The sequence below is a fragment of the Talpa europaea genome, assembly GCF_964194135.1.
Source record: "Talpa europaea genome assembly, chromosome: 8".
NCBI classification, from domain to species: Eukaryota; Metazoa; Chordata; class Mammalia; order Eulipotyphla; family Talpidae; genus Talpa; species Talpa europaea.
The window spans coordinates 70,615,565-70,687,653 of NC_140075.1; the positions used below are offsets into that span (position 1 = coordinate 70,615,565).

At 40.9% G+C, this 72,089-nt stretch overlaps 1 protein-coding gene across 2 annotated transcripts; it reads right to left on the minus strand.

Moving 5' to 3' along the window:
* Nucleotides 1-8,544: 8,544 nt before the first annotated feature.
* EGLN3 (egl-9 family hypoxia inducible factor 3) lies at nt 8,545-30,103 on the minus strand (the record flags this gene model as incomplete). 2 transcript variants are annotated; one of them, XM_084239569.1, is made up of 5 exons in its annotated part: nt 8,545-8,576; nt 9,379-9,452; nt 11,454-11,590; nt 12,953-13,072; nt 30,029-30,103. In XM_084239569.1, 5 exons carry the CDS (start codon nt 30,101-30,103, stop codon nt 8,545-8,547), a joined length of 438 nt encoding a protein of 145 aa, XP_084095695.1. The 2 variants fall into 2 exon arrangements, with proteins under 2 accessions (XP_084095695.1, XP_084095694.1); XM_084239568.1 differs by having other exon boundaries at nt 29,747-30,103.
* Between the last annotated feature and the right edge of the window lie 41,986 nt (nt 30,104-72,089).

The following is a 72,089-nucleotide window of genomic DNA, read 5'->3' on the forward strand; positions in this document are numbered from 1 at the left end:
GAATGTCATGTTAACCTGAAAGTGGCATAGCTGGGCCACCTCCATCCAAACAAAGCTCTTCACCTGAGAGGAGCAGAGCAGGGAGGTGGGGGGGGGGCGGGGGGGAGGTGGCCTGGCCATGCTGAGTGTTTCCTCAGTGCCTGGCTTCTCTCTCGACTTCTGGTGCTAGTCCAGCGAGGCATTTCCCCCTGGCCTTGGCCTGTCCTTGGATGCCCTTGACATTTCCTCTTGCATCCAGATAGTACAACACCACGAAGAGGGTGGGTATGGTGCTCACCCATTAGTGGCAGAACTGGGAACAAAATCCTGGCATAAAAACCAAAATGGGTATATGTGTTCACCAGAGGAGGGGTGATCATGGAAATACTGAACAACTGTGTGGAGAGGCGCACTGGTCAGAAGAGAGGTGCCCTTCCAGGGCCACAGCTGTGCACCAGCCTGAGTCAAGACTGTTGTAGGGTAAGGAGAAATGTCAGGCTTTTCTGCCCTCCCGCCATCAGGATAGATGATGGAACCCTGTGGTCCTGAATGCATGCCTGATGGCGGGCACCTGGAGTAGGGTGTGGGCATAGGTAGATGGGATTCACCTGGGCTAAGACTGAGCTTTTAATGGAGGCGTCACGGGGAAGCCAGCAGAAGCCAAAAGAAAAGCCGAGAGAGAAGCAAGAGAAGCAGAAGCTGAGAGAAGGCCAGAGGGCCCAGATAGAATGAAGACTTGCTGGGGGTTGGGAGGCCTGCCAGCCTCCTGGCCCCCCAGCACCCTTATCTGCTGTGTACTGGGTAAATCCCAATAAAAAGACCTGCAAAAAGCCACTAAGGACTCTGACTCCTCCTTTACCTGCTCTGCATGGGATCAGAAAACCTGCACAGTGGCCAGTCCTGCCTTTCAACTGTCAAGGAGCTGAAGGAAGGCCATCAAGAACCACCTCCCGGCCCTCCCTAAAGGGATACTGCTGCTCGCACATTACACATGGTCAAGTGCAAAGCAGTCTTCAGACAGCTCCTGAGCTGACCCCGTTGGATGGAGTCTGAGAAGGATGGGGCGGAGCTCTTCTGAAGGCTCAGTCACCTGGTCTGGCACACAAAGACCAGTCACTTCACATCTTGGTTGTCCTTATGCACACAAGTGAGGATGATTCAGGGTGTGGCCATGCAAGAAGGAATATGAATCTCTGAAGTTCTTGGGGTATAGTTTATAGATCCCTGTGGATAAAGAAATGCAGTGCTGGTGGTAATGGTCAAAGGCCAGGTGCGCCCCTCTCCCCAGTAGACAAGGAAGACCATTCACTCCTCACCCTGCTGATTACTTAAACTGCACCAGTGATGTCCAAACATTTTGCACACCCCCACATGAAATAATCAAAATAAGTGCCCCTTGCATATTTTTAAGCTGATAAACTTTTTATCATCAGCTCAGTTGCAAAGAAGACAACGTCCAATGTGAATCTGTATTTTAAAATGAAACTTTTTTATTACTTTCCTAAGTGTAATAACAAAACCGGATAGTGAGATCAAAGACACAGGGAAGACAGAAGTGCAGTTCTTCTTGAAGGAGCTGAGATCTAAGTGAACCCTCATCAGCTGTGCAGCAGTGGGGGGGGGGGGGTGCACACTGGGGAACAGAGCAAAGGAAATAGTGAGAAACAGACTGTGAGGGGTGGGGGCAGGAGGGGCATGTGGAACTCTGGGGGCCATTTTCCACTATCTTCTTTTTGCCCCTTCGCACTCTCTACACCACAGCCACTGGCCTGAGCAATAGGCTCCTGTAGGCTTCTAAATGTACTTATACAACAGTGTGCTCCAGCGGGTCTGAAGAAGGAAAAGCAGGACAGTGGATGTCATTCCCCTGGCTCCTTTCTTGCAGGGAGCCGCAGACCAGCTGGCTTCTTCTAGCAAAGATCCATCTCCTGAGAGGGGAGGCTCTCCACCCAGCCATTTCTGTCTATGGCTGTTTCTCTTCCTTCCCCCAGTCCTTCATGCCTGGGATGGCACCACCTGCTGGTAGAGCCTTTGGTACTCTACTCTCTTGTTGTTCTTAAAGTCCCTTTATTTAACTCTCCTCCAATTGTACTAACTTATATAGTCATCTATTTCCTCTAGGGGCCCTGGTGGTACACCCTGATGAAATGCTTAGATCTTATTAGTAGTATTCTTAAGTCCTACTTAACTTCTTAAACAGTCTTGCATTCTGTGACATTATATCACTTTTTTTTTCAGTTTTTGTTTCCAAGTGCCTACTGCAGTGCTTTAGGGAATGTGTCGTGAATATATATATATATATATATATCTCTGTCATGCATCAGATATATATATATATCTGATGCATGACAGAACTAAGTGATACTTGGCCCTCTGAGAATGAAATGCTGGCAAAGGCCATGAAGTTCAAATCTCAGAATGCATTCCCATGCACAGCCCTCTCTGGGGGATGCAGACAGTCATTAAAACTCCACTCCCCTCTCCAGGTTAAAAACTTCCCCTTCACCCTAGTGTGAGTTGGAAAACTTTCAGCCATAACTATATTTAGTTGCTGGGGAGGGAGGGGGAGAGGAGAGGTGGGTCAGAGGCTAAAATGAAAAAGCAAACCAGAATGTATGTATACTTAAGTAACTGAGATGAGTTTACTCCTAACATTTGTCTGGGAAAGCCTCAGCCAGCAGTCATATGACAAATAAATGAAAACAGAAGGCGTTCCCTGCCATTGGGTGGACTCTGGCTGCTTTCATTCATCTCCATCCAAGAGTTGGGTCAAGTCATGGCTTTGTCACAATGTGGGAGCTTGAAGTGGCTTCAAGGCCACTGATAGGGACACAGCCCACAATAATCACTGCAAGTTACAGTAGTTTTGATGTTTCCTTCATCAAGATTACATAAATTTACTCTTAAAAGGAAACTTAGAGACAGCAGGGAGGGGAAGCAGGAGGGAAGAGTGAATGGCCTAGCTAAAAACAGGAACACATGTGGAGGAGAAAGTTTCCCTGCGGTGGGAGGCTCAGCCCGGTTCCCAGCACCCCAAGCAGCTTCCCTGGGTGGAAAACCCCTGGCACAATACACTGTAACCGATGTTCTGTTCACACCTTCTGAGAGAGCCAAAAAAAGACAGAGACGTATGTGGGCTTGGAAAATAAGAAGCCAAGAGGAAAGGATATAGAGAATGGTTAAAAATAAAACTTATCAGATGAGAATTGAGTCCTGAGAATGTTATCTCTCCCCACAGGAGGGTGGAAAAAAAAAAAATAGGCCTGTCAAGGAGAACACAGGCCACAGGATGAATAAGCATAAAAATAGGAGGAAATGACCAAGCAAACATGCCCAGCATTCGAGAGGAGGCCTAACTTTCCAGGATGGGCAAGATAACCATCGAGGGATGCAGGACAGGCCGAGGGGCTGTTTTAGATGGAGAGAGATATTTTTACCCTCCTGCCTTTTCTCAAGCTGTTTGCTGTTTTTTCCCATGTGCATTTAATACCTTTTCGGAAAAATAAAGGTCTGTGGAAAAGGTTCTGGGGGATTTCCTACTTTTCAGCATTTTTATAAAGGGTACCCTGGTCCCCAGTGATTTTTTCCAAAATCCAGGCTGTTGGCAAATGCTTAAGACCTCCAGCAGCTTGCTTTCGCTTCCTCATCCTCACACAACCTTATTCATCACAACATTTACACCCCTACTCCCAACCAACCACACAGCTTTCCTGACACCTGATGTGAATTTGGACTTCTTCCAAACCTCTCTTCAAACAAGTTGAATATATCCAGACCATAGTTCTCTTTAACTCCCCTTACCCTGGAGGTTTCTGAAATGTTCTTTTCCATCCTTCACTCCCAAGTCACCTTCTACCTCTATATCCACCATTCCCCCCCCCCCAAAAAAAGGTGCAAAACAAAAATTACTTGTTAATTTTTAATGACCCAGTGTTTACCAGCTCCTGAAATAATGAATTTCACTCTACAACTGCTTGTGTATCGCTATGCAAAATTGTGACAATAACCACAAAAGGCCATTCTCTGAGACGTTTAACTTAAAACACACTCACAAAAAATGGTCTCTGTTTTGAAAAATTTCAGCACTCAGAAGCATAAGCTGCAATGACTTCCAAAAAAATTGACTGTTCTAAGTGCTAAGTTTATCAAGGTCAAACAAACAGGATTCAAAAGAAATCTGATGATTTTTCAGTACTGAGTCAAGTAGAAAAAAAGCTGTCTTGAAGACATTGAAATGACACCCCTCTACAAGCCACCTTAAAAAGATGAGGTAGATCTCCTCTCTTGCCCACTGCTCCCCCTCAGCAGTGTATTTCGTCAGTCTGCCTGATCTATTCCCCACTCTGTCTCTGGTGAATCCTCTCACCCTCCCACGCATCTGGCCTGTACCTCGGTTCTTGTATAAATAAAATAAAATCTTCAAAAAAAAAGTTTAAAAAAAAAGAAAAAAGATGAGGTAGACTACTAGGTGCCTAGGAGAATTAAGAACGTTGGTAAATTTCCATTGAATGTCACGCCAAAGTGATGAAGGTATTCCCCATGATGGCAGGGTTATCAGTGAGATGGGTGGTTATCAGTGACAGAACTCCACTCACATCTGACATTCTCAACTCTACCTCAAGCCCAAACTGGAAAGTTAGATGTACCAAAAGAGAAACTTGTTTCTGTTTCTTTTCCTCCCTCCGTGATGCTGTGAAACAGTAGGAAAGATCCCATGACAAAGCTAAGGCAGAAGTCAACCATGAAGTTGATGTTTTCTGCTCATGAGGTTTTCACAGAATAATTCACTTTTTTTTGGATGAGACCCTTTGGGATTACCAAAACATTACATAAAAGTATCAAAGAAAACATTTAAAGTTCCCCCCATCCCAAATCCACTCATTCCTGCTTTGTATGTCATCTCTAATGAAGGAAGGAGTCACTAAAGACTTTATTACCAAGGAATAGAATTCTGGAGTCAAATCCAGGTGAGCTGCTCCATCTTCATGTTGTAACCTTTAACAAGCCACCTAATCATTCTGCATGTGCTTCCTCATGTGTAAAGAACAAATGTATCATGCTGGCCGCAAAGAATACACATGTGAGAACACATAGGACAAACCAGGGATGTGGGGATTCTCTGAGTATTTAGAATCTTCTCACCGATTGTTCTGTATCATGACTCTTTAACTGTTGACAGCCTTGAAATAGAAAGGATAGGCCTCGTACATGGTCTAACCCATGAACACATGAGACAGAAGCATATCAAGAATCCCATTTGGGACCTCCCTGGTGGTACAGGGGTTAGTTTCAGCACTATGAAGCTATCAGCAGCCACTGCAGCAAGAGTTTGATCCCCAGCCAGGGAGCTAACCCACATGGCACAGCAGACCTCTCCTGTCTCACCCGCTGCTCCCCTCAGCAGTGTATTTCAGTAGATCTGTCTGTTCTGCTCCCCACTTTGTCTCTGGTGACTCCTCTCACCACCCTGCACCTCTGGCCTACACCCTAGTTCTTGCATGCAAAAATAAATAAATGTTTAAAAAAAAATAAAGAATCCTATTTGGATGGGAGTAGATTGAGTCTGAAAGTAGACTGAGTCTTAAAAATAAACCAGTATATATCATCCAACAAAATTCAACTCCAGGCAGCTATATTTTGAAGAGAACTATATATTTCCACTCGTTTTTGGTAATAGTCTCTAACAACCTTGCTAACCAGGATTCTTTTCATGACATTCAAAAGATGAAGACTGAAACTCAGTCAATTTTTTTGTATTATTTTTGTTTAAAAAAAACTTTACCAAGAACATCCATGTGCCCGCCCTCCTCGCTGATCAAATTATGAAAGCACCTGACGTGTCCAAACTCCTTTTTTATACAAGCTGCTGACCTAGCACAGCACTTCCCATCATTGCTTTCTAAAACACAGGAAATTTCAAGACTGAGTGGCCAAAAGAAATTAAGATGATCCAGTCTCTCAAAAACCTGAGTCATTTAAAGTAGAAAAACAAAATCACGTCTGAATGGATAATGCATGATTCAGACAACCCAGCATTTAATTGATATTAACTACTCTACTAAAGATCTACTTAATGCACTTAGGTAATACTTTTTATTTCTGTGGCATTGGATCTTTGGTTCAAAATGTAATCTCCTGCCAAGGCCTGTGCACTACATAGTTGATGTAACACTGAGGTAGGCTCTTAACATTTCATTGCCAGGAATATAAAGAAAATTGATCAGGTTATTTGCCAAATAATGTTTCTTCAGCAGGGCTAAGTTCTCCCCTAAGTGGGCTGTCAAAGACAGGAGGAAAAAGCAGACACTATCATAGTTGTATTTTCTAGGTTAAATTTCCAGGTCTCAAATTCAGCCATAAAAAATCAGTACATTAAAAATTGATTTACTGTATAGTTTGTTAATCTATCAGACCATTGTCAGGAAAGCATAAGCAAGGTCTAAAAGGTCAGATCTTTTGGCAAGTCAAAATATAGACTGAAATGAAAGATATAAGACACACTATTGGAATGACATGCTATTCCATTCAGAGCACTGTCACTATCACTCTCACAGCATTAGTAATCATGGAAAATCATAATTTTACAGAATATAAAATTCCTAATAAATACCCTGTCTTCTTTCTCTCTTATGGAACTTTTCAAAAGTGTCAGAAGGGGGAATATACAATGTCCTACCTGCAACTTCTGGTACTCCTACAACCCCTGGAGAGCAAAGGGCAGGATTCTTTAGTTTTTAGCTGCATAGCAGCAATGAGCTATTCAAACAGGGGAGAAAATATGAAATGGTAATATGACCAAATGATACTATGATCAGACGATGAAAGAAAGATGCATGTGCAAAATTTCTATCAAACCCTTCCTGCCAAAGATGGAGGAAATTAAGAAATTACTAAAACTCTAAGATAGGAGAGCAAGTTTATTCAGCGAGTCTTTACTGAGCCCTTAACTAGGTGCGAGGCACTATTCTAGGTGTTGGGAATACATTCCATTGATTAAAAACATACAAAAATCCCTGTCTTCACTGTGCTTACACTCTAGACAAAGTATCCAAGACAATAAACATAATAAATAAGTAAATTACAGAGTAAGTTAGACGGTAAAAGTGCTACCCCCTCCAAACCACCACCCCCCCAAAAAAAATAGAAGTTGTGAAAATGAAAACAAGTCTTATCTGGAAATTTTCCAAAACCAAAAAAGAGAAAAAATAAGATTCCTCCTTGGAAAGTCTGTATTTCTTTAAATGAAAAAAAAAGAAAATTTGTCTGGCTCTTAAAATGTTCATGGGATTTTTAAGCAAGAAATTAAAGGGATTTTGAAACTATGAAAGTGGAATTGAAAACTAAGGGTAACTTTCATAAAATAGGGGCTCAATAGAGCTCTTGAGGCAGCAGAATCTGTTCTTACTGCAATAGTAGTAGAACCTTTCAAAGTTCTGCAAATTCTATGACTGGACACATTGCCAATCACAGCAGATCTGGAGTTAAGTCTGCTAAAGAAAGATTGCAGAACAGAGAAGGGAAGAATTCAAACAACTTTTCAGGATTTGTTTTGCTTTATTTCCATTTCCTTTTTAAAATGCAGCACCCTAACTTTTGTTAATTTCTTAAAGAAAAAGGGTGCATTCATTAAAAAGGAAAATTGAAAAATCAGAATGCCCACATTTCCAACTCCACCTCCCCTCCACATTGTACAAGATACACATGTTTATTACATATTTGTGGACCCAGGTCTTACAACACCATCATCAGAGGTTGTTGACTCTAAACTACCAAGTAGATATTTCTTCCCTTTGACTTAAATTCAAATTCCATTTCAACAGAGCAATCCAAAATAATTAATGTCTAGTTTTAACCTGTGGAAAATTAGGTTCTCCAAGTATAAAAATGCATAATAAATGGTGGTATCATCTTTGATCTGAAAGTCATATTTTCAATAAAATGGGGCAGAGACAGAACGTCCAGGTTGCACACCAGGAAAGAGGAGTGTCCACCCCACCAGACACTTAAAATTGATGACTATGACAGCAGCCCTTTCTAGAGGTAATAATGTCATTAGGTTGTGATCATTCTCCAGAAACCCCAATAGCCCTGGATTAAACACATCTGGAAATTGTTCGGATGACACAAATTTCTGTTGCCTGCAGTTAAGGCTTCAATGATGACTCTCTGTAGCATGTGTCACCATGTTATTTCTTTGAAACCTCCTCCTTTCAAATGAGGATGTGTACATAAAGTGCAAGTAAGATGCATTCCCTTGCCCGTGCTTCCAGGCTCTCATTTGGATAAGCCAGTATTACCAAATCTACCAGTTAAACTGCCGGACAGCTAGATCATCTGCAGGTGTTTTTGGAGTTAGCCAATGAATCCGTCTGGCAAAGAGAGTGTCTGAAGATCGATGCAGTCTTGGCAAGAAAACACAAAGTACCATAGACAAGACAGGGATGTGAATGACATGAGCAGTAAAAGGGAGCTTGAGTCACAGAAGACATCTTTGGAACTCAACTCTTAAAGACAATTCAGGAGCCATAACTAAAATGAACAAAGCCTGCAGATTTCCAAGCATAGTCAATCCTCAGTGAGGGTAGATTCAGTTTTTCCTGGGTTGGGATAGAAAAGAGAATAGAGAGTTAGATATGATGAGTTAATGTCACCTATGTCACCCCAAATGCCACCCATCTAACAGAACAGAGCAAATCACTTTTTGATAGAGCTTTGCAAAATGGTTTTTCTTTGGCATTTGATAGGTATACAGTCCAAATAGATCCTGAGTCAGGCAATGTTACATCCACCTTTACGGCAGGACTTCTTAAATTAATTTTTCTCACTTAATATGCTAATGAGGACTGTGACTCTTCAAGAGTCAATGCAACATTTCCCATATTAGGGGGGCCAGGGATTTTTCTTTTTGCAGAGCAGTTTGCCAGGACTAGCAAGATGAGTGCTTCAATGCAACATATTTTGGGAAATGTTGCCTCTTCATTCTAGTTGGAGAGCAAGGAATGGTGTAAAGTCATATTCAGTTTATATTACAAGAACCCAGTTTAGAGTCACAGTCCCAAGCCAATAAATTAACATTATAACTGGGTTCCATTGTATTTTCCTTGTAATGTGCCAGAATCGTGAGCAAAATCTAATGGGTATATATTCATGATAAAAATTAACTATTCTCCATCTATTATAAACCATCACAAAATCAGTGAACAGTCACTGGCCAGGTCCTTCGCAATTTTTCTTATCTTCCAACAAAGCTAAGGACTAGGTTTCAGAACCAGTCCTTCAAGAAAACATTATATATGAAGCTAAACCTTACCAGAGACTTAACAGAGTATAATAGAACATATGTATAAATGTCATGGGTTATCCTTAATCAAAAGTTACACAAAATTATCAGATACATACTAGTTAAATTCCTGAATTTCTTTTTGGCTTCTGCCCTCTCTTCAGCATCAAAGTACCAAACAGTCATAGCATATCTGTGAAAGATAAGCAGATATTTAAAAAGAGGTTTAAAATGAAAATGCCCCCCCAAATAAAAAAATACTGTAAATCTCACATTAGAGCCAACATTTAAAAGCCAACAATTAAAGTTTTCCCTTATTATTAGATGTTCATCCTAATTTTAATTTAAAAAAACAGCTTCCCTGTTTTCAATCCTACTTAAATGTAATAAAACATGTAAGGAATTCCAAGTATGCAGCAGGCATTTTTCTTGGTAATAGGAGCTGAAATGACTACATGAATTCAGCTCCTTCCTTAAGGAGCTGAAGATCTAGCAGGAGAGACAGATGATTTAACAAAGTAACAGGTCCATTTGATCTACACAGAAAAGCCAAGAAAGGAGTCATTCTGCTAAAGACAGGGAGGCCCAAATTGGTGGAGAGAGAAGAGAGCAGTTGCCTTTTGAGTGAAGTTTTAAAGAATAACTTATCTAAATGAATGACTTATCTAAAACTCCTTCATTTTGGACATCATGACAAATGTACAATGGAATAATGATAGCCTCAAGCTTTCTACTTTGCCCCCATTAATTTATTTTACCTCATCCAGGAGATAGACAGGAGTCATTTTATGCTTGAGTTTTCAAAAAGTTTCATTTTATTATTATTAGCTACTGGCATTCTTATAGTACTTACTGTTTTTTAATGGCTTCCCATAATTTCCTAATGTTTTTCCTATGACTGGCTATCAAGGGACTAGGGAATAATCGGGGAATCAAGTGACAGCCCAATTATTGTACCCAAAAGCCACAAGCAGACTCGATGGTAGAATGAGTTACAGGCTTACCTAGGGCAAATTCCAATTGGCATTTAATATCTAACTCTGCTTCGAGTTCAGATGTATGATTTCTGACAGGGAGGAGGGACGGGACATTTTAAAGGCTTATGTAATTTACACATGTGATCTTAATTAGGCTTGTTAAGTTTTTTTATTTTATTTAATTTTACATATTTTTACATCATTTTTATTTTTGCACAATGTGCGCATTTTCATCTTGGTTATAGTCCCCATACAATTCCCACCCCCCCTTGTTTGCAGCACATGGATGGAGCTGGAAGGGATCATGCTCAGTGAAATAAGCCAGAAAGAAAAAGAAAAATAGCGGATGGCCTCCCTCACAGCAGGAATTTAGAAAACCTAGATAAGGGACCAGGAAAAATACTAATTATAGTAAAGTAAAAATCAAAATCTACAAGCAACTATAAACCAGAGACACACTACAGGGCAGGGGGAGAAAGAAGAAAGCTTGTTAAGATTTAATCATTACCTTTTTACCCAAGTTCTCTCCCCGCTCCCCATTGGTTATTCCTGATAAAAGTTCTCGACACTCTGATACTGCCTCGTTTATAGCTTTGACCATAAAACAAAGGAAATGAGAGGCAGACTCTGAAATTTTGATAATATTAGGAGAATTATATCCAAATAATTCTAAAGTATACAGTTACTCTGAAAATCTTCCCATGCTTGAGATAAAGAAATAATTTTTTTTTATTCCTGTTGTTGGGACATGATGGGTAGAGTGAGCCCAAACTAATTTTAATCTTCAGGAAAAGGTAAAAAGGAGAAGTCTAAACAAATTCCTCTTTCTTTTCTCAAGGTTCTTTCTCTGCTTGCAACTGACAACTCAGAAACTCACCCATGGTTAACCAGACAGAATTTCTGATATGTTGATAGCCAACATTCTCTAGGGGTGTACCAACACTGGATTTTTTTTTTAAGGGGTAAGAAAGGAGAGAAGAAAAAAACACTAGGAAATTTGGAATCCAATATGCTCATCTAATGGACAATAATTTGTTAGTAGATCAAACTGACATTAGGTTTTATCTACTACAGAATGCAAGGTTTCCCCTTTAATTTTTATCAGCTCCAAATAGTCTTATCACTTTTGGGGAGTGGTTGGTCTCCCGTAGGTATAGGACACGAGTTTAGGGAATTCTCTGGAAGGTGAGGTTGAAAAAGAATTGTGGCACGGTTACCTGGTGGCATAGGAGGGCTGCACTTCATGTGGGTTTCTGCGATCTGACCAGAAGAACAAGAGTCTATCAAAAATGGGTTCCACGTCTGCTATGAATGATTTCCCTTCTGGAAATATCCGTAGGACTCCACCATGTAGCTGAGGGCCACAAAGAAGGTAAGGTATTTCCTAGTGTCACACATAACTAGCAATAACATTTTAGCCTAATCAAGAAACAAAGTTGTCTTGCAGCCTCCATTCCAAGCAGGTGAGGCTCCCACAGGTTTACTTCATCCTTATACCAAACTCTATTTCAGACTTAGCTAGTGGCATCTCCTTATTCACCTTAGACCAAATGAAGTCTCACAACCACACAATCAGGAAGCCCATGGACACAATATGGATTACTATTAGGTCAAATCACACAGAAATGCCAATATACAACTGATATTTACCTACCAAAACCCCCCAGCAATTTCATATGATTCGATATAATATTAATAGCTTACTAGGCTAATTATTCCACATACTTCCCCTCCAATTAGAATGTATGTCTATTTTTCTGAACTCCTCTAGCTCCTATGTGAACTTTTTAAAAGTAATACGTTCTTTTTTCTGAACTCTCAGACCACCTATATGTACACCTTTTATTACATATATTACTCTCTTCCTTGAGCCGTTATCTCTTTTGACATGTGCATCTAATGTACCCTACTAGAGTAACCAGTTCATGTAGAACTTGGGCCTCAAACATCAGTGTTTTGCCAGAGCACAATGCTTGGCACTAGCCGGCACTCAAATATTTGTTGAATGATTTTACATTCTGCAATTTAATATCATCGACTTGCCAGCCCCCTTGGCTATAACTCCACCTTTCAAGATTTTAAAGGACACCTAAGGGATGTATTCCAAACAGGGAGAATACATCAGTCTTGTCACTAATTCACTAGTTTACCAGGTTGAGTTTTTCTTTATTTATAATGGCAAGCATCTGCCTGAATGAACATGAAATGGAGATGCATAAGGTTCAAAAGCCAAATAAGCTTAAAAAGTTATCTGACTTCTCAGGTTCCTAAATCATCTTTAACTTTCAGAAAGCATACCAATTTCAGGCACATATTTGTAATCATGGAGCCAGATTTCATCTGTATAATCAGAAATAAAAAAATAAGCTACAAAGTCCTTAGCATTCACAAACCATAGTAAACCATGGCAAGAGTCCATTAATAAGACATCTCACCTTGTGAGAGAGGACTGCATGGGGGACCTTCATTAGGAGTGGTTTTATATCCTATAGTGCTAATTTTTTGAAGTCCACTCAATGTTGCTGCTGAAAGGGGACAGTTTACATCTTACCTTACACTGAAAGTGATATCAGGTCTGGATTAGATTAAAAAATTGATCTGTGCAAACTATGAACTCCAAACTCTCCTCTAAGTCATCTAAATTCTTTTCCTCTAGCTACTAACTCCACACTCTGTTGGGAGTAACTATTTCATGGCAGTGATTACCACAAAGTACCTTGGCATCCCAATTCTTGTTCAGATAGTAGATGCAGGTGATGCAGCGGCCGTCACCATTGGGGTTGTCTACGTGTCGAACATAACCTGTTCCATTTCCTGGGTAGCAAGCCACCATTGCCTGTGAAGAAATGCCACAGAAGTTGGTTAACAAAGCTGAGACAATCTTCTCCCACTGGTGAACAGTTGAGTACCACGGTCTGCTTGGGTGCTATGTGACATTTATTGGTGACTACTGGCTTCTTAATTGCATGCATCAATTTAGGCTCTTCAGCATTAAAGTTCAACAGCCGGGCCTCCCTGGTGGCACAAGGGGTTAAGCACCGCACTATGGAGCAATCCGTATCCTCTGCAGCACGAGTTCAATCCCCCAGCTGGCCAGGGAGCAACCCATATGGTGCAGCAGACCTCTCCTGTCTCGCCCGCTGCTCCCCTCAGCAGTGTATTTCAGTCAAGCTGCCTTTTCTGCTCCCCACTCTATCTCTGGTGAATCCTCTCGCCCTCCACACATCTGGCCTGTACCCCGGTTCTTGTAAGCACAAATAAATAAATCTTAAAAAAAAATAAAGTTCAACAGCCAAGTCATACCTGATGACTGAGTGTAGTGGAAAGGGGTTCAACGACAGTCCCACAGTTGTAAAACAGTTTAGACAGTCACCCATCATTGGGATGCCTCCCCTTTTTCAATCTCCCTTTTTTAAAAAGCAGGTTTGGGTTCCCACTCTAGACCCATAAAATCTGAATTGGAATGAAATTCAAGTATTATGCCTATTGAACAAACAACTCTGAGCCACACCACCTACTAGAACAATAATAGGATTGAATGATACCTTGACCTTAGAGTGACCTTAAAACTCTAAGCACCATCTCTCAAACTTTATGTCTCCAGGCAGCCAGTAAACCCCACATCCTACCTTTGAACATCTAAAGGTCAATGCAATGTCATTTCAGAGCTGATGTTAGGTTGTGAGCTTGAACATCCTTCAGAAGGTGGGATTTTAAAGCTACTACAAGCAAAATTTAACAAATGATGGTACCACCAAGCAAAGGATGGCTTAGAGAAAGGTAATTGGTAGCAGCCAGAAAGGAAGAGCCTAGCTGAGAAAGAAGAGAAAAATGAAGTCACCTATAATGACTAGGGAATTACTCGTCCCTAGAAGCAGCTATTAGGATTAAAAGAGCTACCACTGAGCCAATAATGAAAGTCACTTAAGCCACAAACAATTATAAGCTGGATTCCCTACCATCTTAGCCTCTCTCTACTGTGAAGCCCTGAAAAGAAAAAGTATTCCATCAATGCTACATAATTATATATTCTTAAACAGCTCAGCTCTAAAGAAATGGTCAGTGGTCTGAATGCCTGTCATTTAGTTGACTCTGCAGTGAATTGTGTGATCCCAGCCTCCATTTCTTTTCTATAAAAGGGGGCTTGGGTTAAATGGCCTCTGATGGCCCAAGATGATCTAAGCTTCAGTCTAAGATTCCAATGCCAGAAGAAGAGTTCTAACTCAGGAGTCAGATTCAAATATTGTAAAAAAACGGATACAAACTCACCAAAGCAAATCCTAAACAAATTGCTGTATCTATAAAACATACCCATAAAGAAAGAGCTAACACATTCCAGGGGACAAAACCCCTAAGTGTCAGCAAAGTATCCATTGCTTAAAAGAGAAGAAGAGAGAGAATTTTTTCCGGCTAAAGTGAATCTTCACCTTCTCTCCTGGTTCCTGAGAACACAGCATCGAGTCTGAAACAATGGAAGGAGATCACTGTGGGCCCCAGTGGGCCTGTCAGAACAACTCTGGCCAATTTTATCAGTGTTTTTCTGGACAAGAGCCATAGGAGATGGGTCCTGGCTTGGGTACATTCCCTGCTATTTACTAGTCTTCCACACAGTCTAAAACCAGGAGGTTAAGGAGGCGCTGAGAAGCAACGCTTACATCCATAACCAGTAACTCATTTCTGTGCCAATTTGAGCACGGGGCAGAAACAAACCCCGGAAATTGATAGGTTCAACTGAGTTGCCATCTAAGCCTCATCAAGCCCGGGAAGGGATTAAGAGTGTATAAAGGAGCAGGATGCTTAAGAACAATAAAAACAGGGTCAGGAGTACATCAATTACCATGTGGTTATCATGCCAAGGAATCACACTGACACTGAGGAGGAGGATGTCTTAATTATTGTAGACTCGTTATTTGCCAAAACTTCCTGTCTGGATTAATGTTTGAGGTTGATAAAGTTTCGTAACACGTTAGTGTGACATACAGCAATACATACAACATAGTCCTATAGTTCTAGGCTCTGGTGTGCAAATAAATTCACATCTCCCCTAAGCATTTGCTACCCCATTCTCTGACCCTACGGTGGGCCCCCCAGACCCCTCCCAGTGTCCCTGGTCCCCAGAGACTCCCATAGCTCGGAACTAGAAGTAAATGAGCAGAGGGGTGAGCAACTCCCACACTCCCATGCTGGCTCTAGACAAGAGGTATGTGCTCTGGACACCTAGGTGGACACATTCAGGCAGGAAACGTGTATGTATTCTTTGAAGATATAAACACCTTTATATATACACAACTTTATCAGCCAAATCCAAGTAGCTGCTACTGGTGGAAAAGGAAAGAGTGGTTCTGTTATTGGTGAGCTGACTCCCGAAAGTGTTTCATCAATCCCAAAAGTAAAGGTGAAAAATGAAAGTCCATTCCAATGCCTAAACAGACTGCTTTTGGCCCACTTGGAGTGTATGTATCAACTATTTCAAGGTAAGTGGCTTAGTGACCTCCCCTGGTTACTCAGCAGTGATGATCATTTGGTCATTTTAGACCCAAAGGAGGTAAGGGGCACATCTTCCCCATCCAGTTAGACTTGCCACTTCTCAAATAACAATCAGCAACATAGAATTTTTTTTTTTTAAGAAACGTATTTAACACAGCTCATAACTTTGGAGTCAGATTCACTAATAGAATTTGATCTTGAGCAAGTTATAGTAAAGTGGCATTTTATATCAGTCTTAACAGCAAATAGAATATTAATCCAGGCTAACTTTATTTGCAACATTGCAATACAATTAAGTCCACTTTTTTTAATTTGCCAAGAATAACATAACTTCAAAGCTGTTTGGTTGGACCTTATAACTGGAATTTTGGTCTACTCTAACTGCTAAGCAGAAATACGAGCCATCTTTGTAAGGATTTGTTTTGAATTGTAATTGGTCCTGAGCAGACCATATTTTGAGTATAATGCATTGTAAGTACAGTACTGTGCTGCCCAACAACAGCTCTGCCATCTTCTCCAATGAGGGTTCACTGATATAAAATCTTCAGATTTAGAGTAGTAGGCAATTAGTTTATACATAAACCTTGCTGAATATTTTCTATCCCAACATTTTAATCAGGTCCACAAAAAAAAAAAAAAATGCATCAGGCAATATTTTAAGGTTGCTGTCCGAGGTCCCCTAAGAAGTCGAGCTGCTCTGCATTCGCCCCCAACCTGTAAGCAGGCACCTTCCCCATCACTCTTCACCAGGCTGGGAGCATCCTGCCTTCACAGTCAGTGCCATTCACACTCCACACGCCCCCTCCATGCTCCTGCCCAGGTCTCCCCCATATCCACTTGAGACACAGCAAGGAGACCCAGGACCCTTCTCTTGGCCACCACAAGGCGCTAACTACATGGAGAATAAGACACATAAATCTTGACCAGAACTACACGAGACCATGTACCTTCTGTAATTTAAAAAAGAAAAATGTTGGGCCTCCCCGGTGGCGCAGTGGCTAAGCACTGGGCTGCAAAGCTGCCCACAGCCTCTGCAGTGCTGGTTCAATCCCCGGCTGCCGGCGAGGGTCCCACATGGTGCGCAGACCTCTCCTGCTGCGCCCGCTGCTCCCCTCAGCAGTGTACTTCGGTCCTTCTGCCTGTTCTGCTCCCTGCTCTGGCTCTGGTGACTTCTCTCACCCTCCTGTGCTTCTGACTGTACCCAGTGCTTGTATAAATAGATAGATAGATAGATAGATAGATAGATAGATAGATAGATAGATAGATAGATAGATAGATAGATAGATAGATATAGATAAATAAATAAATCTTTAAAAAAGAAAAGAAAAGAAAAGAAAAATGTCAAGCAACTCATCAGAGTGGAGAATGTAATAGCTGAAGTTTTCTGGCCAGAAATGGGTCTAATTTATACTCAGGTGACAACAGTCTGGGTGACAAACCCGCCAACATTTCTAGTCATCTGTGGATAGGGGAGATTCTATTCCAGGGTCATTTTTCTAGGCAGCCTGTGTTCAGCGCATACTGGAATTCCTGCATAGAGTGCGGACAGCGGCTGGGCAGCCCTGTGGTTGAACGCTTTCTGTCCTCTATTCATAGAGCCACAGCTGAGGACAGGGCCTCAGCTGGTAATTCATCTGAGTGAGGGGTTGTTAGTAACTGGAACAAAGGCACAAGCAGCAACTCCAAAATTGAAGCTTTTGAATTTAAAAAGAAACATAAAAATAATTAAAAAATCTCAAAGCACGCACAATGCTCTCTGCAGGCACATCATATGAGAGGCTGAAGTGAGACAGACACTGGAGAGGTTCTGATCTGTGCAAGTTTTGTTATTTAAAAATAATCTAAAGACACACTAAGCCAAAATGTCACTTTCCATTATTTTTCATTGGCTCTGACAAGGACAGGAAAAATCTAAAAATCTTTTGCAAGGAAAGTCAAGTAACTTAAATGCAGAGGCACATGGAAAGCAACCTGGAATGACTGCCTGAGCCTGTCCTCACCTTCCTCCTTAATGGGTGTGGGGTTTTCAAAGATACCTAGTGGGACCCACTTATTGTCACTTAAATTCCTACAGCCCAGTATCCACAAGTCATCTTTATAAGATGGCAGCACCTATACAAAGCTTTTTTCCAGGAGTTTCAGGAAAATGTAAGCCAACTTCACATTGCTACCATGTCCATTCTTTATATGAAATTGAGCAGAAAAGTTCTGGACCTGACAAACAGCTCACAAGCAGGAAAAAGTGCTTTATGATTGTTATATATTCATTCTAATTTCATTTAGATTGATATAAAGAAATTAGTGTAGATAATGTAAGCATTTTAGAGGAAAAAGTAGAAACTTTGTGCAAACTGTCACTAGTTATCTTGGCATCTTGCTCATCTGTCTTGGTGGTTAATAGTAAGCCTAGCTACTTCCTTCCTCCTAGTTTCTCCAGTTAAAGACTGATGTAACAAAGTAAAGAAAAAATTAAGAAAAAAATGTTTTGGGTGGGCAATATATGAACTATCACATCCCCCATACCAAAGTTTTAGCATCTGCATCTGCTAGACAAGTTGGAAGACTCAGAATGCCAGATATTCAAATATATGTCAGGTAAGTAAACCTTCTCTCAAACATGAAGTTATTCACTAACATGTTTTCTACCATTCTATTTCTACACAGAGAACTACTTCTGCCTCCCTCATTTGCTCTACATCCACACTAAAAATTCCTCTCCCAAGTCTATATATCCAGAATACGACCCCACTGCCTATGTAAAACAACCATAGTCATGCCCCCACACCTGACTTTTGCAGTCATGCAGGAGCTTCTGTAATTCCACAAATGAAAAATAATAAATTATAACCAACTCTCTGCCGTTCTGGTGACATGGGTCTGCCGGATCCTCCTTCCTAGTCAGGCCTGAGAACCATGCGTAGAAGGGATTACCAACTTCTCTGAAAAGCCTGTCCTCAGGAAGACCTTTTATCAGTGCCCAGCCTATACTCTACTATGAACATGGTCCTGGCTTGACACTCAACCACCACCAACAATAATTACAAAAGGCTCTGGAAGCTTCGATTTGGCTCTCTTAGAACAGTGATGACAGTTGTTCCAAGTGCATGGAGATTCTTACATTTGAAAAGCTGGGCTCCCACTCCAGACACCACACACACACACACACACACACACACACACACACACACACACGTCTGCAAAAAAAATTATAGGGGGAGGGAGGCTACTCACAGGCTTGTCAAGTCTAACTATACTAGATCAAGATTCTAAGATACTATTTCAAGGGAGTCTGTGCTTCGTGCATGAACTTGAATGAATTACCCTCCCCCAAGAAGTCATCTAAACTCTGAGAGGCCAGGATTTTAGAGACTATTGTCATTCCTTTCTGATTTGTGGTTAATTCTTCTCCTTGGAGGGGATTCAGGCAGAGCCCTGCAATTAGGCACAGTAAACAGGCCCTGGAACATCGGCATATCAATACAGGCTGTTTGGGTTTGGGAAGGCAGTCCTTCCCGCGGTGGCCTGGCGCTCAGCCAGCTGGGTGACGGCTGAGTGACAGGGCTACGTGCGCTGCGTGAGGGTGGCAGCCAGCCCACACCCGAGAAGCACACCGCCAAGCAGACCGCTGAGGGAACCAGCACAGGGAAGCCCTCCCCCCATCGCTACCCCAGTCACCAGAGAAATGCTCTGAGTACAAGCTTCCTCGTACTTATGAAATCAGCAAGTCAGCCAGGCCCTGAGTTAAGGACGTTAAGACAGGCACTTAACCATATCCTTTCTGCTGCCTTTATCCAAATAGTAACAGCTGTCATTTCCTGAAGTTCCAAGCAGGCAGGTGGTACTTTAGGGTGGTGCTTCACATATACTGTCTCATTTAATTTCCTGGTTATGGGGAAGGTGAGCAGCATCCATCTGCCCTGAGTCATGCTGATCACAAGTTCTCAGCAGAAGCCATTAGTCCTGCAGGTTATCACGTGGACCTAGAAGTTACCTTATTCCTACTGAAAATCCAGGAGCAATCCTTAAGGCAATATAGGGGGAAGGAACTTATAATATTTATCGTCTTTTCATGAGAGAAACAAATTTATCCAGAAAAGGAAAACCTTACCTGTAGCTGAGCATAATGGAGGAAAAATGTGACCGCAGGTCAGTCAAAGAATTAACTATGTCTGTCTTTAAATTCTCATTTGAAATTAATCCTAAAACACTTGAAGAAATCAATTGGTAAAGACTTTAGTAATGGGTGATATATGAAAAAATGCAGTTGCCAATCAAACCCTATCATGAAAAAATGCCTTGAAACAAGGCACAGTCTTAAGATAGGAGAAACTTTACCTACAATTCCCAGTTTATTTTAAGAATATTAAATTAGTATGTTGCCACTACGCTGGAAAAATTAAGGAACTTTGTAGAAACCAGATTCTTGATTTACATTTGCATTTCAGCACTTGGAAAAATATGTCTGCTACATGAAAGAAATGACACATAGCAAGTCAGTCAGAATGAGAACTCATGAAATGTAGTAGCTCTACTTACTGACTGAACTAGCATCTGAGAAGTGCTAACCACACGCCTGACGCTGCTCCATGTGCTTCACACGTATTACCTCATCCAATCTTCATAATAACCCCATGTGGCAAGAACCACTATTATCTCCATTTTATAGATGAGAAAACTAAGGTGCAAGGAGGTTGAGTAATTGTCTTTTCGAACCCAGTCCCAAATTTCACTCCAATTCTGCTTCCAATTCTGGAAAATTAAGTTTATTGGTACAAATGACAGAAAAATTTTGTGTATGACTATTTAACATGGTAACGTGATGGATTTCTCGTTAAAATTTCGCAGTAAACTAAAAATACTTATAGTTTTCAGACTTAACAATGAAAAGGTCAGATCTGAACAACTGGCTGAACTCTGATTTTCTTGCAAATAAACTGTGGGATGCTAGAGCACCATCCCTAGCTAGCCTCCTCTTGTTAATTTTATTTAGTGGTTGTCAAAGTTTAGTGTGTGTGAGAATCTCTTAGATGACTTGAGATTCTGAGTCACTCGATTTGAGGAGAAGCCCAACAATTTGTATCTGCAGAGAATTTCCAGGTGAGGTTGGCGCTATGGGCATCCACACTACGGGCACCATGGCCTTTTTGTGGCAGAACCAAGCATTCTGTACAATGCCTCACTTTGAAGGATAAGAGGTAAAGGAGATTTCATCAAGTACACCAGGTCTTTGGGGGAGGAAGAATGGGCAGAGCAGGAAATGAGAGGAATTCCTTGGGCAGTGTCTGGCCTGACCTTGCCTAGTGTGGCTCCAAGAGCTGGCAGGAAACAGTCCAACTGTAACTCAGCAGGTTGCTGCGGATTACTGTCAAGTCAGTGCTGGGTGTGCTCTCTTCCAGAAGCCAGTGAGAGACAATGACAGCACCTAGTTGCCCTTTCAGATGGAAATTTAACCTCGATTTTCATTTAATTCCTTATACTTCTGGAGGTATTTACTATTGCACTGGTGCTCTAGAGGAGGAAAGTGAGATGAGCACTGATTTACCCACGATCACAATGAAATGAAATAAATGGAAAATGTCCATCCTAGTGCCTCAGAAAAGGAGCTGACTTAAAGTTAAAATATAAAAATAAATTGCAACTTTGTTAATAAAGAAGTGAAAATTGAGATCTAAAAAACCACTCACAAGGGAGGAGTGGTTGAGCAGGGAAGAGAGCTCACACCTCTACCCTCCCAACCCGTTCTAGCCTGATAACCCAGGCCTCCCCCTGCTTCTCTGCACCAGATCTGGATGTGTGAATTGCCAGGACACAGGATGGGATGAGACTCAAGCACTTTCTGGGGTAAAGCAGAGAATTTCAGAGTTGAGAAGAAAACCTAACAAGGCCAAAACTCCTCCTTTGAGATGATCCCTCCTAGCACGTTAATCTAATAAAATAATTTCATTCTTTGGCATCAAATTAGGGACCATGAAACAAAATCTTTTCCCCCAACAAAATATTTATAGGGTTTTTTTTTGACGTTTTGACATCCTCTGAAATCAAAGTCCTTTTGAAGATGAAATTTAGTCAACAAGCACCTATGAAATATAAAGGGTTGTTTGATGCACAAAACATATGTATTAAGTTTAATAGTCTATGTCTTCAAGGAACTTTTAAGTAAATAGAGGGCAGTCCAATAAATAAATGTGGTGGGGCAGCCTGGAATGAGCCACCCACAGAGTTCCTGGGAGCAGAAGGGAAGACTTCAAGGAGAAGGCACTAAGACGGATTCTGAAAAGCAGAAGACAATGGGGAAGCTCATTATGCCTGGCAAATCCGCTTTCTAGCATTTCAGGGCCCAGGAGGGCAGGAAGGTGGTCAGTGGAAGATTAAGTGTGGAACGGTCAGATGGGGTCAGATGGGGTCAGATGGGGTCAGGTGGAGTCAGGTGGGGTCAGGTGGGGTCGGATGAGGAGGGTCTTAAATGGCACACTAAGAAGTTCACTGGGTGTACAGTAGACAATGGGGAGGGAGCAGGGGTGGGCTTTTTTTAAGCATGGAGACGGCATGATTAGTGTTGGATTTTGGATTGCTTACACTCTGGCAAAAGAACATTAAAATGGATTACAGGGAGAATGAGAACTGAAGGCAGGTGATTTATGGCCAAAGTAAGTCACTTTAAGATACTTCTTTCCTCAAGGATTTCTACTATGAAAGCCAAACCAATTTTAATAATAACAATAGAAAGACAAAACTTGAGAATCCAAAGTGAATCTAAAAAGCAACCAAAAAGTCACAATGACACAAAACTGGCCAAATATTGACCAATAATTGAAGCAACCAAAAAGTCACAATGGCACAAAACTGGCCAAATATTGACCAATAAGTTGAAGTTCCTGCCTGAATACTCAATATTGTTTTTAAAAGGTTTTGCTCTGCCATTCCAACCACTCAAATTAACCTGTAAAACAGTATGAATAAGAAACCATCCAAAACGAAACAAAAAATAACAAAAAAAAAAAACCTCACTGTCAATTTTGTGTGGATTTCTGCATGATAGTTCCTCCAGTTTGACTAGAGCGATGAAGAGAAATAGGAGGGGAACTGGCAGAATCTGTGTTCTGTGTGTCTAGAAAACAGATCAGGCTCCAAGAGATGTTCCAACTGTGTACAGCAGTGTCTCTTACCCACTTCCACACAATGCTCAAACTGAACAGTGTTATCCTAACGCTTCAAAACAACTTCAAGTCCCCTGAGAAGAACCAAACACAGACATCATTGACAGCTGGAATTGAGTTTTTCCATTTTGTTCTCTTCTCTCTAGCAGATAATCAAGACTACAATATGACTGATTGTATCTGGGGATTGTTTTTATATGGTAATCATTTTTTGGCTTCATTTTAGAAGAAAAAATAATACTTAATACAAGTACATTTACTCCAGAACTTGAGAAATGGAGATCATTGGATCTCCTGAAGAAACAAAATTGCCCTGACTTACTAAGGAGGTATTATTAACAATATACCGAACATGTAGGACACTCAGTAAATAGTTACTGAATGATTCCAACACAAGATCTGAAAGCCCGCATTATACAACTGGAAACCCATGGGCTGTAAGGCTGAGAGTGGGTTGGGTCGGGGGATGAAAAATATCACAGTGAGTCACTACCAGCTCACCAAAAACAAGAACAGGAACTCATCCACAACTCACTATGCAAAGAAGACCCACAATTAAGGTAAGTGCCATACTGGTTTAAGATTAAAATAATCAAAGGAAACAGGGTCAAAATTTTATATATAATGAACCAAGCTAACTAATCTTGCTTGGCAAACACACAGATAGCTCTGATTCTGAGCTGGAGCAACAGTTCCTGGCAATCTGCCAAAGTCAAATTCCTTAGTCTGGCATCATAAAGTGATTTGTCTGTCGCATTTACAATTCTAGTGTCTCTGGATTCAGCTGCCTGCTGGGCACCCCTGACAGTTGCCGGGCAAAACATATCTGAACTATCATTACTGTCAGAAGCAGTGCATTTGACAAACACCGTAGAAAAATGACACCCATCTCTTAGAGCAGTATTAGTTAAAATTAGTTAAAATTAGCTACAAAATGCTGCTATAAAGTAATTTTAAAGTCCTTTGCCATAATAATTAACAAAGTTTTAGTAGCCATCTCCATAATGCTAATCTACAGACACAGGTCAAATGTCACTCAAATTGACTCCCAGGCACAAAGGTGAGTCAAAAGCAGAGGTCTTGTCAAATGGAGCAAAGGTGGCCCTGGGCAATGGGCCTTGAGCTTTATCCTAAGTGCCCCTGCTGGGGTGCTTACAGATGCTCCTCAGAGGTGCTGCTCATAGGGGTTAAACCCCATCCTACCTTGAAGCTTCAGCTGAGCCTTCCTCCTTCCATGGTGTTTTCAAAATGGAGTTGGAACATGCAAGGCTACTTGTTATTAAGAAATTAGAAATCTCCCTAGCCAGAGTCAGGAATCAGGAAAGAATTTTTAAATTTTGCCTGAGTCAAAGGTCAGTAAGGGAAATAATCATGATGTCCAAAAGTTGAAGCACAGAGAGGTTACATGATTCTGTATCAGAGTGTTGATCAATTCTAACTCAGAATTACAGTCAAAATCCCCAAATAAATGCCAAAGAAGCTGAACTGATCTGCCAACCATCTCTCAGTCTGCCTACCTAATCCCTGGAACACCTCCAGCCAGCAGATTCCCCTCTGGTAAAGCACTTTCTCTGGGGCCCAAGAACCACCCAATTCTTCTCAAAGTCTTGCTCAGTACCTCATCTTTGCAAATATAAAAACAACTGCTACATGATTGTGGGACTGGACAGATGTGACTTCTCTTGTCTCTTCAGATCTAAAGATCTGCATCACTGAAGAAAGTCCTGTAGAGTTTTGGTGGGTTATTTTAGCCACATTTTAAGTAAATAAAAAAAAATTATTGAAAACCAAAGGAACAAAAAATGACTAATCAGTGTAAAAATAGGTATTTAACCAGAAAAAAGAGAAAGCAAAGTTGGCAATTATTTCACACCACTCAGCTTTCAGTTTACTTCTTCAGGTGGTTTTATAATCACTTTCCACCTCCCTCCCCTCATTCACACACACACATCTACCACAGTATAAGGTATTTAATGATTTGTGAATGAATAAATTAAATTGATACCCTGACTTCCTGATTCACTGCAAGCAGATAAGTTTGTGGTAGACTGGCCAGTGGCCCAAATGGAACAAAATATATGATGAAGTAAGTCACACAAATTCACTTCTACCATCCTCGTCGTTCCCACCTGCCATTCAATAAAATAGACAAAGGACATCATGAAAAGCTCACCCAGTGGAGAGAACTGCTTCACTGTCACTGATTCTGTACTCTGTAAATTATTTTCTTGGATTAATTTCCTTCCTCCAGGAGCTAAGTTATTTTTAAATACCTTTTAAATAGAACCTTTTATAAGAATCCCTCATATCCTTACAGAAATATTTTCCAGTGTTTCAAATTCATCCCCCCCAAACTATCTCATTCTCACATTTTTAATTGCAGAGACACCACTGATGGGGGCTAGCCTCAAACTCAGTGCTCTAAGGCCCCTCTTCTGGGTCCTCACAACCATATGTGTGACCTAAGATTCTACATAGATCCCCTCAGCCAATGTGAGGCCATCAGACTTTCTCCCAAGGGATGAAAACAGGGATTCCGAAGAAATGTTCAAGTCTCTGTTATCTCCAACTAAGGCTGAAGTGGGGCAGCTATCTTGAGCCATATACATTATAAAAGCAGCAAAAGCTGGGCTGAGAGTAGAGGGGGAGAAATAAAGAGCACAAGAGGAGAAGCATTGGTGAAGGCGATAAAGCTCCAGAGAAAAGAATGAACACATCAGTTGACCAGGATGTCAAGGACTTTCTGGTTCCAGCTTCTGGCTCCAGCCTTCTGTGAGCCCTGACTGCATTTCCTGCACTTGGGTCTGAGAGAGACTATGATCTTCAAAATACACTGTCCGTGTTTTGCTTAGAGTAACGTGCAACTATGATAAGCTCCCCTGAGTGATGGATATGCCTGACAGCGCATGCATGGGATGTGGGGGGGGGGGGCGGGGGGGGAAGGGGAGGGGGACTGTTATTGCTAAACAGCAAAGGGAAAAAGATCACTTTGCAACACATATTCTTTGATGCATAACTTACTGCTATGTCATCATTCCTCTCCATTGTCTTCAGGGAAGAACTGAACTGTCAGCTCACAATGCAACCCCCAAAACCCCAACATCCAGAACTACTCCAGTCAGGGATCCTAACAATATTTGTTAACAAATACATTTTCTGTAAATAATAGAAGGAAAACTGCACAGCATTCCATCTTCTTCTTCAAGAAAGAAGAAAGCTGACCTACTTTTAATGTTTGATTTGGTGGGGAAGTTAAGTTTTTTAGAATTAATCAGGTGTGAACCAGAAGACCCTACAGGTATATGTAAACTAAGTTATATGTCTATTCACCTTTGGGTCCCCAGCCCCTGCACAGTGTCCCTCAAGAAGAGAAAACTCCAAAGCATAGGGGCATAATAATCAAGACCACAAACTCAGACAGATCAGAGTTAGAAGCCCAAATCTCCACATAGAGCCTTATCACATTGACGAAGCTTCAGAATGTTGCTAGGAATTTTATGTATATTATGTTATTAAATGCCCCTTACCCAAAAAGCTTTAAGGCATTATTACGCCTCATGTTTCACATGCTGAAAGCTAAGCAACTTACCTACGGCCGTAAGGTTAGTAATACCAACTCTAAGCCCCTAACCCCTATGATAAATTGCTTCTTACCAATGACTTTGCAACTTTGGGTAAATAATTTAATCACTCTGCTGAAAACTGTCATTCTGAAGACTAAGTAAGATTAAGGGTTTATAAAGTGCTTAGCACAGTGCCAAACAGAGCAAACTGCTCAATAAAAAAGGTAGCTGTTATCATTCCCTACTTCCTAGTGACTCTACAGTGAGATGCTTCAAGCAGAAGGACTTTTGGTTCTATATATTACATGTTTTCTGGAAAACAGCCATTTTCAAGGATTTAGGCAGCCAAAACAAAAGGACCAAATTATGACCAATATTTATCTTGGATAGGGTCTAAATTCTCCTAAGAGGAGTCGCAGATAAATCTTCTAATAGCCTGAAAGCAATGATCATACTTGAAGTTAGGGGGCGCCATACTGCTATAGTACACTGTAAGCAACACTGTCTCCAAAGGGTCTTCAGCACCCTGAGATTTTTCTCCAACAAAGTGGAGTTAAATAAATTCTGACCCTTTACAACTTCTTTGGCAGAGAGGGGGAACCCTTTAATGTCTTTCCATACTCTTTCTCAATTTCAATTTTAGGTCGAGCACATTTTATTCCCAAAGACTTTGCTATTGCTTCATTGAGATAAAGGGCATTATTAAATTAGTTGATGAGCTTAAAAGTGTAAGGGGGGGTGTTAATTAGGGAAATGCATTAATAAGCATAATCCTAAGAAATTTAAAGTACCTAAAAACAATGGATCTAAAATATACATAATTGTTGGCAATTATTGAAAATGAATGAGGGAGGCTCATATATAGGTCTCTCACCATTTACATTCTTGAAAATTTCCATAATAATAAGCTACTAATGAATTTTAAAAGCAAATGTACAAATTCTACCTTTTAAAGGTTTAGATTTTACTGAAAACCTGCCTGAAGATGCAGCAGAAAACTGGGTCTATAGCACCACTTTGGGAAGCAGCACAGAGTGTAAGGCAAAATTTAGTTGAAGGAAGAGAAATAAAAAAGGTTAAATTAAAGTGAAACTAATATAAATCAAGTAGAAATAGAATGGTTCTACAATGCTTTAAAAATGATCTTCAAGAGACTGGAAGTCACAAGACATTACTAAGGAAACGTCCTTACACCAGCAAATCCAACTTTTTTTTACTCTAATAATTGATTGCTCAAGCCTGGTTTGCATTTGGTTTTAGTTGGCCAGAGATCATCTCAATCTAGAAGTGATTTTTCTAAAAGGCAGGAATGAAGAGCTTTATGCCAAAACAGTCAAAGGAAAGCTAGAATGTAGGTATAAGAAGATGTCTCTTCAGTGGATAGAAGTGAATTTTCTTTTCCAATTCACAATCTCCTTCTCATAGGGTTAGCTGAGAAGTTATTCGTCCTGCCCAGAAGATAACCCATAACTAAAGAATCATATCCCCTCCTCCTTATCGAGATGTATACATAGCGCTTTACATTCAATTTCTCTAATCGTGCCTAAAATCCTACCACTGTCCCTGAAGACAAAGTTAAATAAAATTACTTAACTTTCTAATAGGTTAATGACTCTTTCTACTTATCAATTCTGACATCCCTGGGACAAATTCTGTCCCTAGAATGCTAGGGGAGAAATTCCTAACACCTAAGTTTAAAACACACTTTCAAACCACTGATAAGAGGCCATCTGCTCTTCCAAGTTGAAGCTACAAGTCCCTCTGCAAGTCTGAGGCTAACCCTTCCCCCCTTCCCTACCCCCACCTCCAGCAGGCAAGGTCATTTACTGCAAAAACAAAACTAATCAAGACAAATGGCATTCTAATCCACCACCAAAATGATGGAAGAGTAAAGAAACACGTTAACGTCAATCTTCTACAGAATCCAGCTAACTCTGAATTTTCCCTAAATTAAAGGAAAATCTAAAAAAAAAAAACAGCAAAATTTAAAAAATAAATCTTGTAAGATTTATTTATTAGTGTATGATTAATGATTTACTTTATTTGTGTCTGACGAGTAAGGATGCTTTCAAATATTCTACTTATGACCTCCTGACTTAAAATGTATACAGTAATCTATTTCTCACCCAAACCACTCACCCACCTTCATTTCTACACATTTCTAGTCTTCACCTCTTGCCCTTTATTAAGAGTGTTGTTCTCAGCTTATGGGATAGACAAAGGTGACAACAGTGATAAGTTTTATCACAGGATCAATCTTAAATTGAGAAACACTACATGTATTGTTCAAGAATGGTCACAGGTGAGTGTTCGCCTTCCTTCGCAGAGAAGCCAGCATGCTTTGCCTCATTGTTCAAGTAAAAGTTTTCTATAGTTTCATGCAAATCTCTCAGCATTGCCAGTAGAACTAGCTGGATTATAATTTGTAGAAAGACTGTGTAACTAGACTAGCCAATAATAAGTACTGACACTAGGGTACTACACCCATATTTCTACCAATTTGCCTGCAAAATGTTTTCACGATAAATCACCACCCAGGGAATTACTTCTGTCAATCTGAACAAAAAACCTGGTTGCTTTTCAAAGGTCCTTGATGACTCTCTCCAGATCTCTTAATTTGTTGTTTTGAGTGGCTTTCCCCATCAACTGCTACTTAGAAGAGGGAAGGTAGAGCTCAGCACCAAGAAAGAAATTTCACAGTGGAGTAGTAGATGGCCTAACAGTGTCCTGGGTGCACCAACCAAGGACAGCACTGGAAAATGAAGAGTAGAATTACCCCTTCACAGGTCAAACTCTTCCCACACCTGCCAAACTCCACAAACCAACTGCCCCAGTTGCAAAATCCCAACTGTCTCCAGAATATTTTAAGCATGCGTTTTTTAGGAATCCCTTCCAAACACAAATGGAGGGCAATATTAGGGGACTTTAGACATTTAAGATCACACATTCATCTGCAGTGTCTCAGCTCATACAAAACATTTCTAAGAAGCTATGGCCCGTTTGGACTTCTGAGCCTCCAAGTCTTAAAAACAGATCCAAAATCCAGCGTGTCGTCCCGCATGTACCACCCACCAGAGCCATTATCTCAAAGTTAACAAAGGTCATTATAGTTACACACCTGAGGCCCTCAGCATGGATACTCGCTCAGAGGAGGGGGGTGGGGGGCAGAGGAGGGAGACCAGGCTGAGCTCGGTTAAAAACTAAAGCTCACTTTCAACCCTGCGAGGGCGACAGACAAGGGACTCTGAAAGTCCACGGTTCCCGCGAGCCCAAGCAGCAGCAGGGCGTCGGGGAGCGTCCTACCTTGGACCTCTCCTTGACGTAGTATTTGCCCAGCCGACTCCCGCAGTACAGGACCAGCCTGTCGATGAGGGAGAGGAGAAAGCTGATGGCCTCGCAGCCTTCCTCGTTGCCCCCGATCCACGTGATCTGGTCGCCCCGCAGGTGCCGCTTGGAGACTCCGGCGCGCGGCCCGGCCAGCTGGCCGTCCCGCAGGGCCCCGTTGCAGTGCAGTTGCTTGACGCGCTCCAGGACGCAGTCGCCCACCACCTCGCCCAGGAAGTTGTCCAGGTAGCAGAAGCCGACCTCGTGCAGACAGGGCACGATGTACTCCAGGGCGATTTTCTCCAGATCCAACCTCATGATGTGTCCCAGGGGCATCGCGCCCGCAGAGCCGAGCTCGGGGACCCCCAGCGCGCAACCGGAGAGGGAGCGAACTACGCGCGCGCGCCGCGCTGCTGGGAGTTTGGCCCCGGCTTCAGCTACCTGCGGCGGCCACGGTCCGCAGCGCCGCGGCGCAGGGAAGTAGGGAAAGTTATTTGCAACTCTGGGGAAGACGGATCCAGTTCAGGGGGCAGCGCAAGTGGTGCGGAGCTCCACGACCCAACGCCGGACTGACCCAGCGAGGAGTCGGGAGGCCCGCTTTGGAGATGCGGAGCCACCACTGGCGCGGCGGCGGCCCCGGCGGGGAGAGGCTGAGGTCCAGCCCGAGACCCGGTCGGCTCGGCGCGTCACGGGCCCCGCCCAGGCTCCGCCCTGGGACCGCCTCCACCACGGCCCTGCCCTCCCGTCTGCCGCCCGCTCTGGGCTTACCTCTCGGCATCGTAGCTGGGCCTGCAGGCTCGAGCCTCAGTGGATTGTGACCAGGGGAGGGGCTGGAGAACAGATGGAATTTTTAGAATGCTTGCATTTGCATCTCGATTTGCGTAAAAGTCCATAACAAACTTGAAAACCTGGATCCCAATTCTAAAAATGTAAATGGAATTAACAGCACAGTTTACTGTCACATTCTGGGCTTTTGAATAAAATAATAAATCCAGGAACACACACACAAACACACACACACTTATATTAAACAGTGATCTCCTAGCTTACCGAATGCAATTTCTCGTTTCCATTTCCTCTGCTGTTTTTGACCCAGGTCAAGAGGTTCAAGCCACAGGTAGAGTGGGAGAAATTCAGTTTTAACAAAAATTAACGAACATTCCCATAACCCTTACTATGTGCTCAGTGAGGTGGAATACGCACAATAAAGAAATGCTGGGCCATAGCTGATCGGCGAAAATACTGTATTTTGTTTTGCTGGATGTTTTCATACACTTATCTTTCAAGCATCTTACTAAAATATGATGTTCTGAAAGTCTGCCTTCAAAATTAATTACACATTAGTCAATATAGGTTCGTCTTGCAAAAAATAAGACTATATTCTAGGTCTCTGGCCTCACTTTTCCCTACAAAAAGTTGCACTGACAAGGAGGGTTGAGCATCACGTGTTTAGTTCTCAAAGGTCAGCTGATTTCTTTTAAATTTTTGTTTTCTTACCCAACACCAGACATCAGAATCCGGGTAGAGGGGGAGGTGAGGAAAGTTCACTATCACACACAAAGCCATAGCCATATTTAATTTTTGCATTAGTCTGCACTAGAGTTCTTCACTTAAGTTAAGCAAGAGAATACAGGTTTTACAGGTATTGTTTATTTTGCACAAAATCCTCTACAGCTTGTTCACCTTTATTCTCCTTCCCATAGTCCTCTCCTCTCTGCATGGGGGGGAGGGGAGGGGAGGGGAGAGGGGAAGGGAGGGGGGAGGGGAGACTTGTGGAGAGAAATATGAAAGAAATGGAGAAAAGTCCTGGCCAAGAACCGAGTAGAACAGGAATGTCACCCACTGCTGCAGGAGGAAACACAGCAGAGACATGTGGTCGTCACAACCTGAGGAACGTTCAGGATGAGACATCAGTAAGACACTTTGATGAAACTTCTAATAACATCGAGAGGAGGTTCTCGACCAAAATGCTACCAAGATTGAGTAGCATAAGCACCAACTGGCTTAATTGGCCAGGACTGAAGTTGCTGTAGTCTAAATTCTTACAGCAGCTCCATGATGACAGGAGCCCCTTACGCTTGCACTCCCAGCATCTAGCACATAGTAGGTACCTAAGGATGACTGAGAACCTGTTATCTGACCCTGAGGGAGGACAGCCTCTACATGGGATTCTAGCGGGTCTGGAAGCCTCCATAGAAGGTCTATTTGCTGAGAGCATTGGGAGACCTCCCCTGAAGAGAATTCCCTGCAAGACAGGCAGATCAGCCCTGCCCAGAAGAAAACCCCAGTGGAGGGGGCGGCTAGGCACCCTGCAGGACACTGATCTTTAGGCTTTGTCTCCCTATCCAGCCATAGAGGATGGTACCTTCCTGCAAGCTGGAGGCCTGAAAACCAGCAAGGAGAGAAATGGAAACACAATACTGAAAGGGAGGAAGGCCCTTCTCCCACTTCCTTCCAGGGATCTCCTCCAAAGGCATTATAGATAATGGGGTAACCAGAAGAAGCAAATCTGAGATGGCCTGAATGCAGTTGCTGGTAGACAGCAGCTTATGACTTTGACAACTTTGGGCTGTGTCTCAGAATTAATCCTCTGCCTCCAAATTAAAAGGTGGGGAAATGACAGATAATCATTGGCGGAAATTGTTCTATTTGAGGATTCTTTGCAGATACAACTAACACTCCTGAGAAGGAATTTAAGAAGGAATTTACAGGGGACCAGAAATCTGCAGCAGCAAGTAGCGGTCAAAAAAGACAGAAAATGACATATCTACTTCCACAACAAGCACTTGATCCAGGACTTTAAATCCCAGGACTGGGAAAATTTGGCTTACCTGTTCAAATTATGTTTCAATAATTTTACATGCAGCACTACTAGCCTGGTCATCACTACAGCAATAGCCTATAAACAAGTTCTAGTGATTGGTGGCATGATAAACTGCTTGATGATATGGCAAAAGTGTGGGCATGTTGGAGGATACGCAGTTCCTTGCCGCCCTCCATCTTGGCAAGGGTACCTGTTCATCAACCAGGGGCTCCCACTCACCCTGGGGTTGCTGCACTTGGCAAAGGGGCCCGAGAGCTGGGAGACTGACAGGCAAGCACAGTGTGTGATCACATAGAGGGTTGTACACAGGCTGGGTAGTGCAGGCACCACCCTGATCATCAGGAGTCTGAGCATCAGAGTGGCAAACTCCAAGCTAATTGTTAATGTGCACTTGTTTTAGTTATTTGTCTATTAATTTCTGTCATTAAAATAATGAATACTAAAATACTTTTCATATTAATAACTAAAACAAATTGATTTCTCTGTAATTTAATTACAACATTGTCTTCTGTGTACATCTGCAGTACAGATGGTGGTGTTTTCAAGCATGTGAATGAGAGGCGGAAAAAGAAGGATCTTGAGTTTCTTTGCCCATATATTGGAAATGGAGGGATTCTGGTGCTCACCTAGCCCAACTTCATTTTTCTACAGATGAGGCAATCACTGCCCAGAGGGGCTGGGCATTAGGAGACTTTTTTAAGTAAAGGGTCTCTGGTGGGTGGAAAAAGCCTGGAATGCTCTGTCTTCTCTACCAGATCAGAGAGAGCCCTGGCTCTTGACCTAAATTATGTGTGTATATATTTTTACTGAGATAAAATTCACCCCAAAATGGTGAGTAATTCAGCGGTACTTATACAATCACAATATTGTGCAACCAGCACCAATTCCAAAACATTTCTCCACTCCAACAGCAAGGTCTGTCTCCACAAAGGAGTTAATCCCCACCCCCACCTTCTTCTAGCTCCTTTCAACCACCAATCTGCTTCCAGTCAATGTGGATTTACCTTATAAGTAGAATTCATAGGAAATTGCTGGCTTCTTTCACTTAACATGATACTCCCCAGATTTATCCATGTTGTGCTTGCATTAGTACTTCCAGGTATTAGCACCTTTTGTGGATGAATAACCGTCCATTATATGGAGATACTGCTTGTTGATCCATTCATCAGCTGACAGACATTTGGTTGTTTCCATCCTTTGGTTATTGTGAATAATGCTGCTGTGAGCAAGTGTGAAGAAATAGTTCAGTACCTCTTTTCAGTTTTTTGGGGTATATGTCTAGGAATTGCTGAGTCATATGGTAATTCTTTATTGAACGTTTTGAGGAACTGTTGCTTTCCATAGCAACTGCACCATTTTATGTTCACATCAACAATATGGGAGAGTTCCATCACATCTTTTTTTTTTTTTTTTACTTTTGATGACAACTGTCTACATTTCTTTATTCCCAATAACGAGCTACTGTGCCTGAGGCTCCCTCCCTCCTAACTGGTAGCTGAATATTTTTTTGTGTGTTATTAAATTTCATCAAGATGTTTGTCATGACATTGAATGACTATAATGTGGGCAAGGGTTATCTCACTTACTGACATCAAACACTTTTGTGACACCATATTCTGAGCACTGTGGTAAAAGAGTTACAAGCAGTACTTGAATTAACCCCTATGATAGGCCAAGAAATAGGTGCTATTGTTATTCCCCACTGTGAAGATGACAAAAAGTGAGGCATAGAGCAGTGAAAGAATCTGTCCCAGGTCACAGAGTGAGAGAATATAACAACGCTGGCCCAAATCTGAGCAATTACAATGTAGTAAGAACAGGGGGAGGAATTATTTTGAGCCATTGCTTGGCATGGTAATGTTTTAGTCTCTCAACATCTTTTTTCTTGTTGTTATTGTTGTTACAACTCTTAATATTAAAACTCTCAGGTGCAATGACAATTTTAATTATTATACCTATTGATAACTGGTGCAAAAGGAAGATAAGCAAAACTTACCAAAAATTGTCTAGTTGACTACAGTAATCTTCCAATATACAAATGAAGATTTGCTCCTTGCTCCACTACAATTATGACCCAGTGTTTCTGGGAATCCCACATAAAGCCAGCAGTGTAGTCTAGTGAGTGTAGTTCTTAGTAAAGAGCTACACGTCAGTCCACTGGGTTGTGTGGCTCACACCTCAGGATACAGGAAGTGCATTTAATTTAAATGGAGCCAGTGAAACAAGAGGAAAGTGCCTGGGGGGAATTTATGCTTGAGCTCACTGCTATCTATTGGGTCTAGAGATGCATCTGATTATGTCCCTTTCCCTGTGGAGTGGAGCCATCCTACTCCTTTTTCCAGGTCTAAGGAGATGGCAAAGAAAGTGACTTTCTACATGGGCCCTTAATTATTTCTGAACATATGGAGTTTAAGGACTCTCTCATTTGTTCTTTGATAATTCTGGCTGTGGGCAGATTCTGGAAAGTGCAGCCTCTCAGGAATAGTCATTAATATCATCCAATCCAGTCTTTGTTAAGTTGAAAATGTTTAAAAATCATTTTCTCTGGCTAAAAACCTGGCATCGATCATAAAGCTATAGTGGTGTTCAGTTTATCTTAATATGGAAGATTTTATTTTTGATTTTTTTTTTTTACTTAGGTAACATTGGTTTACAACACTTTATATGATTCAGAGCCAGGCTCACACCTCCTCAGATGTGTGTTACCACACCGCACCCACCACCAAGGCAACCATAGTCCTCTACCAGAGTCTTCATAGGGAAGGTGTTAATTTTTAACACCTTTTATTACTTAATTTTTAAAACCTTTTCCAAAGATGTTTCCATTCATTAAAATCTCACATTTTAATGTAACTTCTTTAAAACCATGTTACTTCAGAATGGTTTTAGATTTACAGAAAACTTGACAACCCACATCCAGTTTCCCCTACTGACATCTGACACAAACTCTGTACACTTGCCGCAATTTATGAGCCAATATTTCTACATTATAATTAACTGAAATCCTTATTATGTTAAGATACACTTTGTCTGTACCTAATGAATGTTTCTTTTCCAGGATCCTCTTGAAATTGTACAGTGACTGAAATTAGTTCATAATGTTTTCAGGAAAACATAAGCCAAGTCAGTCCTTTTAGCCCTTTAGCTCCTGCAAAAGCTTCCAGAACTCCATAGGAGACAAAGGAATGGACACCTACAGAATATGCCTTTTTCCCTCCCCAGCAACCCGGGGTTGAGGCCTTGTGCACTATTGGGAGGCTCTCTGTGCAGCCAGGGGCTCCGGAGTGCAGGTGACTGATCCCTCCCTTCCTCCTTCTGGCCCTAATATGGAGGAAGGGGTGCTGAGGGCTCTGGCGGCCCCAGGGCCACTGTTTTAACAGAACTTGCTTTAGTTCACATATTTACCTGCTCTGAGCTCCAGATAAGGCGCCTGATTGGTTAGTATCCAGAAGAAACATCTGCCAAGTTTGTTTAAAAAAAAAACAAAACCTGGAATTTATGTTCAGTGGGTCTGGGTAGGGTCCATAGCTTCCATCTCCAGCAGGTTCACAGGAGCTGCTTCTGCTGGGGCCTGGGTGTGGGGTAGATATGGAATAGAGAGTCACACTTTGATATTCACTTTTTTAAGACAATCAGTTCCTGGTATCCTGGTGACTATTAGTCTAGGGGTGACAGGTGACCTAATCCAGCCTCATTCAGTTGTTCTCCACCTTGGTCACACATTAGACTACTTGGGAGCTTCTAGAAACTACCTACGCCTGGGCTCCACCCTAGACTAATACATGAATATTTCTAGAAAGCAAGCCTAGGTATCAGTAGTTTAAAAAAGAAAATAAACAATATTACATAATAACAAATTAATAAAAATTAAATGACAATAACTATTAAGCACTCTAGGTGATTTTAAACGTGCAGCACTATGGAGAACCGCTGGTATATGTGAACTGAAAAGAATTTATATTGAAGGGAGAGGTCTATTTTCCTTTCCTGCTGAACCTGGAGAAAGGAAACAGGCAGTGCTGTGGCCTCTGACCACCACAGAGTCACCGTGCAGGCCGCCAGCCTCAGGGTGAAGCCAACATTGAGGAAGGCGGAACGGAGTGTTGAAAGAACTTGGGACCTTGATGACATCACTGAGCTGCTTATCTTACTGTTCCTGGAGCCTGTCCTACCTCTGGACTTCCAGTTATGGGAGATAACCCATTTCCTTAATTTTAAAGCCAATTTAAGTCACACTTTGCAGCTATTAGCAGTCAAATGCATTCTAACAGACACCACCAGAGAAATGGCCAGCCTGCTGCCATAAGCTGCCTCTCCCGCGAAGACACTTAGTCCCTTGGTGCCCCTTTCTGCACATTCCCAATGACCTACCTCCCAGTCAGAAATCTGACGGCGTGGGGGACCACAGACAGGGTGCAAGGAGGCTGCAGAGGAGGCTGTAGCTAAGCGGCTCCCACCTCCCAACTGCATGTCCCTAGCTCTTCAATTCTACTGAGAGTGTTTTCTTTCCCCTCAAAACAAAGACAGGATGAGAAAAAGACCTATTGATGTTTAAAATAATTAGTTTTCTCTTTCTACTTAAGCGAAGAATCTCATAATAGTCAAATTGGAGGTTCCAACTGTATTCTTCACGAGCTGTTTTCTTAACTGCAGATTCATTTTCAGGCAATAATTTCTTTTTTACATTTATAATAGGAAAATGTTGGTAGGACATAAATCTTCAACATGGGAACTAGTTGGAACAAAATAAATGTCCAGCAAGTGTTTTATTGCATAAATAAATGGGTTACAAAATAAAGTGGATTACAAAACAGACTGAAGGATGAGAGTTCCTTTTTGAGAGCAAGACAGAGAGCAAGATGTTATTGATGATTGTTTCTATAAGTGGGAATATGGAAGTTTTTTACGTTCTACTGCTTATACTTTCTAATTTTCTCTACTGGACATATATTGCTTTAGTAGAAAGAAATTTTACTTTTAGGATATGAGATTATTTTTCTTAAATCTTTATTCTTCTATGTGCTGATCACCAGCTTGGTGGAATTAAGTGCCACCCCCTCCATTCTGTATGCACTACTGTGTTGGAAGTGGCTGGAATCCATGTGCATTTCTCAGACTCCTTTGCCAGCTGGCCCAATTCAATCCTGCTGGTGGGAAGCACCAGTGGGAAAGTAGATGAAATGAAGAAGAGACCCAATTTTTTATTAAGCTTCTGGCAATGGCTGTGGCAGCAACCAGTCACTCTGGGCTCTGGGAGACTTCAGCAGTTCCAGTAACAGCATCAACAGCTTCCCACGGTGGCAAATGCCAGAAGCTCCTAGATGCTGATAACATCACCACCTTCCTTTTATCTGTCCACCTTCGAGGGATCTTATTTCCTGAAGATGCCTATTTCTAGCTTCACACACAGTCTTCTTTCTGCCCCCCACCCCAACCTTTCCAACTCTTTTGTGACTAATCCCTTTGGTTAAAATTCCCTCTCTTTGAAATACGTAGAATGATTTCTATTTTCCTAGTTGGACAATGATTGATATGCTCCCATAATCTCAGCTCCTGTAGCTAATTCAACAACAAATTCTCTCCATTCCACTGCCACAATGTAAGTCCAACCTCACCTCTTCCTATTTCTACCCCCAGTTCCAACTATCATCTCTCTGCTCTGTCTGCTTTTACACATACCCCACAGCAATCCATTCTCCACACAGAAACCAGAACAATATTTCTAAATGTAAACAAGGTGGCAGCCTTGCCTTTAGGAAACCCCTGCACTTCAAATCCAAACTACGAGGCCGCCATGACCAGCTCACCACTGTGACTCATCTACACCCACTGTGGCGCGGCGACACCACTTTTCTTTCAGTTCTTGCAACTGACCTCCCTCAGTGCCTTTGCATGTCTCTCTTCACCTGGGGATATGTTTCCTCTGACCTTACAAAGGCAGCTTTTCACTATTCCCTATGTCTTATTTCCTCAAAAAGCCTTTCTTACCACCAGAACAGCCATGAACATTGCCCATCTGAGCTCCTTGTTTATTTTCTTCAGAGTACTCATCAAAACATGGCTTTTTGTTTGTTTGCATGAAACTGTCTTCCATCTATTTTTCCCAGAAGTCTGAGGGCAGGGACACGTTCACCACAGTACTTCCAGTGCCCAGCACAGTGCCTGACACATATCAGATATTTACTGCACAACAGAAAAATGAGCCACACATTTACTGTGTTCTAATAGATCCATGCAAGGAAATCTTACTTTTTTTGATAAATGCTTTATTGTTGGATGTTCAGCTTATGTTTTCCTAGAGAATAAGTCATAGTTATAACAACAACACAGGCTTATTTTTCTCCTGCAGGCATTCTAGGTTTCCTTATGCTCAGTGTTCACTTATTTTCAGTGGGAAAGGATGCCTTTCCAAACTTCCTATCCAGTGAATCATCTGATTTGAGAGAGCTTTGGTGTGCTTCTGGACAATTTCAGGTCTTCGCAAGAACCTCTGGAACTTCAAGATCCCTTTTAGTTCCCTGATGCCTGAAAGTCCCCAGGGTCCCTGCTGGCCACCGAGTCACAAGGAACACACTGTGGGTGTTGGTGTTATTTTCCAGCTTCTCCTGATGACCAGCTCCTAAAACCCCCCAGAGGCTGAATGCAGAGGCCCCGGCTGCAGACCTAGTCACAGGGCAGTCTCTCGAGGTTTTGCCTGTGGTCCTGGCCGTGTGAGCTGGGACTTTACTAAAGCAGGCCTGAGTCTCTTTAGAGCGATCCACAGCAACCTCACCTTTTTGCTAAACTTGGGAGTTCCCAGTCTGCACCACCCTGGTGACCAGTGTTCTACTCTACATCTGCTTTCTTCTTATGGATTGGCTCCTACTGGGTGGGGAAGAGGGGTGAGCTGCGGAGGGTGACAAAAGATGGAGTTTCTGACAAAATTTCCTTGAGTGATTGAGAGTGGCTGGTTTCTGCCACATCTCTTTTGTTCACTCTCAGTATAACTATATTCAAGGTTCAGTGCAATTTTTTAAAAATAAATTGCTTTCCTCAAATATCATTGTGGATTTGAATGGGAATCTTCAGTGTGGGCACTGCCTGAAGGTGCCTTCATTTTATGAACCTGAGGGCAAGTCAGATGAAAACAGAGCCTGAGATGCACCACTAAATAATATTAATAGGGCCTCCCCGGTGGCGCAGCAGTTGAGCGCTGGGTTGTGAAGCTGCCCGCAGTCTTGGCAGCACCGGTTCGATCCCCGGCCACCAGGCGAGGGTCCAAAATGGCGTGCAGCCCTCTCCTGCCCTCCGCTGCTCCCCTCAGCAGTGTACTTCATCACTCTGCCTGTTCTGTTCCCCGCTCTGGTGAATTCTCTCACCCTCCCGCGCCTCTGACTGTACCCAGTGCTTGTATAAATAAATAAATCTTTAAAAAAATATATTAATTTTAAAAAAAAATCTTTAAAGTGATCTTAGTTATTTCTGTTTTTTTTTTTAAGGGAAGGAAGAGAAGAGAGAAGGAGAGAAGGAAGGACAGAGGGAGGGGTGGAGGGAGGGAACGAGGGAATTTAGCAAAGTAAATGAAATCAATTACTACTCCATTTGGAACTACTACTGCGCCTGCCCCTCTATTTTTCAAAGTTCTCTGTAACTTCACATCATCCCTTCCTCCCTTTCTCCTTTCTTTCCTTCCTTTCTTCCTCCCCATTCCCCAAGCCCATGTAATAGCACTGCCAGTGGCTTTTCTTGGTTCCACTGATAGCATTAAAAATCAAGATGATATAGCATTTAAATGGCAATAACTTTCTATTTTCAGTGACACCTGTTTATTCCTTTGCCATGCACGTAAATGGCACTGGACGCTCTTTGAACAAAGAATCCTGAGGGAACAAGCCACCTTTTCCCTTCTGTATTGTATTGATTGTATCCTGGTGTGAAGACATGGACCCACTAGCTGATCAATAAACAGGTTATGTTAATATGCATTCACAGACCACATCTGCAAAATGGCCAATCACGTAAGATAGGACAGTTTCCTCTCAACACTTACGATCTAGAACAGTGAGAGCAAAGACTGAAGAGTCAGGATAGGAAAAGGACTTGAGAACCTTCTCTAGATGAGGTAAAGTCACAATTATGGATGGGATCCCTCAAGCCAGGATGCAGTGAAGAGGATGCAGAGGATTGGAAAAGATGGAAAATAACCATGAGGTTTCCCAGGTATATACAAACACCTTCAAAACTTTAGGCAGACAATGTCATGTGATTAGATTTGGAAAGATTAGGCTCCAACACCAAGATGGGGACAAAAAAATAAAATGGGGCAGATCTCAGGACCCAGCATCAGAACTGATGCAACCTAATAGCGGGGGAGAGGGGGAGAAGAAATAGAGAGGAGTTTATATAGAGTGAGAGTCTTTTCTAGCCAGAAACGGGTAAGCATTTAACATTTTCTGTCTCATTTAATGTTCATAGCAGCTCTGCAAGTTACACAGTAGTATCCTGATTTTTTTCTCTCTGAATTTATTTATTTTCTTACATTTGTTGTTCATTTTTGTACACGAATTGATTTCTCCTCTCAGGTGTATCCCTGTAGTTCTGCCACCACCACAGCACCCGTGATCCATCACCATAGTCTCTTGTGCTCTTCCCTCCCCTGTCGTGAACCCCCTCCCTCCCCTTTCTTGTATCCTGACTTTATAATTGTGGAAGCTGAGGGTGAGAAAAGTCAAGCGACCTCCCCAACATCATGTCTCCAGTAAGAGATAGCACTGGGATTCACACCCAGGCTGAGTCCAAGGCTTCATACCCTTCGAAAAAGAAGTGAAGTCCCCTGACACTGTTCTCAGACATTGGCTGGGAACCCCAAAAAGAGGCACTCAGAAGTCTTCAGGTGAAGGTAGGATGTGTGTGCCTTCAATAAGGTGAACTCAGCCAGTGATGTGTCCTGGCTTGGCAGCAAGAAAAGAGATCTGCAGTTATAAATAGTTTCCTCGACTACTCTCCCCAGTCAAGTGAAGCTCATGTTTGCTCTAGGGCCATGTTTTATCCAAATAATATCTCGGTGTTTTCTCAAACGAAGACATCAGTGTGCTTAGTTTGGAGACACTGATTTCTTTCCAATTTCTTATTTCCCTGGGGCCACATTCTCTTGACATATCTCTCTTCCACACGTAGCAACCACACACTAATTTGGAATTGGAACCTACACAAAGAGGGAAAATACCCAACAGGAAAATAAATCCTACACTGCTTTTTTTACTCACCGTGGATTTAATTGGAGATGGGAGTGGAACTGGTTCAAAGACATATCAGTACAATTAGATACACAAGCATAAAGAAACCTAAATTTCTTGATTTGCTCACTGTTTACATTATAAAATTCACTGAATACAAGAACAAAAAAAGCATCTGAAAATGGGCAGGAGGGCTAAGTAGCCAAATACATACCAGGAAACAAGGGCTGACTTTCTGGCTTTTAAAAACAAAACAACAAATCTGTTCCACGTGACTCTGCCTGACATGGATTTTTCTTATTGATGGGTGAACAGATAACATACACCTATAAAGCTGTTATTATGAAACAAGTTCAAAGAAAAAAGAAAAAGTGATAGAACATGGAGAATATTCCTTGTGTAAATTCTGAATTAGAGAAGGTCCAAACCCAATAGAAGTTGAGGGCACCAGTTGACTTAGGACTTCCGAGTAGGTCCTCAAAGAAGTTTCTGTGTTCTAAGGCTTTACATTTCAGCTCTTTTCTCTCACTAGTAACCATCATAGTTCCGGCTCCACCACTCACTTAGTAAATGCATAAGACTTGGAGCAAGTCACTTCCTTTCTCTGGGTCACAGAATTCTCCTATATCAAGGGCACAGGATTCCCCCAGATTCCACAGATACCATCTCCCCAAGACCCCATGAAACTGAGATCACTTCCTTTTCCTAACCATTTTATGGTCTAAGTCAGAGCTGCAAGGTTTCGGGTGATGCTAGGACTGTACAGGAGAAAGAGGTACATTTGTTTCTCTGATGCTTTTCTCGCCTGTGCACGGCCTCTGTGCATAAAACATCCCACCATCACACAGGCAAGGACTGTACATCTCTTCCTTAATGGGCCAGCAGGACTGCTGACTGTAAAACGATCACATGCCCCAGCATCATAAAAATTAGTTACACTGTGAAGCAAAATACCAAGGCTCAATTTTACTCAAAATCTAGTCTCACAAATAAAATTACGTACAATTTAGTTTCTTTTTTTCAGTTTCTCCAGTTATTTTAGTTCACATTATTTGTATTTGTCCTTTGACACTGATAATAACAATAGACAGTAAACTGTTCACCAAGCCTATGTTTGCATAACTTTTGCATTGCATGTTCGTTAGATGAACTTTGATACTTGGTTAAGAAATGTGTCATCTCATAAGAGTAGGTTTTCTTGACAAGCCACTCTTGAAAAAAAGCTAAAAGTTTTTGTCTTTAATTCTTGTTTTAGACACATTATAAACATGCAAATTTATTTTCCAGTTGATTCAATCTGCCATCCCTAAATCTTTAGGGAGAATTACAGAAATGGAGATAAAATCTTGGTAATTTATTCCATTTTATCACTTCTACTGATCCCATAAAAAGACTCCATCTGTCAAATTATCTTTTCTTTATAAAAAAAAAACCTAAAAAACCTTTTATAATTGTCTTTATATGGGTATGTTGAAAACGAGTTGTTTAAGTATCTGTGTCATGAAAACTATTGACGTCCCAATAAAATCTGTTCTTTCTAAATTATCTGTCCTTTAGCCTCTTTTGAGAGGAAGCTTCAGCTTCTATCATTTGTTTATAATTTGTTTGTGCAGCTTGGGATTTATTGCTTTGGGTGAATATATTACGCTATATTTGAGACGTGCAGAATAAAATATTCTTAACATATTCTGTGATTTGGATTCCAATCCATAATCAGTACATCTTTTTAAAATTTCTGCTGCCTTGGTGTTTATGGAAGGCACAAATAGTAAGCCCCCAAAGAAGAGAAATCTTACTAAATCCCATCTTTTCTCATATGTTTTAAGCTGGTTTCTGTGATTGTGTCTAAGCACCTGAGCCCTTGAGGCCGCTAGCGACCCCTTCCCTCACCACCATCACTTTTCTGCTTTCTCCTCTACTTGGGGCCCTCACTGTATTAATCTTTGGTAAGCCCCTTCCCTTCATGGCTATGCCAGAGCTTCACTTTTCTCTTCCAGGACCCACCTAGGATTGTGAGATAAGTTAACGCCAAGTTAAGTCAGCATTTCAGAAGAGCAGTGAATAACTTTTAGCATATGCATGTCCCAGGCAATAATAACAAGCCCTCTATTTTAATTTTGCTAAATCTGTCAAACTTACCCTTAACCTCTCTTCCTCTCATAACCAACACGGTTGCATGATAAAATTTGAAGTTATTAGCAGGAACCCCCCTCTACCTGCTGACATCGCCTCTTCAAATTCATTTCCCTTACTACACATGCTTACCTGTTTTCGCCTCAGTGAATGGCTTGTTTAAGACCAACCTGACTGGGGCCTCCCTGGTGGTCTAGAGGTTAGTCTCAGCACTATCACCGCTGTGGCCTGAGTTGGATCCTTGGCAAGGAAGTTGACCCACAAAGCATAGCAGACCTCTCTGTCTTGCCTGCTGCTCCCCTCAACAGTGTGTTTCAGTAGATCCCCCTTTTCTGCTCCCCACTCCATCTTTAATGAATCCTCTCACCCTCCTGCACCTCTGACCTATACCCCAGTTCTTCTATGCAAAAATAAATCTTTTTTTAAAAAAAAGATCATCCAGGGCCTCCCCGGTGGTGCAGCGGTTTGAGCCCAGTGCTGTGAAGCTGTCTGCAGCCTCTGCAGCACTGGGTTTGATTCCTGGTGAGCCAGGGAGATGCCCACATGGTGCAGCAGAACTCTCCTGTCTCATCTGCCACTCCCCTCAGCAGTGTTTTCAGTCCGTCTGCCTGTTCTGTTCCCCACTCTGTCTCTGGTGAATCCTCTCACCCTCCTGAGCCTCTGGCCTGTACACCAGTTCTTGTATAAATAAATAAATCTTTTTTAAAAAACAAAAAGATCAACATGCCTGCTGAGCTCCTGACCACCCCTCCCCCCACCCCTCCCCCCACATACACACACTTAGGAGACATCCTGACACAGAAGCTCAGAGCCAGAGGCCACACTGTAGCATGACCGAGGAGCCCAGCACAGGCTGCATGTGCTTAGTGGAGGAAAAGCAGGTCTAAAATACATGGAGCCAGAAACTAGTCTGTGCAAAATTCTTCTGAATTTTACAGCTCATATAGGGAAAAAAACCTGACTTGACAACCACCTTAAATATTTCTATGACATCATTAATTATTGTGATGCTAAAACAAATCTTTCTTACCTATCAATTTTTTAAAGTTTAAACAACTATGCTGGAGGGAAGATTGAATTACCTTTCTGTTTACTCTGTAGAAAATGTTATTATAAAATCATTGTCAGAGGAAGAGGTGATTAAAATCCATGAAGTTGAAAACTTAGGGGGAAAGTATTTTAGAGGCAAACGATTTCATTTTTTAAAGATCATGTGACTTCCTGGATTCTGTGATATATGTGGTATTTGTCAAGTTTTTAAAATGCGTAATCATAGTCATTTCTTTTCTCATTCTAAATAAGCATTTTTTTTGGCGTTGTTATTTTGTATCTATAATTGCGCATTCTTTTTCTTCAAATGAGTCACCACTATTGTATGAACTTCACAGTCCCATCAGAGTGGGGTCCTCCCCTGTGTGGAGGGATGCCAGGACATCAAGCACAACTGGCCATCTCCCACCGAAGTGAACTTCCAGGGAGCCCACACTGGGTGGACATAGAAAATCCCTGCAGGGAAACAGAGAACTTGATAAATCCAGAAATGAAAAGCAAATGTCTTTTGTCATTCTTTGCACATCCCTGGAGTTCTCTTCATTGATGAGTTGGGTTCATTGTGAGAGAAATGGCTACTGTTCCTTTGCTCAGTCCTCCTATCATATTCTTCATGACTATCCTTGTCCTTCCCTCCTTATTTCATACAGTTGAAAATTATCAATGTTTCTCATCTGTTTCCATGTTTGTAATCAACAACTGTAATACAATGCCTCTCCAGTTCTTTGTGTCAGAATTTCCTAAAGATCCCAATGGCAAGACACCTTTGTGTTCCTATTACAAATTCCTCACTTTAACTTAGGTTGGTCTGAACTGATTTCTGATTCTTGTGACCAGAAAAGTACTTCTAATGTATGTATGTTAGTTACTCTATGGAAAATGTTATTACAAAATCACTGTCATAGGAAGAGGTGATTAAAATCTATGAAGTTAAAATTTGGGGGGAAAGTATTTTAGAGGTAAAGGATTTCACTTTTTAAAGATTATGTGATTTTATGATCTTTATAAAGTCACAAATGAGATCATATCACAAACTTGGATTAATAAACCCAAAAGCATAACAAAGAAAATTCACTTTTTATGGAGGAAATCCTGTTATTCAAACTCATTTGAGGCCATCTGAGAATTTTTTTCTAGGTAGAAATTGTGGAGTTCACTTCAATTTGATTACAGAAAACTTTACCATTAAGTCTCATTCAACATCATTACAGGCATTTTAGATCACAGTCCAGCTGTTTCTTTATGGATATATAACTTCATGTAAATTAGATTTCCCTATAGGAGATTGAGATTATTTCAACTTTTCCTGGGGAGATAGAATGAGCTGCAAATTGATAAAAATTACACTTATGAGGTTTACTAATAATTATTACAGGAATTATTTTCTAAAATGTCATACTATATTGAATTGTATGCAAATGAAGACTTCATTTAAATTTTTTAAGAGCTGCTTTTACCTAACTATGCAACAACATAGTATTGTTTTGATAACCATCATTTCCTAAAATGACTGTACAACTGCATCTGAAAGAACTTAAGAATGTGAAGAAAAAGTGATTCCCACAAGGGTAAGATGTGTGCTAGAGTGATTAACTTCAAAGGTTTTTAGGAAAGGAAAACTTCTAAAACTTTTTAAACTCTCTTATAAGCTTTATGTGCTAGAACACTTACTGAGGTATTATTAAAAGTTGGAAACACCCAAATGTCCAACAATCAGCTATAGTTAAATAAATTCCAGGGTATTCTATAGCTATTTAAAAAATGATATAATTTATAATTGTTGATATTAAAATGTTTCAGTGGTGAGAAAAAAATAGGTTATAAAGTGGCAAGCCTTATCTCATTTTCTGTAAAATAAATAAGTAAATAAATACTGTATGAATCTGGAACTTGCAGTGCTGCAAGCCAAAGTGTAAATGGCAGCACTTTTCTTTGGGAGATGGAAATATGGGTAAATTATTTTAATTTCTATATGTTTGTATTACTGGTTTTTGTTTTGTTTTCATAATATACATGTAATACTGGCATAATAAGAAACAATAGCAATATTATTTTTCATTTAAAAAAATCACTTTACTCATAAAGACTAGAGTCAAAAAGTTTTGAAATGGAAGGGACAGTGAGAGGCTCCCCTAGTCCAGCTTCCCCCAGCCCCACCCTCCTCTCACCAGGGTTGGAATCCCTCCTGGGGATTTCTAATAGATGGGCTCAGATTTAATTAGTGGGGAACCGCTTTCCAAGATAATTCTGGGTGACAAAAGAATCCTGGCTTGGACAGGAAGCCTTTGGAGAAAGATACTTTGGGGAACTAGGGTATGGTCACATCCCAAGAGCATGGTATACAACCCAAGTCCAAACTCAAGTGCTCTGTGTGAAATAAGGAAGGTAATTTTGTGTTCTTCTTCTGGCGGTAAGGGGGAGGTTCACAGAGAAGGATGAGGGGAGTAGGGATTTAGCAAGACAGAGCCAGGCTGAGATACTGCAGCCATCTCTGTCTCCTGGCTTCCCTTTCTCCCATTGTCCTTTCACGTGTATGTAAAAATCAAAGTGGCAGGTTAATTTTACATCTGGATGGACATGCTGCCAAACAGACATGGTACAACTGAAAGCAGGCACCTAGGGTGAGTATTAACCCTGGGGAATGGATCTGCCAAACTCCCAGGGTCAGCTCAGGACTTCCACTTGGTTAAAAAAAAAAAAAAAAAGTGAGGGATAATGGCACATCAATCTCGCTTGTATTCCCGCAGGCTACAGCTTTGGTGACTTCTGGGCTAATGCGGCAGATCCTTTCATTGTTTCACAGCTCAGCCAACTCTCAGCAATCCCAAATCATCTTCTGGGTCTCTCCATTTCTTTGGTCCTATTCTATAACATCACAGAGTCAGTTTAATCCCTATTTCAAATTAAAGATACAAGACTGACGATATCCTTCAAATATTAAACCAAAGTAATTTTCATTCCCCATAAGTGGTGGTGTCCTATGAACCCTCTCTCATTGAATCAATGGGTTTGTGGGGAAGCCTGAATACCTAACTAGAGCAAAGCCATTACTCAGCCAAGAGTGTCAAACTACATTTTTTAACTTCACAGAAAGATAATGCCAAGTTTTGTTAAGATGAAAAAAAGGTTTTGCCTTAATTCTAAAAGTTTTCTTTTTCAAAACTAGCAACAACAAATTTTGGCGAGGATGTGGAGAAAAACGAACTCTCCTGCACTGCTGGTGGGAGTGCAAACTGGCCCAACTACTATGGAAAGCTGTGTGGAGATTCCTCAACCTGCTAAAAATACAGCTTCTATATGACCCAGCAATTCTACTCCTAGTTATTTACCCAAAGAACACAGAAACATTAATTCAAAAGGGCACCTGCACCCCTATGTTTGTAGCAGCACTGTTTACAATAGCTAAGCTTTGGAAACAACCCAAATGCCCAAAAAATAGATGACTGGATCAAGAAGATGTGGTACATATACACCATGGAATATTACTCAGCATTCAAAAAAGATAAACTCATGCAATTTGCAGCAACATGGATGGAGCTGGAAGGGATCATGCTCAGCGAAATAAGCCAGAAAGAAAAAGAAAAATACCAGATGGTCTCACTCATAGCAGGAATTTAGAAAACCTAAATAAGGGACCAGAAAAAGACTAATTATAATAAAGAAAAAATCAAAATCAACAAGCAACTATAAACAAGAGACACACAACAGGGGTGCGGGGGAAGGAGGGATTAGGGTCAAAATAAGGGGGGTGGGAATTGTATGGGGAATATAACCAAAATGAAAATGCATACATTGTGCAAAAATGAAAAATGATGTAAGAATTATATAAAATAAAATAAAATAATATTTTTGAAAATAAATTAATATTGCAATACTGCAAAAAAAAAGTTTTCTTTTTCAACATTTAAAGAACAAAAGTGGGAGTTGAAGCACAAGGTTCTTCTAGAACACCATGGTCTTCAGTTGGTGAGCAAGTATCCCTGAGAATATAGGAAGAATTGCCAAGGAGTTCTTGGGCGCTGGGAATTTTAAGGGAACAGTTCTCAAGACTATCAACTTCTACATGTACTCTTTCCTAAAATTAAGCTGCCTTTCAAATTTGCAAACTAACCTGCTTTTTCAAACCATTCTCCTCCATTACCAAAAAAAAAAATCATACTCTCACGATCCAGAATCCTCAACAGTGCATTGCTCCATAGTCCAAAAGTCCCTGGGTAACCAAATGAACAGACAGCTGGAGGGTGCATGCCCCTGAGCGAGGGTTCTTTGAAAACATTGCCAGCTGAGCTCACAGGAAAATACCGAGGGCCACAGGGCCCTATTTCACCCCAGCAGCAGCGTCATGAAGCCCCAGTTACCTCATCTCTTTATCTTTGTTTCTACGTATTAAAATTCACAGGTGATAGGGTTGCCATGAGGACTCATATTGAAACACTGACTAAAATTGAGAAATAAAATCAAGACTTGTCCTAACAGCAAGTACAGCTGATTTGGCCGATGAGCTTTGACAACAAAAACTCACTTTGCCAGTTAGGTTCCTTATGGATATTTTCCAATATATCAAATGACTAAAATCTAATGTCCTGAGGTTTTCACAAAAATACATTTAAGGATATACAAAACATATTTAGAATATATATAAAATACACCGGAGATGATATCTTTTGCAACTATTATACTACGGATGTTTAGATGTCAACCAAAAAGCATGCAAGTTTTTCAGAATTCTCTTAGAGCATTCAAGAGAGGAAAGTCTATTAAAGAATCAGTACAGAGAGGCAGGAAAGGATGGAGATGCACTTTTGGTTAGAAATAAAGTAAGAAGACAAGAGGCAAGGAGCTAGTGGTCAGATGTGAATGAGGGTGTGCCCCATCCATATCCATTCTGAGGCAAATTTCAAGACCCAAGAGCCAGTAGGAAGTAGGAGTAGTAGGAATAAATAGATAAACAGGAGAATCCAGAGCACAGGAACTTGTTTCTTGCCTTTCAAGAAATAGTAGTTCAAGAAAATTTTAAACATCTGAGCCCCACAACATGAAGTAAACACAAGATGGTGAAAAATGGGGAATGGGTGAATATTGCTAGGAAGAGAAAGCACTGAGAACCCACAAGGCCTGACACAATTTAGCAGTCATACTCTTGGCTTCCGCAACTCTAACTCCTAAGTAAATGCTTGGTTAGGGACTCGGGCACAGGACGTGCAGCACCACGGTGCCAAGATAAACATTTGACTTTATATAGTAAGTCCATAGGCTGTGAGCAGAAGGCTACAACAGAAGTGATTTAAAGAAAGATTAGTGAGTGAGACTGCTGTTTGCAAAATGGATTGGAAAAGGGAAAGTCTGTAAACTACATTCATTTTTATTTATTTACAATTAGCATATTTATAGTCTACAGTTTTGCATTTTGTTATTGTAAAGACATCCCATGTGTTTTTATAAGTTCTAATAAAATAGCCTTTGAAAGAATTATTGGACCAAAAATATATTAAGTAAAATATTACGTTATAACACACAATCTCTTCACATGTGTATATTGAAATAAACTTTCAGAATTATTTACAGGGAATATAGAGGAATTTCCAGACATAATATTTTCTACAAACATAGAAAACTCCTGGGAGAGTCAGGACCTGAAAACGCTGAGAAGATAATGTTGTCTGTAAAATGTTCTGTAAAGTGCTGCCCTGCTAAGCCTCCACGTTCAGCCACAGCAACACACGTACTTGCATTTAAACACAGAGGATAGTGCAGCAAAGTCTTCCAGTTCTCCATTAATATTCATTCTCGTTTTCTTTTAGTAGTCAATTTTCTGTGGTTTAATTGGGTACATTTCTGAGCCTCCCTGACAGTTAGGTGCAGCCATTAAGACTAAATTCTGGCTCTGGGGGGATGAGTGGATGACACAAGTCATTCCTAGCTTATCCTTAACTAGGACTGATAGGTGATGGTCCCCTTACTCATTCTTTTCTGACTGGTTGATTGCAGAAGTAAATGTGATGACAGGACCTGGGAGCAGCAACCTTGTAATCAGAGATGAAAGCCCCTGTGAGAGCCTTGGGCCACCTGCCTTTGAAATGTCCATGGTGGCTATACAATTTTTTCTTGAGAAAGTCACTGAAGTTTGGAGTCTGCATATTAGAACAATTATACCATAACTTCATGACTACATATCTACCTTTCCTATTTCTTGGTTTCCTATACAAAGAAATAATGGACAGGTGCCTAAGCAAAAGTGCTAAGGAAAAGGGATGACTGCGCCATTCTTGTTATCCTCTCCTACTGACCTGCTATACCACTAGGATCATAATGGCAGCAGCAATCTCCTAATTTTTCTAATTGGTTTTACACTCTGTAATTATCTGTCAAAATTTAGAGGAGTAATGGAATCATAAGCTCAGCCTTGCTCATGAACCAGAAGTGATTTTAATTTTAGTTCTTTCAGGTTTGAGCAAGGATCAGAGATCTCTATCACTGTGTTCTGATAAATGTTTAATGACCAGGAAACTAGGGGGTAAGAAGTCCTGATTGGTAGCATTTGCCAATTTCCATGGTGTAAATACTCCCACTGTGGCCAATTTCAAGCTAGCAATACAATATACTGAACATAAAGTCAAGAAGAAATGTGCAAAATCACACCTGCAAGCTAACTGGTTCCAAACATAAGCTTCTATTCATTTGTTACTGCTTCCAATTTCCTTTCTTGGCTACACTGGAAGAGGGTGCTAAGTTGACAGTGATGATCAGGAGGAACAGAAAGAAGATGTTGGGAGTGGTTCTGGTGATCTTTGAACTGCAGCTGGAGCTTCACCTTCATCTCATCTATTATGTTTCCACAGTAACGTTTCATTCTTTAAGTTCAAGGCAGTGGTTGGCAAACTTGACTGCACGTTGGAAACACTAAGGAGCTTAATAAAAACCTAGTAATGGCTGAGTTCCAGCCCCAAAGAGCTGAGAGTGTTAAAAGCAGATGGTTTGAATGTGCCTCCAATATTGAGAACCACAAGTTTAAAGTAACAGATCCCTTATTTACGTGACAGAAGATTGGTATTATTATGTTTGCTTTTAGAGTAAAGAAAAAAAGTCAACCTACATCATGTGGCAAAAAAGAAAGCGTTAAAAGGTAAGGCCAGGACCATTTTCTTAGAAAAAAGGGAAGGATGAGAATACAAGGTCTGTGCTCTGCCTCTTCTATGGTCCTGGACAGCACCTTAAATACTACTCTTTTGAACCCTTAAAAATACTAGTGGTTCTTCCTTTTTAAATAGGATTTTAAGAAAGTATAAATGCTGAAATCTTAGGAAATTTATAGATCATTTAATCATTTCTACTATGTTTTGTATCTATATATGTTGGTATCATTCATTGTGAAATCTGGTTCAACTTCTTTACATCTGTATTAGATTTGCATTTATTCTTAGAATCAAATGCTAAATTAACTTTACAATATACAACTCAGTTGTATATTTTTTGACCAGTTATGCCTAAAGTAAGTTGCAATTAGAATGTTATAGGTTGATAAACTTGCTAGTTTACTAGTGAATCATTTTCATGCAGGACTTCTTCACACAATAATCCATACAAGTCTATATGCAGACACACAGACTATGTAATCAAGACAACGAAGACCTGTTGAGCCCAGCACCTAGACAGTAGAGGATGGAGACAGACATGAGACAGAAGAAAAATATAGGAGCAGGAAGCCTGGGTTTGACATTTAACATTGTACAAGTCTGAAGCAGTTTCCTGATTCATAAAAATGAGGGCTCAGGACAAAAATGAGAGCCAGTGACTTTGGTCTCTTCAACTTTAATATTTTGATAAAGTGTCCCAAAACTGAAACCATCGATGGAGTCAATAAACCAAATATTTCATGGGTTCTGTCCCCTGGGTTTGGCAGACATTGACAAATGAGTGTATATGCCAGGTTATTTTTTTTTCTAAGTTTATATTACTTCTACATCAGATGTTGCAGGTAAGTTTCTTCTTCAGACCCATTTCATTAGTAGCAACTCCCAAAGAGCTGTGTTAGGGTTTCTGAAGTCAGGTCCAAGCTCAGGGGGAGTGTCTGAATGATACTGTCCCAGGGTCTGAAAGGGGTCCATAATGAGACACATACCCCTTTGTCTCACCCCTTCTCCCAGGCTTTTCACTAAGACCAGTGTTTCCCTTATCTCCCATTAGTTCCTTCTGAAATGAAATGAATTGGGGGACTCTGGTATTCTACCACTTTCCACCAAGAAATTTTAGTCCACTGTCAAAGTGGTAATGGAGGTGAAGGTTATTCAACCAAAACATTTAGCTATTGATTTTTGACCAGCAGCTTCAATTTAGGTTATATCTTTATAATGATCAAACAACCACTAGTTGATTCACTTAAACAATCAATCTATTTAAAAGGGAGGAAAACCTTGTTATTTAATATTGTTTTCACTAAAACAAAAATACCTTCTGATTCTTTTGCTTTTAACTCAGTCCTATTAGACACAGTATAAAAGATAACAGAAATCGTGACCTCCCTTCTCTTCTACCTCCTTACGTCTCGACAGCTGCAGGTTTCTCCTTAGGCTGTGAGACACCACAGCATGATCTGGAAAGTAATTAACTACTTTAGAAGTTAATCCAGCATATACTTTGAAGCAGAAGCAATTCCATCCCTAATAGTTGCGTGGTGGATTGATTCTTCCTTCTGGCTCTTGAAACTGTATGTTGTAATTGCCCTAGAATTTAAAAATCATCTGGGGAATTCCTTTTTCCACATTTAGGGCACAAACAGCTAATGACATTGACACTTTGGGGTGTGTGTGTGTGTGTGTGTGTGTGTGTGTGTGTGTGTGTTGGAGAGCTGTGCCTTGAGAATCACCATCTGGAGAAGAGAGGTGTTTCTTCTCACTGTAAAGAAATGGAAAATCCTTATTTGACTGGATAAGAAAACTAGTAAATTGATAGTGTTTGAATGTGTGTTTGTGAAGGGCGTCACTCCAGGGAAGGGCATTTCTCCAGGGAAGGGTGTCACAGTGCAGGAACACAGTGCAGAGTCCCTGCCCTGAGGGACTCTGGTTTGGGATGGGCCTGCTTTCCCATCAGTGTTGGTGGGACCATTGCTGTTTATGAAGGTGTTATGACTACTGTCTTCAGAGCAACGACTTAGCTCATAAAGTAACCATGCAGTTTTTCTATCAAAAGATTTCCCTTTACAGTTTGTTCTCCATAGGCTTTCAAGTTATATCTGTTATCTGGATTTGATCAGAGACTATTCTCTCTGTACACCACCCTTCTTCCTAATTTGCTGAATTCCCTGAGATTAAGGCGGTGGACCAGGCCCTCTTCCATTTTCTTCATCTTCTCCAACTTCCCCATCTTCTCCAATTTTATAGGGTTCAGACAGCACAGACATACAAAGAACCCTCACTAAAAGGTCTTTCAGCTACCATCTGTTATCAATCAATCAGTATAAATCCCTGAATTATCAAAGAGATGTCAATTGTCCGGAGCCGTCCGGAGTATGTGCCGTGTTGCATATGCGTGCCATGAGTTCGCTTTACCGTTTCGCCTTCAGAGAACCACAGGTTTTTCCTGTAAAGCACATGAGACTGGGAGGTACGAGGGGAGGAGCTACGAGGGTATAAGAGGAAAACGCGGGAGAGAGAGGAGAAGAAGAAAAGAGACTTAAGAGGAGAACCACGAGAGAGGAGAGTGCTGCGAGAGGAGCAGAGAGAAGGCCAGGGAAGTAAGAAAGACAGGGAAAAGTAAAAGAGAAGGAAAAGGAAAAATAAAGAAGCAAACGCTAGCGTCAAGTTGTCAAGCCCCTCATTTCAATCCTCAGCCCTTCTCTTTTCGTGCCTCCGAATCCTGCGGGTCGGGACAGTCAATATCTTAATGGTTTGAAATAACTCAAAGTCATCAAATTAATCATTACCAAACCAGAGATGAGTGTCTGGGGATTACTTGAGGAACTGGTGAAAAATAATTTGATATTTACTTTCGGAAAGAAGAAGATAGAAATCCTAAGTTGGTTGCAGATCTGTTGGTTGGAGACATGACAGATATGCGGGAGACAACGTGCACAAATGTGAGGCACTTGACCACTAAAGCCTAATAGTGACCTGCAAGTTGGAGGGGAACATGAGCCCTGGGCATCAGTTAATGAGTGAAAGCTTCAGAGATGAGGTCAACTGAGTCAGGCATTAAAGGAGAGCAAGGCTTGGAAAGGCAGAAGGAAGACGGGCTTGCACCCCCAGTGAGGCATCAACAGCGGCAAACACATGGAGAGAATCAGAATGGTCACTGAGGCTTCTGGAACAGGAGTTTGGAAAACTATGGGAATTATACAACCCTGATAGGAAGGGGCCCAATTTATGGTGGGCCTTTAAAGTCACATCAAAAGGTTTGTCTTCAATATAATTGAGAAGGAGTCACTGATGGATGTTAACTTTGGGAGTGACATTATAAAAGGCACTTTTTAGACTATTTCTGATATATAGAATGAAGGAAGACCAGGAACAAGGCAGTTGAACTGATAGCATAAAGTAAAATAGGACAGTCTGGCTATTGGGGGAGGAGGGCAGGGAGACAATGGAAACAGAGCCATATATTTTATATATGTATATATAAATATTTAAATATAAATATTTATATATTTATAAATATAAATATATAAACTATATATTTATAAATTATATATTTATATATTATAAAATAATATATTTTATATATAATATATAAATATTGTATAATATATAAATATATTTATAAATATATAAAATATTTCTATATTTTAATATATTTATTTATTTATTTAAACAAGCACTGGGTATAGTCAGAAGCGCAGGAGGGTGAGAGAATTCACCAGAGCCAGAGCGGGGAACAGAACAGGCAGACCAACGAAATGCACTGCTGAGGGAAGCAGTGGGCACGGCACCATGTGGGACCCTCGCCGGTGGCTGGGGATCGAACCAGCGCTGCAGACGTTGCGGGCAGCCTCGCAGCCCAGCGCTCAACTGCTGTGCCACCAGGGGAGGCCCTATTTATTTATTTTTAATTCAACCTTGCTGCTGACTAGATCAAGGATGGAGTAAGTCAAGGATGGATAAATGGGAGGGCAGATCAACTGCACAACCAGGGAAGTTGGAAGAGGAACTCGATTTGCATGTGGATTTGCATGTGGAATTTGAAATGACAATGAGCAAAAATGTAACAAGCTAACTCTGTAGGAGGCTGATTTGAGACAGTAATAAAACCTTGTTTCAAAACCTGAGCCTATCATTTAGCTTCCTAACCAGGATAATATAACCTGGCTCACATGGCTGTGGAGTTGATTAACCACTGTAGGAATGTGAATGTGTTTCAGAGTGCTATCCAATTCATGCCTGTGGCATTTGACTACGTGTGCATCTCCTCACCAGCTACACAGGATGCTGAGTAAGATGTAAAAGTTCTGCTCAGAAATTTCACTCTGGTACATTTAGAGATCTATCAGTTCTGATGGCAGGGAGATTGGTTGGGGACAAGAGTAGTGAAAAAGAAACATGATAAGGATCTGGCCAAGGGCACTGACAACATGAGGTGAACTAAAAAGGCTTATACGCTTTCTAGGAGGAAGAAATCACAGAACTTACTAGTTGCTGGATGTGGGAAGTGAGTTCAAGGAAGGACACTAGTTTGGCGCACAGGCTTCTGGAACAGACAACTTATAAATCGTGGTTTAATTCATTGAGATAGAAAATATGGGAGAATGAGAACATTTGAGCAGGGAAGACTATCATGATTTAGTCATGGACATTGTAGTAGGCAGAATAATGACCTGCCAAAGACATCCACATCCTAATTCTCAGAAATTGAAAATATGTTATCTTCTTGAAAAAATGACTCTGTAGATGTGATTAAATTTAGGGTTTTGAGATGAGATTATTCTGGACTGTCTGGATGGGCTCAATGTCACCACAAATGCCCTTATAAGTGAAAAGAGAGGCAGGAAAGTCAGCGAGTGATGCAGTATGAGAAAGACAGATGATTGCCGGCTTTGAAGACAGGAGGCCACAAGCCAAGGAATGTGTGTGGCCTCCACAAACTGGAAAAGGCAAGAAATGGAGTCTCCCCTAGAGCTGCCAGAAGGAACATAGTCTCTGACACCTTGATTTTAGCCTGGTGGCCTGTGCTGGACTCCTGCCCTCCAGAACTATGTTTCTTAGCACTAAGATTGTGGAAATTTTTTACGTCAGCAATAAGAAACTAATATAGACACATTTGAACTTTGTGTGTACAGGAGCCACCTAAGTAGAGATCAAGGACAGTTTTATATAGTAGTCTGGAATGGAATTCCAGATTTAGCAATTATTAGCATATTGTATTTTAATATCTCTGAAATCAAAATGTGTCTTACAATTGGTATCTCTATTTGAGAAAAGCATGTCAGTTCTTGTTGTTTGAAGTCTTTCCACTAACACATTTTGGTAAGATCAAGAAAGGATTAACATCAGAATTTTCAGAATGGGAGTCAATAACTTAGAAGAAAATCTAGAGACAATCATAAAGAATTGTTTTAAGTAATGCTGGTTTATAATACTCTTGCTGGAATAGGGACATACTATAATGGAGAATTTTATAGCTAATTCTGTCTTTGGGTTTCATGAGACACACAAGTATCCTGGGGGTCATTTTCAAAATATTTAACAATGACACATGAAAAAAAAAAAATCAGCACAGGGCCAGATGACTTGTCCAGTCCAGAAAGTCTGCCACCCTTCCAGGCATTACCTCTTTGGTTATGGAACATGGAAAAATCCCCTGAGAGTGAACTGGGGTGGTTGGGGCAGTGAGAGGCACTTGGGGATCTCAGAGCAAAGGAACAGAAGTATTTTAGAATGTAAAAAATCAACCTCACCATACAAGTGCAATCAGCTGACTATTGGCCCTGTCTATATCCTCATTAAAATGTTGCTTTTTCACTTACGCTATTTTAGGTTGAGTACTTTCTGTTTTTCAAAATTTCAAGTCCTAAAAAGTATAATTTGTGCTGTCATGGTTTCTGATCTATTTTGCTGACTGAATTTGATGGTAGCTTCAGAAAGCTTCAAGGACTGAAACAATTTTTGAAGTAATTTCATCCAGTTTGCCATCTAAATTTACTTTTCATCCAAATAATTTATCACAAGCTAGAAAAAAATTGTACATTTCAAGTCAACAAAAACATAAGCAATATAACCAACTAATTTTTTTCAGATTATAATGTAATTCATTGTGGAATCTTATCAATCTAGAAAAAAACAAAAAAATTTAACACATCAAATAATTAATAAAAAAGAATCACTATTAAAAAATTTTGGCATATATCCTTATTTTATGCATTTATGCAATTCTTAGTTTCTGCCATATATGTGTTTTTATATAATTTATATAATTCCATAGTTTCACATGGAAGCCACCTTTTACTTTATACAGGCACTTCTTTCCACAGAAACCAGGTTGTTGTTTTTTTCTTTTAATTTCCAGTCCTGTATTTCATTTCTCGGATGTTTAGGCATTGGGGGAAGAAGGAGGACAGATTTTCAGAGTTCTTTGAGGTACAAGGTTTGTGTAGCTCTTTGCTCCTGTTTACAGATCTCAGGAGAACAAGGCTGACCTTATTTCCAGGCAGAATTATTCATGTCACCTCTTTTACTTTGGAAACTGCTTAGCAAGTCCTGTCTGACTATATGAGAAAGGATGAATTTACACATTGAGTAGCAGTTGTACTGAAGTCAACAAAGTCCATTATTTAACCTCAGTATTACTTCCTGAGTTGCAAAATGAGAGGAAGACAAATGAGTTATGAAGCCTCATATATCACTTAGCCCTGTACTTTTATCCACTGAGAAGTAAAGTCTGTAAGTAAGAAAAGCTGTTTGCGTTTGATCACTTAGACTTATATCTACAACATTTTTAAGGTGATGCAAATCATTGGTGCAGATGCCAGATGAACAGAAGTGGCTGGCCATTGAGTAGAGACAAATGATCCACAATGGAGTAGAAAGAGATACCAAAGATTTCAAGTGGAGATACAACAAAGGAATAGCCAGAGGCACTAGAAATAAAGACATCTTATGGGGTCTGGCAGACTTGTGGTCCTAGAAGTCCAATAAAAGAATCTAGTGAGAAAAACTATTGCCACTTTGGGTCTGCATGAATAAAAGTGCAACATTCAAAATCTGCAATGGTTCACCTGAATCTCACACTTCCCCTCCTCTGCTTGGATCAGATACCTAGTAGTTCTGTAAAGCAATATAAAGGAGATTGGCAAGTCAAGTGGTAGCCAGCAGAAAACAAACCAGGGGCAAAAGGGCATAAGAAAGTTTTAAGGTAATGACTGGTTCATCTGGAGAAAAAACTGAGAGGACATTACTCTCTATATGAATTTGAAAGTACCTAAATCAAAAGGAAAATATTAAATACAGCATTCCATACTGGGAGATATTTTATGGCCACAAGAAATCTCACATTCAAAAACAAAGCGAGAGTAAGAAATTTGCTTAAAAATCAATTTTTCCTTTAGTGTACATGACTTTTCTACAATAAATATATTACTTCTCTAATTATATTAAAGCCAATAAGTATATATAGAAAAGAGAAAGAGGAAACATAAGTCCAGAATAGGAGAGAAGTGTGTGTGTGTGTGGTGTGTGTGTGTGGTGTGTGTGTGGTGTGTGTGTGTGTGTGTGTAAATAGAAATTAGTTTTTGTTTTTTCTCCACTTTCTTTATTTATTCTAACCAGTGCATGAACATTTAGTGTAATTTGGATAATTTCAATTATTCAACAAATAATTACTAAACACCTACATGATTTTACTCTGCATGCATTTTTATTCTTCACATTTCTAGAGGAAAGAAGAAGTAGCAGTGAGTAGAAGGGACACGGAGGCAAAAGGTGGATCAGTATAAAAAGGAACTATCATAACTGTCAACAACAGAATTAGTTGCTTTATACAATGAAGAACTTTTATGTCATTCAAAGTGTTCAATCGTGTTATTGTAGTAATTCTTGTACTGACTAATGGATACATAACTTCCAAGAGCACTCTGAGACTCTATTAGGTTCCAAATTAACTTTAGGGAGCAGGAGATCACTCCTCACCACTCATATACCATAAAACATTGAGCAACTGAATTCCCTTCCAATAGTCCTTCCTAAAATGAGAGGAAAAAACACAGATTTTGAAGAATGTACACTTCACAGACGAGATTAAAAGAATTATTTCTGAAATAATTAGATCATATTTTGTAGATAAGTGATCTGTTGTAAATTATCTAATGCAGTCGCAAAGCTACAGTATCATGTACAAAATGAGAATCTTTAATGAATGTCTGAAGCTCAAGCCAAGATTGCAAATACTTACTTTAAAAAGCTCAGGCTCGAGATAAGGCTCATTGCCTCATCTATTATTTCCACATTTTCACAATATAATTATGTCACAATATGACTTCCTTCACACTGACACTGCACATACCACAATGATTCAGAAAGCATAATTTTGGAGATTTGAACATTTGAAAAAGAGAATAATGAAAAAAATTCATTCCACAATGAGATGCCACTTCACATAGACCAGGATGATAATCACAATGAGAAATGTTGGTGAGGATATGGAAAAACTGGAACCCTCAGACATTGCTGGTAGAAGTGTAAACTCATGCCACCATGTTGGAAAGTAGTTTGGCAGTTCCTCAAATGATGAACATGGCATCATCATACGATTCACTCCTAAGCTTATACCCAAGAGAAATGAGCACATACATCCATACAAAAACTTGAACACAAACATTCAGAGCAGCATATTCATATAGCCAAAAGTAGAAGCAATTCAAATACCCATGAACTAACAAATAAATAAAAACATAGTATTTCTGCAGTAGAGTATTGTCCAGCAACAAAATTAATGAGTCTTGATACATGTCCAATAGAGATGTACCTTGAAAACATGCTAAGTGAAAGAAGCCTGTTGCAAAAGACCACATTTGCACTATTCCATTTATATGATGTGTTCACAATGGGCAAATCTAGAGAATCTTAGTTTCCAGATTGAATAATGGTTGCCTAAGGCTTGGAGACTGGGGAAGGAGACATTAGAGTGACAGCTAGTGGATATGAGGTTTCTTTTGAGGATTATGAAATGTTTTAAAAATTAACTGTGGTTATGCTTACACAACAGAGCTAAATCACTCTGAATATATTAAAAATCCATTGCATCATACACTTTAAATGGGTAAATTTGAGGGCATGCAGATTATATTTCAATAATGGTGTTTAAATAAAAAAAAATAGACTCTCACAAGTTCATTTCAGTTTCCTAAATATTGCTGATAATATAATAAGTCTGTTGTAACATTTCCTAACCAAGTTACTAGCCAACCAGATTTAGACCTTGAGAAAAATACTGCAAATGTGAAACTATTGCAAATGTGAGCTATTGGGACTCAGTTAAAATTATTGTAGATCAGAGCGCTGGGGCACAGCTTACATCAGCCAGGTAAAGCAGATGTCCCAGTGTTTCAAGATGTGCACAAGTGAAAATTCAGTCCCGGATCTGAGTCAACATCTTCTAAAGATCCGAGATGGATACAAGAGGAATTTTTAAGTTGCCAGAAAACAAGCAAAGAAATAAAGAAAAAAAAAAAAACACAAATGAAGAAGTTCATCAAAGAAGCAAATTAGTAACTAAAATACAATTTTATTTTATTTTCTTTCTTTCCTGTTTGCCTACTCTTCCTAACAGGATTGAAGACTCCCACGGGCAAGGCACATATGACCCCCTTTTGAGTAATTTCGTGGAACTTATACAGTTTCCTGCCAGAAGGAATTCTAGTGATCTAAGGCCCTGCATCGCCCTGTGTCTGCCCACCCTCACCTCATCTCATTCCAGCGCTCCCTGTGCAACCTGCGTCCCACACACTGGCTCCTGCCATTTCTCACATTGCCAGGTTCTCATCCACTTTTGGCTTCTGATTGTGATGGTCCTTCTGTCTGGATGCTCTTCCATGGTTACCCTTTTTTTACTCATTCACGTCTCAGAGAGGCCGCCCCCCCAGCTCCACTCATTGTGTAGGTTCCGATGAGAGTGTATCATCTCATCCAATTTGTTCACTTCATAGCATCATCACAAAGTATTTAGACAACATTCTGCAAATATTCACTCCATCCCTCGTTATGTACCAGGCACTGTATTAGGAGCTGGGGATACAATAGTGTATTAAACAAATAGTAATTCAATTTGTACAAAGCAAATAATAATCCCCATGTTGTTCTCGCATATTCTTTGTTGCCCTTAACCCTTCTATAATCTGTTTATGGGAAGGGACTGGCAAAACAGGGGGGCAGCATGATGTTGTAGCCAAGAGGACTCTCTCCAGAGCCAGAGAACCTAGGATGGAATCTCATTTGCACAACCTCATCAGCTTTTTACTCACTCTGAGCCTCAGTTTCCCCATATGGAAAATAGGCATAATAATAGTACCTTCTTTTGGGGCAGTGTTATGAGAACTAAACAAATATACAGTATAGCTTAGTAACTTGGAAAAATAATGGGCACATAGTAAACACTATAAAATTGTTTACTAAAGACATGTTTTTTGATTATTGGACTGACAGAACTGAAAAATTATTGGTTTTAGTTAAATTAACTAATAAATTGTGATACCCATTTATGTTATAAACAAACATAAATGTATGTTTATAATTGGGCCAAAAAAAAAAAAAAGAGCAGATCAGCAAGAATAAAACACTTGTTTTCATCTTTAAATTCTTTGTGGAAATAAATTCTTTGGTCTTATAGTTAGAATGTGACATTCTTATTCAATGCCAAGCCAGTGGCAGCATTCTCCTTGGAATCTGTTAGAAATATTGGGGTTGTTTTCTACCGTAGGAGATTCTGGGACTTTCCAGGAAGGAAGGGCTATCTACAATTTGACTGCCCAATGTCACATGAAAGGAGACATCTGCCTCCACGAACTGATGGAGGAATAACAAAGATCCCGCTTTCCTCATACACTTTTCCTGTGTGATATTTCCATTCTCTATATCTCCTCCCCAAAGAAAGAGCTGTGAAGAGACTAACTACTAACTGTTTTGGATGGTGACTCCTTCCAGTAAATATTAGCCACACAGTATAAATGCAGTCAATCAGCACCTGGGTATTCTATATGAAATTCTTTCAGGAAAGACATCATAAAATGGAACAAAGATGGACTAAAGTTATGAAAGCAGTTGGGAGCTGCTAGGTTTACCACAGTCCTAACTTTTCATTTGTTTGAAGATGCTACTGGGAAAAACAAAAATATAGGCAAACAAAAAATCTTGTCACAGATTTGCCTTCAAGAAATCCACAGTCTACTTGGGTCAAAATCTCCATACATCAAAATGGAAAAAGTGCTAGAAGTACAAAATATTGTAGACTGGATAATGGACCTCTGCACCCAAAGCTCTGCTCAGGGTAGTTGGAGGACCAGTGAATATGTCAGGTTACATGGCAAAAGGGAATTAAAGTTGCAGATGTAATTAAAATTTCTAATCTGCTGACCTGAAGATAGGGAGATTGTTCCAGATTATACAGGTGAGTCCAAAGTAATCACAAGGGTACTTAAAAGTGGAAGAGGAAGACAGAGAGCTTTAGAAAAGTGATGTGATGACAGAAGGGGTCCAGGGAGATACTATGTTGCTAACTTGAAATGGAAGAAGGGATACATGATACAAGGAATGCAGGCAGCCTCTAGAAGCTGCAAAGTAAGAAAATAGGTTCTTCCCTTGCATTTCCAGAAGGAATATAGCCCTGCTGACATCTTGATTTTAGTCCGGAGAGACTCTTGTTCGACTTCTAACCCCAAGAACTGTGAGATAATAAATGTGTGCTGTTTTCAGCCTTTGAGTTTGAGGCAATTTTTCATAACAGCAATAGAAAGCTATTACAGCATGTAATAACACTCTAAATTGAGTATTATCAGAAAATAAAGTAGGGAGAGAGAGTAATACTGATTAAAGTTATTGAAAAAAATGACTGAGTGAAAGGGATTTGAGATTGCTCTTTTTTCATGGTTTATTATTTTTTTCTAATTAATCATTGCCATTGAAGTACCATTATTTTACAAACTTTCTTTTGATGGTTTTTTAGATGAATGTAGAAAGACAGAAGCTGAGAACATTTGCTTATATAAAAAATCTAAAAAATCAAAAAGATAGCATGTTTACTAAATCCAAGATTACCAGAACCAGGAACTGTTACAGGGCAACCCCACTCTAAAGTGGGTTGCCTTACTGTGGGTCCTCACCCACGTGCTTAAAGGGGACTTAAACTGCAGGCACACACAAAAGGTTAACAAAAGGTTTATTTATAAGGAAAGGGGAATGAGGAAATGTACAACTCAGGGAGAAAAGAGGGAGATAAAGTCTTAAATGTGTCCTACCTGTTCTGCTGACCTGGAAACCCAAATGACCCACCGAGACCAAATGGGCCTGGCCAAGGGCAGAGCCAAGTGCCCGAGACCCCACTAACATGGCTGGTTTTATTTACAAACAGAGAAAATGACTGTGTAACTCTGCCCTTAGGTCCTCTTAACTTCCCTTTGGGGATCATGGGATTTGTAGTCCCAGTGTCTCGATGGAGTGGGGGTTGCATCCACAAAGCCTGTATGGAGTGTGCTCAGGACATCCTCTCCCCCTAACAGAACCACCTCCCTGAAACTTGAAGGAGGTAGCTTTAGGATAGATGGAGAGAGAGGGAGAGGGGGAGGAGAAAGGGGGAAGAGGGAGGGAGGGAGGGAGGGAGGGAGGGAGGGAGGGAGGAGGAAGGAAGGAAGGAAGGAAGGAAGGAAGGAAGGAAGGAAGGAAGGAAGGAAGGAAGGAAGGAAGGAAGGAAGGAAGGAAGGAAGGAAGGAAGGAAGGAAGGAAGGAAGGAAGACCACTGCCTTATATAATATGAGCTCTTTTGGTCCTTAGGGAAACAGAAGTTGAAAATATAAAAAGTTTTTAAAATCTCAGCTAGATTCAGGGATAACAGATCCAAAATGACGGCAGGGAAACCAAGATGTTTGGGGTAAAAGTGGAGCCTCTGTCATTTACGTAACTTGCTCTCCCACACCTGAATTACCTGAGCCACTTAGAGCGACTTAGAGCTGACACAGACAGGATGTCGTGCTGCAGTGGCTGTGGATTGGTTCCTGGTGCAGTGCTTAACCCCTTGTGCCACCAGAGAGGCCCTGGATGGCAATTTCCAACATTAACCCTAGTCTGGGGATTCCTAAGTGTTCCTCTCCCTGCACACTGTAATGTGTTATTTGTTTTTCTGGTCCAAAAACTGCAAATAACAAAAATCCTCCTGTGCCCCTTGAGGCGTGGCACTAAACCTGAAGTCAGTAGTTGAAGCTCTTTCCCTAACTGTGGGGTTGTTAGTCACACTCTTGCTCTTGCTGCACAGATGTGTGATCACACTCTTCCTACAGGATTTCTTTCCCCCTCTACTTCCTATTGGAATGCCTTCCTCTGAGCTCCTGAACAGGGAGCTTCCTCAGGGACCACAAAACAATGATAGCTGAGGGGACACCTATGAATAACCTGCCAGGTCTTGTAGGTCCCAGCAGCCTCCAGGACCTTGGGCCACCTTTGGAGGCATGGATATGTGGGATCAGTTGGGGCCTGTTGCCAGAGGTGCAAACTGATGCTGCGGGCCCTGAGGCCCCACATGGGGGCACTGAGGACAGAAAGTGGTGGAACATCACTGCACAGCCCTGTTATAGGATGGGGCTAGAGAACAGATGTCGGGCACTGCTCACCTGGGGGTCTCCTGAACTGGCACGTGATAACCCGCCAAAAGCCAGTGAGTCCATTCAGGCCTTTGAACTAGTGAGATCTGGGATCTGGGTATGGCGGACAATTCCTAATGGGATCTGAAGAGACTTAAAAAAAAGAGAGAGAGGGCCTCCCCGGTGGCGCAGCGGTTGAACGCTGGGTTGCGAAGCTGCCCGCAGCCTCTGCAGCACCGGTTTGATCCCTGGCTGCTCCCCGGCCACCGGAGGAGGGTCCCACATGGTGTGCAGACCTCTCCTGCCGCCCGCTGCTTCCCTCAGCAGTGTACTTCGGTCCTTCTGCCTGCTCTGCTCCCCACTCTGGCTCTGGTGAATTCTCTCACCCTCCCGTGCTTCTGACTGTACCCAGTGCTTGTATAAATAAATAAAATAAATCTTTAAAAAAAAAAAAAAAAAAGAGAGAGAACTTAATCTGCAAACTTTATCCATTTGTTTGACTATGTCAATTATCAGTGAGTACAAAATCAAATATAACTGGGTTCAGATCCAGGCATGAAGCTGCCAGGCTTCCTTTTAATTTTTTTAATTTTATTTAATTTTATATATTTTTACATCATTTTTCATTTTTGCACAATGTATGCATTTTCATCTTGGTTATATTCCCCATACAATTCCCCCCCCCCTTATTTTGACCCTAATCTCTCCCCTCCTCCCCCACGTAGTGTGTCTCTGGTTTATAGTTGCTTGTTGATTTTGATTTTTACTTTATTATAATTAGTCTTTTTCCTGGTCCCTAATTTAGGTTTTCTAAATCCCTGCTATGAGTGAGACCATCTGGTATTTTTCTTTTTCTTTCTGGCTTATTTCACTGAGCATGATCTCTTCAAGCTCCATCCATGGGGGGGGGGGGGGTAGAAGAAAAATGATGTAAAAAATATATAAATAAAAAAATTCTAAGAAAAAAAAGAACAATGGACTTAAAAAGGTTTTAGTTTCCCAGGAGTTGTTCAAAAGTAGATATAGGAGATAACGACATATGGGATGGGGAAAAAAATACCCCACTTGACCATCACTTGACCATTATATAAGGTAGGTGTGCCTTTTTCACTTTAAGACGCTATTAGATATTTATAAAACTGGGGGAGTGGAGGGCTTCTCTGACCAACAGAATGGACTGTCCCTCTGCCAGGAGATAGACAATATAACACCAAAGGAAAGCCTTGGCGCTAATTCGGGAGCATTTTAAAGGCACTATTTTACCAGTGAAGGCCAAAGGGGCAATAGGAAACAAATGACCATAAAATGAAATTTTCTGCCGCTAGAATGAGTCCCCTAGAAATTAACATCTCTGCCCTACGGTTCCATGGATGGGATTGCCAGTGATATTCAAAGAAGAACTTTGCTCTTTTATCCCTGCCACACCTCTTATTCTTTCCAATGTTTATTTCTATTATCATTCACCAATATGCGAGGCAATTTTGTGCCTTTCCTAAAGCTTGACTCAGTTCTATTAACCTTTATGCAGTGATTTATAGTTAAGGTCTAAATGGCACTAGTGTGTGTAAATAGTGCTTGCAGGCTCTGCCATCACGAGCAAAGTACTGTGCTTAAGTGGCTCCAACGCATTTGCTCAGAACATTATGGAAGGAACCGCTGAGATCTCGGTAGGAAGTTATTTAGTGAAATTCTACAGAAGGTTAACGTTGCTTTGTAACAGACTTTATGTTGTGTTGAGAGTAGGAGTTTTTAAGGAAATGAACAGAATTGAAGATGTCGTCTTTCTTTAACATCCGTTTTTGAGCAGCTCGCGTAAGAAGAAAAAATATGGGAAACTATTGGGTTTTCAAAAACTTTTGGGTTTTCATTGGGTTTTCAAATTCCCTTGTGATTTGTCATCAAGGACAAATGACTTTGAGAAAGCTCTCTATGTCTCAGGAGCAAATGCAAAGAAAGTAGAGATACCCTTAGCCAAGTTGATACCATGGGACAAATTACTCTACAACCTTCCTCTCACCTTCTGCCATTCACAAGCACCATTTTCCAGAAGTGTCCATCAAGAGTCACATCAGGCCCTTGTGTATACAGCAGGCCCAGTCATTCTGTTGCTCACACTTGAGGGGTTTCATACCTACTTTCACTCACCTACCCATCAACCATCCAATACCCATCCATCTACCCACTGACATTCTAATGACCACCTGTGTGTGAGAGAATCTCGGCTAAACACTGGGGTACAACCATGGACAAGGGGATTATGAGTTTTTCCTGGTGGAGCTTTAAATCTCAGCTGGGAAGAGACACAATCAAAAGGTAATTCCACAAATAAGTATTTAATTGCAATTAGATAAGTGCGCTAAAAGAAAATTACTGTTGCAAGGAGAGAATTTTACAGGGGTTTTTGGCCTAATCTGGGCACAGAGCTAGGGGGAGGCCAAAGAAAGCTTCTTAGAGGAAGGAATATGTGTGCCGATTCTTAAAGCCTGAGTAGGAGTTCCTTAGGTAAATGGTGTGTGTGGAAGTGAGAAAGAGGCAGGAGAGGGCTAGAGAGAACAATGCAGTCAAATAAGCAACTGAAAGAGTTGCAGGCCAACAGCAAACTATGCCTAGAGCTTGGCCAGCAGTGGGGGAGGAAGCAGATGAGAAACAGATTTTGACCTTGCAACAGCTTAGGAAAAAAATAGTTGAGTCATCTTAGTTTATTCCCAGAAAAGTTAATATCCTGAACCCATCACCTTCTTGAAGTTCTCAACCTCGGTGTGCCCTCAACTTGTCAGCCATACATCCCTGAGGCCAGGCTCACTGATACTGGGCCAAAGCTGCATGGGAGGATGAATCACCAAATTTAGTATGTAGAACTGGTTCAAATCCTGACTTGATTAATCAACTGTCTATAGACATTTGGGGGGTGGGAAGGTCACTGAGGAACTATAATGTGGGTTAAGGATTAGAAGACATGAAGAAATTACAGTTAATTTATAGGTACATGGTACTGTAGTTGAGTAAGGGGATGTTCTCATTTTCTCAGCACATTTAAGAAGGAAATGTCATGTATATGATTTAAATTAAATAATTATACAAGATTTTAAGGAGGTATATTTGGCAAAATGTTAGCAACTGTTCTGCTAGGTTATGTCTAGATGGGAGCTGATTATACTATTTACTTTTATTTTGTTTGAAAGTGTTCATAATAAAAAGTTAAAACAAAAAAAGAAAAGAAAAGAAAAGAAAATACCATGAGTCAAATCAACTCAATAGTATTTGTCCTGGAAGTCTGGTACTAACCATCTCCCCAAGGGCAAAGGATGTGAATGAAGAACATACGTTTTCTTTTTAAATTTCTTTTTGTATTTCTTGTTCATGGATAGGTGAAAATTCAGTTTAAACTAATAAGACTCTCTAAAACAAATGAGAACTAGGGCTTATTTATTCAGCTACACAACTTAGCTCCTATTATGTACAGTGATGACCCCCTTTACATCTACAATGGACTTATGCTGGGTGAGGGTTCATTATCTGGAGATTTTGTGTACAGTGAAGAGCATTCAAAAGTCATCTTATGACCAGATCACAAAGATGTGGTACATATACACAATGGAATACTATTCAGCAAAAAAAAAAGATATTCTAATGCCATTCGCAGCAACATAGATGGAACTAGAAGGTATGATGCTCAGAGAAATAAGTCAGAAGGAAAAAGAAAAATATCAATTGGTTTCACTTACAGGAGGAATATAGGGGAAACTAATAAAGAATCAGGGGGAAAAATAATAATAAAAAACCACAACAATACAAAAATAATCAGGCAACTATAAATCAGAGACATTCTGCAGGGGAAGGGGAAGGAGAGGGATCAAAACAAGGGCAGGAAGAACACAAGAGACTAAGGTGATAGTGCCTGGGTGAATTGGTGGTGGGAATTCCATGGGGACTACACCTGATGTAAAATATATACAAATAAGGAAACTAATTTTAAAAAGTCATTGTAGTTCCAACACTTGATAACTACTATTTGTGCTAATTCTTCATGATAGCAATTATATCAATATTACTTGGGCCTTCTCATGCCTTAGAGCACTACAGTTTGGGAAAGGACATTTGATTTGCACTCTTTGGTGAGCTTGATGTCAGTTGATTCTTTATTCCAAGACAGACAAACAAAGTGCTCACACTGGATGAGGCTCCGATGGGGCGCAACAGTAACCCAGGGTGACATGCCCAGGAAGTGTGAAAAGGTGAGGCCACTTCCTGCAACTGCAGTCAGGAGATCCGGAGCATCCTGGGCCCTGCAAGCCCCAGGAATGGAGTGGCCAGAAAAAATACATGATGCCCAAGAAATAGGAACTTCAGATCAACAAAGAATTCTTTACTAGTCTAAATATGCCCCACAGTATTTAGGACATACTTTAAAAAAGGCTGTCATTTATCTGAAATTCAAATGTAGCCAGGTGCTCCAACTCTACCCACACTTTGAGAAGACTGCAGCCCACCCAACAGCTTGCTGCAACCTCTTGAGAGACCAGCTAAATTAAGCTAATCCCAGATTCCTAATCTTCAAAAATGAGCGGAATAATAAAGATGTTGTTTGAAGATGCTAAGCTTTGGCATATTTTGTTATGCAGCATCAGATAATGAATAAAAAGAGGGAGGGCTGAGATTGGTATACATAAGTAGAACTGTTAGGACTTTTTAATTATAATTATTGGTCCCCTGGGGAAGCCCATGGCTCACTGAGTTTTCATTGTAGAAAAGGGGGGTGGGGGAACACAGGAGGAAGAACTTTGGAGGAGAAAGAAATGTACTAAAACTTGTTGAAGTTGAGACGCTGGTGAAATTTACAGGTGCAAGTGTCCCACACTAATGTGGAAATATCCGAAGCTGCTAGCTAGCCGAGAGCGACAGAGAGAAATCATCTAGCTGAGAGGTTCCACGACTGCAGAATGCATTTCCACGGAAGGCAAGACGACAAGGCAGAGCTGGCTAGAAGGCAAGCAAGCCACGCGAACACACACATTTATGGAACCAAAAGAGGAAAAGAAGAAGTAAATGCTCAGAGAGAAGGGGAACACTCCAAAGGGAGATCTGGTCAAGAAAAGACATTCAACGGTGTCAGTAATCATAAAAGGGGATCCCTGGCCCTGGAAAGTCAGAGCTCTCACTGTAAATCTGCATATTGGACTATCTATAACTCTCCCGGGGATGTATGAGTCAACACTGGCAGAGCAGATAAAACCAGATGCTGATGCTAAGATCTGCAACACAGAAAGCGGGCCTGGGACTGCGGTGGCCCTCACTGTGCATCTGCCTGTGTGGGATGAATGCTCTCCCCCAGCTATCTGTCTGTCTTTCTGTCATGTCCCTCTCAAACCTCAATGGAAGGGATGCTCCCCGTTATCTCTAAACAGCCTGTTCTTTTGACAAATTGGGATTTTCCAAGTTGCAAAATATGGAGCCCATTTCATTCATGTCAGGATAAGAGCTTCTATTGTAGGGATACTTGAGAGGGTTAAGAAACCCTCCAGAGGTTTCTCAGATATGCTAGGCCTCACTGAGAACCAGAGGATCCTTCAGAATAAAGCAGCGGTTTCTCCAGCAGCCTGCCATCCCCAAGTACCTCCTGCATCCCCCTCTCTACTTGCTTCCTGCCCCTCTATAAACTGGCAGTTTTTTTATGCCTTCTTTCAGAGCCTCACAACCTCTGCTCACTACAGTCATCAATTGCCTCATAGTTCCCGCTTACAGCTTTCTCTTTCCACATCTCTATTTTTCTGTGTTACCATTGGATTACCTTGTTTGTTAGTTAGTTCACTTTTCTGTTTCTAAAAAAGAGAAAGTGAGTCTTTTTCTCCCTCTGCCTCAAATTCAAACTTCAGGCAATAACAACGCAGTGCCACAAGAGGCCACCTCACAGGGGCTGGAGACCCTAAAGAAGGTTGCTTTCTGGGAAAGTGTTACTGGCTCACCCTGTGGCCAAGGTGGCAGGGAGGTGTGTAGTGAGCCTTCAGGCCTTTCTTCCCAAAAGGAGGCAGGGTGTCTGAAAGCTACCTTCTAGTACAAATCCCCCCAATGAGTTATTGTAACAGCAGAAATGAGAGTGAAGCTTTCTCTTCCGATCATGGATTTCTCCCAAGAGGATTTTTATCTTGAATATTAGTTCAATTTGGCAGCAACTATCTATGACACTAAACCTCAAAGTAGCCCAGACTGGTGCTTTCAGAGTAAGAAGACAACGCAGAGATAGAGAATGGTAGCAAGGAAGCCTTTGATGAGCTGAAAAGACCTAAATTATTTTAGTTAACTCTGTCTAGCACTGGCTCGTTAGCTCCTGTTCTTCCT